Below are 72,089 nucleotides of genomic sequence, written 5' to 3'. Positions count from 1 at the left end.
TTCTTTCATTTCTTCACTCCACGTCTGTGTTTGTTCTCGTACTGTTCCCAATGTGACATTTTGAGCTCTGAGGCAAAAATTCAACTCCCCCTCCACTAACTCTGGTGCAGCTGTTAAATGTTTTCAATCAATAAGTTCGCAACACTCGTTTTTAAACATTTCACAAAATCAATAAATCTTCATTCCTTGACCGAGAACCAAACCCCACCTGAGGCACTAAAAGCACCGAATCGTAACCACTAGGCCAGCAAGAAAGCTGTCAAGTCTTTTTTCGGTATGGCTTATCTACGCTGCTTTTACCATTTTAATAAAATATTTCAGACCTCCTTTACCACAAAACTGCATGTTTAGACTCAACACAAACCAATTCTTCAGCCAACGAGAACATTTGCTGTGAGCTGGAACATGACATCGACAGTGAGGTGAAATAGTCCCACAAGCTGCTCATGTTCAACATACAACTTCCAAAACTCTCCAGCCTAATCACTGGGCCCAATGAAAGCGATGAATCCGAGTCACTGGACACCAGAGGAACTACCAATAAGGCTTGAAATTTGGATTATGGAGCTACTTTTGACATTTTTTTTTCATTTCAGATCTCTTTCACCAGAGACAACTTTCTCCTGCCAAATGGTCTGTTTAGGTTGAACACAAGTGACTTCTTCACCAATGAGAAGAAGCATTGCTGTTAGCTGGAACATGAAATCGATACTTTCCCCCTTCAAGACAGTTCTTAAAGTCTCCCCCTTTGATCGAGCTTTTAGTCACCTGACCGAATATGTGACTCGGTGTCACACTTTGTTCTATAATGATCCTGGGGAACGCTTTGTGACGTTTCATTAGGTTAAAGGTGCTTTTTAAGTTGTTGTTGTAGTCCATACATAGAAAGAGACAAACTCCTCTTGCATCTTTCATCCTGATATTTTTCTCTGTAACATTTTAATATGCAGTTGCACAACTAAAGTGAATAAAGTTTGTGATGGTTAAAAATGTGTTCACCCCCTCGGGGAACTGAACCACATCGACACACACAAAGGAACACACACAGAGATATACACCGAGAGTGACAGAGGCCTGAGGAGAAACAAACACCCAGAAAACAAGGATGTCACCAATTGGTCTAATTATTGTTCTATTTCAGACTGGAGATTATGGTGAATGCTTGCAGATAAACTGAAATGAAGAAACGAGGAAGGGAAGCAGAAGAACCATGCAAGAGTGTTTGGAAGGTTTTTATTCCATTTCCCCAATAATTAATTTTAATCTGGAGGCACCTAAAGGAAGGAGCAGCGAGGTCGGCAGGATTCAAGCCTTCATGGGGAGAGCGCAATGGATTTTAAATCCATTGTCTTCACCACTCAGCCACGATTACAGACCTTATATCGATTTTAACATTTTTCATATAAAATCATAGACAGGTTTAACAGAGAAAGAGGACATTCGGCCCCACATATTACCAGTCACCCTGCAATTCCTACTATCTCTCCTCGTTCATCCTGCCAGGAGGGACATCTTAATCCGTTAACAACCACAAGCCCAGACTCAGGTGAAGTGACTGAAAGAACAAAAGAGCTGAAACGTTGATGGCTTGGGGATCCGAACACATGAAAACAACGAAACCCAAGCCAATCTCGTTAAAACGTCGAGCCACGCTGCCACCATCAACAGTACACGAGCCATCGCCTTGGGTGGTGTCGGCTCTGAATTAGAACATAACAAATAGGAGCAGAAATAGACCATTTTTCCCTTAAGCACCTCATAGTGTCAAAGAATCAGAGCCAAGGCTACAACACAGATGGAGGCCATTCGGCCCGTCTCATAGGATCAAAGGACTCAGGGACAGGAGTTGGCCATTCAGCCCTTTGAGCCTGCTTCACCATCCAATAAGATCATGGCTGATCAGGCTGTGGTCTCAACTCCTCCTTCCTGTCTGCCTCCACCTCCCCACCATAACCATTGACCCACTTGTGTATCAAAAATCTGTCTAATTCTGCCTTGAATAAATTCAATGACCAGCCTCCACTGCTTTCTGGGGAAAATAATTCCACAGACTAACGACCTCTGAGAGAATGAGAAAATCTGCTCATCTCCGTCTGAGAAGGGAGGCCTCTTACTCTTCTGGAAACTAACTCACCTGGCCCCACTCCCCCGCCTTTTCCCCGGAGCCCTGCATTTTCGGTACTATTCTCTGTTGAAATCCGCGATTGAATCTGCCTCCCCCACACTCTCAGGTGGTGCATTCTAGATCCTAACCACTCGCTGTGTAACAGAGAAACCCCTTTAGAATTATCGGCTTCGGGACAATCAGAATACTCAGTAACAGACAAAACACCGAAAGGCTCAAAGGGAGATGGCTCCAGTTGTAGGAGAGCTGGTTCCCGGTGATATGGATGTGTCTGCAGTGGGTGGGATCAGACTGTTTCCATGTATCCACAAAGAATGTCCCACCCTTGATTTGGGAAGAGTAAAACTGAAAGGATAATTATCATTTGAGTAGCAGAAATCTGAAGCTTTCATTCGCTAAGCCATTGGTTTAGGATATCTTACAGAGTGCAGGCATTTTTCTTAAGTCTCTGTGGCGCAATTGGTCAGCGCGTTTGGCTGTTAACCGAAAGGTTGGTGGTTTAAAACCACCCAGGGGTGAAGCTATAGCCATTTTCTCCCCACCATTACTCATTAATGTTCTGGTTTGTTCTTGAGCCCTGAAACCACAAGAAAATCCCCCCATGTTGAAAACTCGGCTGTCGTCCACTGAGTTCCCACACTAAGCTTTGTTTATGATATTCATTTCAGATATAACAAAGAATATGGACGATCATGTACCCCCATCTAAATCAATACAGATCAACGAGGCTATTGGATTGAAACAAGCCCATCAATTAATCGCTCTTCCTCAGCTCCACGGTGAGTGAAACAGGAAAAGGTAACAATATTCCAGCCCCGCTCTCTCCAATCAGCGGAAACATCTTCTTATTTTGCTGAATGTTATCTTCAGAAATGGTGAAGAGCGAATCTAATATGGCTGCAAGATCCAGCATTCAGTTCACATTCAACAACAAACAGGAATGGGTGCGATACAACTTTTCCACACAGCTGGGTGATAATGTTTCCCCGAGCATTGAATGCAGTAACTTACACGTGCGAAATGAGCAGGGTAACTACAACGCTACAGGGACACTTCCCTGCCTGAATCCCAATGGAGCTGTCTGGAATGTTAAACTGAGACGTCATGCAGCAGCACTTTGGGTCTTTGTTTTGAAGAAATGGAATTTGGCTGTTCTCATTAGGAATGCTGGAGACAGACTGATCAACAATGTCATCATCAAATGGCACAGCTCAGTAAGAGGACCTTCCACCAATTCTATTTATAACCAGCCTTTTACAAAGATCTTGCCTATTAATCCCAATTTCCTTCTCTCTTTCCATGAATCAGAATTTTCTCCCTTTCAACTATTGCCAAATTCCTTTTCAAAGAAGCAGTTTCTGTAGAATCCATGCGGTTTGCCTTAATGAACATTTCCTTTACACAATGAAATTAAGAGTTGGACCAGGGTTCTATCTGCAGTTTTCGATATTAACATAAGTTATTTATGCAATTCGTTTCATGGTGAACTTACAAAAGGTGTTTATTCTGATCAGACATGTCCTCAGTATTTTCTCAGTCATGGTGACCATGAAACTATCACTGACTGCCGTACAAACCCATGTGATTCACCAGTCCTTTAGGGAATTCAATCGGTCGTCCTTACCTGGTCTGACTTGCATGTGACACCAGACCCACAGTGATGTGACTGATTCTCAACTAACCTTTGAAATGGTTTAAAAAGTTACACAGCTCAAGGGGAATTGGGGATGTGCAAAAATGCTGGCCAACGATGCTCATGAAAGAATGAAGATCCTTGATGAAGCGCGATACAGAGTAATTTTGCACCATCTCTCCCATTCCCTCGTGTTCAATCACAGTATCAGTTGCGTCTGTCTTTAGGATGATGCTAGTCTTTGGATCACACTGATAGTATCTTTCAGTCAGTAAGTAACTGTGAATTTGTAATTGTAAACTCATTAATTTCTGTTGTTGACGAAAGGAACTGCTAGTTTTTTTGTGCCTAGTCAGTTTCACCCCTCCTGGTTTTGAGAATGCTTTTTGCAGCTTGGCAAAGGGCAAATTTAATGTGGCAGCGAGATACTATATTCAGTTAATATTCAACAACAAATGTGAATAATGGAACTTTCCCTCACACTTGGATGTGTAAATTTCAATAATGTTTCTACCCATTTCCAGACAGGGGACCTTCGCATGTACGTGATAACCAATTGGTAACTACAGAAACAATGGGCAGAACCACAGGGACAGACTTATAATATCAAACCGTACACTGTTTTGTAAAAGTACAATTCAGCTGAAAAACATAGCCATGCGGCAGAGAAATTGATCTAACATTAGAATCATAAAATGACAGCACATCAGCAGGTCATTCAACACTTTACACACGTGCAAACTATTTTACTGCAATTTGTCTCTTTTTTTGTCTCTTTCTCATAACCGTGCCTTTTGCAGAAAATCATTCAAAGCTTGGTGAAGTGTCAGTGTCACGTGGCTATGAGATAATGTATTCGGCTATTGTTTAGCAAGAAACAGGAATTGTACGACTTCTCACAATTAGATGATTCAGTTTTGATAATATTTTTGCCAGCTTTCGAACCGGTGACCTTGTGCATCTGAAGTGAATGTGATAAGCACTACTTGTTTATTTGTTCATTTATGGGATGTGGACATCGCTGCCGACGCCGCTACACCACAGAAACAATGTGCGACAAAAAGCCAAAGGGACTTGTATTGAATTTCAAACTGTGTAGACCTGCTGCACTGCAAGAACGTGTTTTACATGAATAGAACTGGGATGGGACATTTTGGAATGCTGCAGAGAAATTGATCTAATTGTAAATTGACACAGCTCATTAGGAGGCCATTCGACCCTTCGGGTGTGTGCTTTCTTCAAAGAGCTATCCACTTATTTCCAATATCATTCTCTTCCTTCATAACCCTGCAGTTTTTTTTTTCCATTTTCAAATAATTGTCCAATTCCCTTTTGAAAACTCTGAGTTCAGAAACACAATATTGAAAGAGGTGCAGGAGCTTCTGCAGTGTCCACGCTCAGTGTGTGAAAATTAACAACGTTTCCCTGACCCAATGACATGAAGAGTTGAACTGGGGATTCACATGTTGTCTTCGAAATAAAGAGGAATATTTATTTATGCAATTGACTTCCTATTGAATATTTAAGTGAAGTTTATTCTGACCAAGCACCTCCTCATTTTTCTCAGTCGATAATGTAATTCCCCTTGTTGTACAACCTGTTACAGAAGCTGTTATAGAAAAGAGGGAAAGGTTTGTTGCAGCTACACAAAGCCATTGTTAGATCACACCTGGAGGACTGTGTATAATTCTGGGAACGGCACCTTATAAAGGATCAATATTAGTCTTGGAAACAGGGCACTTCTGATCCAGCAGAATGTCAGTTCTGGAGAGTAAGTGGACATATTCCCCTTCGTAAATTGAGGTCATCCAAAACTGCTGCCCGTGTCTTCACTCACAGCAAGCCCCATTCCTCTACCACCCTCTACCCGCTGACCTACATTGGCTCCCGGTCAAAGAATGCATTTACTTCAAACTTTCTTCGCCTTGTGTTCAAATCTCTCCTTGTTCTCGCCCCTCCCTATCTCTGTAATCTCCTCGAATCCCACACATCTCTGAGGTATCTGTGCTCCTCTAATTCTGGCCCCTTGTACATTCCCAATCAGAATCGCTCCACCATTGGTGACCGTGGTTGTAGTTACTGAGGCCCCAAACTCTGGAATTCCCTCCCTAAACCTCTCCGCCTCGACCTCACTTTCCTCCTTTAAGACTCTTCTTAAAACCTACCTCTCCGACCAAGCTTTTGTTCATCTGGCCTAACATCTCCTTCTGTGTGTCATTGTCAGACTCTGTTACATAATGATCCTGTCAACCATCTTTGGTGGTTTCATTACGTTAAAGGCGCTATCTAAATGTAAGCTGTTGTTGTAATGGGGCATATAGAGAAGGGGAAACAAGCTCCTCTTCCAACTTTCATCCTGATATTTTTTGATCTGAGGTTGCACAACGAATGTGAATAAAGTTTGTTCTGTTAAAAATGTGTCCATCCCATTGGGGAACTGAACCACATTGACACACACAGACCAACGGAAAGAAGAAACCACGGGAGTCTTTGCGTGGTTTTGATTCAGGTTATCCAATAATTAATTCCATGGGCACCTTATCAAAATCAGGAATGATGACAACTGTAGCCGGTAGGATTTGTACCTCTGTGAGGAGACCCCACAGGATTCCAACTCCATCCTCTTAACCACTCCGCCAGGAACACAGGGCCGATACTGACATCACTGCTCTTTGTATAAAATCAGAGACGGCTACATCAGACGGTCATTCAGCATGTTGTCTCTCTGGAAGAGCAACTCAACTACTGTAATTCCACACCCCACCTTTTCCCCACAGCAACTCTCCTCGTTCTTTCTGTCAAAATACAACACCATGCATTCAATATGAGGTGGCAACTGCTTGTCCTAATGGGGCTGATAAATGTTAAGCAGCGGTGGGAGTCGAACTCACGACTCCATAAACACCTTAAACCGCTCGGCCACGCTACCACATGGGTGGAATTCATTAATCATTCCCTTCACATGTTTTGGCACTGAAATAGAACAAAAGCAACAGAGAAGCAATAGGCACAATACTGCGGATGCTGGAAATCTTAAACAAAAGCAAAAAATGCTGGAAAAACTCAGCAGGTCCGACAGCATCTGTGGAGAGAAAGACAGAGTTAACGTTTAGAGTCCGTATGACTTCTTCAGAGCTAAAGGGAAGTAGAAATATGAAGTCCTACTTCCCTTTAGTTCTGATGAAGAGTCATACAGACTCGAAACGTTAACTCTGTCTTTGTCCCAACAGATGCTGTCAGACCTGCTGAGTTTTTCCAACATTTTTTGTTTTTGTTTCAGAGTAGGATTAGGTCATTCGGAACCTCAAACCAGCTCCGTCAGTTAAACAGCACTTCGTAACAAACAGAAATCATCTCCACTCAAAAACACAATGAGTTGCAGTGAAGGGTCGGCACCATTTAAACTCAATGAACTGGTCTGGTTCCAAATCTCCTGCTGGAAATGACAAGAAAACCTTTCACTGAATTCACTCCGGGTCTTGACTTCAGAAGGACAGGACACAAGGTAACAAAGTACATTTCGACAGAATTGGTTATAAAATGGCAGAATGACTGGGAAAGTGCATCCGTGGTGTTGGGAAAGATAAAATTATCGAAAGTTCCAACAAAGAAAGAGGCCACTCGGCCTGGCGTGCTGCTGTCAAAGAGCAGCTGTGATTGGTTGACCAGGAGTGGTCAATTACTCTTCCATTTCACACTGCGAATTTAGTGAATGTTTGCAGATGCACAGAAATAAGAAACACGGGGTATTTGGATGTTTTTTATTCCAATTAACCGATAATTAATTCCACAGACCGTCAGTTAAAATCAGGAATGATAAGAAGCATAAACTACAGGGCTCAAACCTGCTTGAGAAAACTCCAGCCGATTTCCAGTCCATCGGTTTAACCAATTCGCCACAATACCTAGTGAAAGTTCGCTATTGTTTGTATAAAATAATAGAATGGAGACAGGGAGTAACAGAGAAAAAAGATTTTCAGTCCGTGCCATTGCCCCAACCACCTCTCCCCATTCTCCCAACCAAAATGTAACACTGCACAGGTCAGCCGCCCCCTGGCCGCACGGAGGATTTTTTGGAAGCGTCTCAAACAACAAAGTTTGGCAGCCGCGGGACTGGAGCCCAAAGCAGGAAAGCCTCAGCCAGCATCTTAACCCACTCGGTGACTCAGTAGCACATTTAGAGCAGAAACAACCATTGCCTTGACCGGCATCGGCTCTGAATTAGAGTGTGGGAAAAATATGATCAGGAATGGGCCATTCGGCCCCTCGGGTATTCTCAGCTACTTAATAAGATCATGTGACAACTTCAATCATCATCCGCTTTGTAACATCCGGGTATTTAGTAGCTGAACAGTCTCCACACAAAAAGAAACAGAAAGAAATGTCCTCTTGCATCTTTTAAAACATCGCTTTTGTTTTCTCTGGACCATCTTAATCTGAAGCCAAAAAACTATTGTAAATAATGTTTGAGTGGTAAATACGATGAACTGAACCAGCTTGACACACACAGAGGAACAGACACAGACATAGACACCGAGAGTGACAGAGGACAAGGGTTTGTTTCTAAGGAGAGACAAACACCCAGAAAGCAAGCCTGACACCAACCTGGCTCCGTTTTTGTTCCATTTCCGACTAGAAGTTTCGTGAATATTTTTGTGAATGAACGGAAATAGGAAAACGCCCGAGTGTTTGGATGGACTTGGTTCAATGTAACCGGTAATTAACTCTGTAAACACAGAGTTAAAACCAGGAGTAATGAGAAGCGGGAAACCCCAATGGATTTGGACTCTATCGCCTTCACCACTCAGTCACCACGACTGACTCAATGCACAGGGTGATGTTGTTAGTATGAAATCATGGGTGGCTACAGCAGAGAAGGAGAACATTCTTGTCCGTGCCGGCTCTCTGGAAGAGCAATTTAACTCATTCCATAACCCTCGTCTTTTTCCTCACAGCAATTTATTTTGAATCTGTCTCTCCTCGTCCTTCCTGTTAAAATGAAACACCGCACACAAACCGTACAATTCGATTTGAGCTGGCACTTGTTCAATTCGCTGTTCAAGCTGCTCATGTAGAACTTTCAATTTCCAAAACCCAATAACCTCATCACTGCGGCTCCTGTGAAACTGACAAGGGAACACGGCAGAAATTCATCACTGAAAGTAACTGACACACATCAAATTCTAAACACGTTTACCTTGGTAGGAGGCTGTGGCACAGTGGTACTTTCACTGGTTTGGGATTCTGGGGATCAAATTTCACCATGGCAAATGGTGAAATTTGTTTTCAATGAAACATCTTGTGATCATCACTAATGGCAGTAGGGACGAAAATCTGCAGTCCCAGCAATAACTCTTATATACTCTCTGGAAGAGGACTGACCTAGCCAGGGACTACCCACCCATCCAGTTTATGAACCCAATCTTTCCCTGGAAAGCAGGGAATGGGAATGTAGGACACGAGAAGGGTTCACAGGACCTGATTGTCCCAGACACTGATAATAGGAATGTGAACAGTATCAATTATCCACAGTCTTGTGTATGTTGTTAAACATTGAAATTATTTTGAACTGATTTTCAATGTGAAGAATCGGAATGAGCTTATTTTGTTCAGTAGATATACAAGAAGGTACATGCTCATGTGCAAGCACTGTGTGTTTGAAACTCAAGTGAATGGTTCCGATCATTTCTGCAGTTGTACTAGTCTGGTTTCAAATTCAGTTCCTAATCCGTTTAGTGTCTGAGATTCAAAGTGTTGGATAGAAGGGCAAGATATACATCTCGCGAGATTAAGTTATGAAATGCCAGAATAACTTAGAGAGATGCAACCGGGGTGTTAGGAAACACAAAATGACAGAAAGTTACAGCAAATAAAGAGGCCATTTGGCCCTGTGTGCTGCTTTCAAAGAGCAGTGTGATTGATCTGAATATTCAAGGGTATTCGTAATTTAGGAAGGATAGACAAAAAGGGAAAGGAGGCGGGGTCGCGCTCTTAATAACGACAAGATCGGTACATTCATGAGAGAGGGTCTTAGATTGAAGGATCAAGATGTCGAATCAATTTTGGGGGAGCTAAGAAACGGGCAAGAGGCAACAAACATTGGTGCGAGTTGGTCAACAAACTGCAGTGGTAATGTTGGGCACTGTAATAAATCAGGAAATTAGAGCTGCAAGTAACATGGGTAATACAGGAATAATATTCGGCTGTGCACCACCAGCTCTATAGTCAGTGCTTTGTAACCCATCACAGCCCTTCTCTTTCATTTTCACGCCCTCTGGATCTGTTCTTGACTTGTTGCACGTGTGACATTTCCAGCCCTGATGTGAAACTTTGACTCTCACTCCCCTGACTCTGACAGAGATGTTCTGTGTTGCTTTCAGCCAGGAAGACAATAACATTGGTTTTAAAAGTTCGCCCAAGGGCAGTAAATCCCAATTTCCTGACAGGGAATCGAACTGGAGGTACAGCAGTGAAAGTGCTGAACCCTAACCAGTCGGCCATCAGGGAAGCTGTTAACAGGGCTGGAAATTTGGCTCATGAAGGCTGATTTTGGCATTTTTTCATTCCCGATTCCTTTCACCAGAGATAAATTTCTCTGACCAAATGGTCTGTTCAGGTTGAACACAATGGGCCAACGAGAAGAACCATTGCTGTTATCTGGAACATTAAATCGTTAGCTTCCTCCTTTAATACAGTTCTTCACCTTTGACAGAGCTGTTAGTCACCTGACCGAATATGTGACTCGGTGTCACACTTTGTTATATAATGATCCTGGGGAACACCTTGTGGCGTTTCATTAGGTTAAAGGCGCTTTATAAATATAAATTGCTGTTGCAGTTTAACATACAGAGAAATAGACAAACTCCTCTTGCATCTTTTACCCTGAGAGTTTTTCCTTGTAATATTTTAAAATGAAGTTCCACAACTAAAGTAAATGAAGTTTGTGCTGGTAAAATGTATTCAATCCCTCGGGGAACTGAAGCACATTGGCACATACAGAGGAACACACACAGACGGATACACCGAGTGTGACAGAGGCCTAAGGAGAAACAAACGCCCAGAAAACAAGATGTCACCAACTTGGCTCAGTTTTTGTTTCATATCCGACTGGAGACTTGCAGAAGACTGACACAGAAATGGATTTGTTTGGATGGTTTTTCTTCTATTTGAATGAGAATTAATTCTACAGTCAAGCAGAAATAACGAGAAGCACAGTCAGCAAGATTCAAACCAACGTCAGGAGGCCCCAATGGATTTTAAACCCATTCACCTTAAACATTGGACAACAACTACAGAACTTGCTAACATGCTAATATTATTTGTTTAAAATCATAGAATGGTTACAGCAGGGAAAGTGGGCCTTCTGCCCGTCCTAGCATTGCCATTACCTGACCTTTCTCCAGAACCCTGCAATTTACACTGTCTCTCGTCGTTCTTCCTACAAAATAATAGCATGTTTAGTTAAAACACAGAAGTCTCGTTCAGCCAATAACAGCATCGAGTGTGTTAGACATGAACATGAAGTGAACAGTGAGGTGAAATAGTGCCACAAGCTGCGGATGTACAACTTCCAATTTCCAAAACCCACCAACCTCATCAATGCGGCTCCTCTGGAACTTTCAAGGGAAATATTGATCCTTAAAAGGGGCCGCTCCCAGAACTATACACAGTCCTCCAGGTGTGATCTAACCAGGGCTTTGTATAGCTGTAGCAAACCTTTCCCTCTTTTCTATAACAATCTCTGTAACAGGTTGTACAGCAAAATATATTAGATTGTATATTTCGACTGAGAAAAACGAGGAGGTGCTTGATCTCACAGCCATGTGTCCTGGTCAATGTTCACGAATATTAATCCGCAATATAATGAAAAAAAAATTTAGGCCGGCATCGAGCCCATTCGAAATCTATAGAATTATTGGATTCAAACAAACCCATCAATTATTCTCTCTTCCTCAGCTCCACAGTGAGTGAGACAGGGAAAAGCAGAAAAGCAGCAATATTCCGGCCCCGCACTCTCCAATTACCCGCTGCCAGCAGAAAGCAGCGACTGCAGCTTGAATGAGCGGGTTACTGCCCATCCCTGGAACACAAGGTACTCCAACCCGGGCCAAACTTCCCAATTCACCGAACACAGGCTCAAGGAAACGCAGGTAGATTATATCCCGGTCCCTAACCTCCGAGCAGCATTTACTGAATACCCGAGGGAACGAGTCACAAACAAAAGTAACACCAACTTTCTAAATCTTTTTATTGGATGTGTTCATTTCATTTTAAGTTCTGTAGATGGGAAAATGGCCGAAATAGAGGTTGGTGAATAACAGCTTGGAACCATGTTCCTCTCGCCCACTGCAATGCTGATCCTTCCAATTTACAGGTATTTGGGGGCAATTATCAGTTTGATACTCAGATTAGCTCCGTCTCCATATTATAAGATGAATCTAGCACTGGAGAAGGTAGAACCATAGAACCATAGAACACTACAGCACAGAAAACAGGCCATTCGGCCCTTCTAGTCTGTGCAGAAATATTATTCCACTAGTCCCATTGACCTGCACCTAGTCCATAGCCCTCCAGACCTATCCCATCTATGTATCTATCTAATTTATTCTTAAAACTTAAGAGTGAGCCCGCATTTACCAGGTCAGATGGTAGCTCGTTCCACACTCTAACCACTCTCTGAGTGAAGAAGTTCCCCCTAATGTTCCCCCTAAACCTTTCCCCTTTCAACCTAAAGCCATGTCCTCTCGTGTTTATTTCTCCTAATCTAAGTGGAAAGAGCCTACTCGCATCTACTCTGCCTTTTCCCCTCACAATTTTGTTAACTTCTATCAAATCTCCCCTCATTCTTCTACGCTCCAAGGAATAAAGTCCTAATCTGTTTAATCTTTCCCTGTAACTCAACTCCTTAAGACCCGGCAACAATAAAGATTTACTGGATTGATGTTAGAACTGAAAAGTTTTAACATTCAACAAAGATTGAATTGATTAAACAGGTTTTCTCTAGAAAACAGGGTGAGGCATGACCTGATCGAAGCCTTTAATATTCCGAAAGGGTTTGGAAGATGCTTCCACTTACGGATAGACAAGAATAAATAAAAGTTGGTCACCAGGAAATCCAATGTCCAATTCAGAAGCAACGTCTTTAATCAAATATAAAAGCAGAAAATGATGGAAATATTCAGAAAATATGGGAATTAAACTATGTCTCTCCTCAGACGCTACCAGACCTGTTTAGAATTCGAAGTTCTGTTTTTATTTCAGATTTACAGCATCGCCTTTCATTTTTTTCTTCAGAAGAGAATGTAGAGCCCATTGCCAGAGGATTAGAAATCCAAGTCTGTGCTGGACACGCCTAGGTAAAGTCACACTGTGAAAACATCATTCAGCAGCTAATTATGGAAAAAGGTTTACTCGATCATCTGATTAGTTGACACAGCAACAGTCACATCTGATGGAGAAAATTTAGAGATTTCTTGCGTGTGAAGGCATTTACTCAGTTTGGCCACCAGTGAACAATCCAGCTATAAAAGTTCAAAGGATTTGCTCCGCAATAGGCGCATTCTTACTGACAAGACGGAGTTTAAATGTTTGGTGTATGGAAGGAGAAATCACTTCTTCACCTCAAATGCGAAGAATCCAGTGAATTCACATCTAACTGTAGGGGTTTGTTTTGTTGTTAATTACACCCAGGACAGAAGCATGGTAGAGGCCGATACAATTTATCGTATCAATTGATTGTATAATTTAAACCTTGACCATAAAGCTGCAATTACCATCGGATCATAAAAATTTATTGGATATGCAATTACGTCCTCCCACCCAGCATTCAATGCGGGACAGAATGTGCCCTATCCAGAGCGCCAGGGTCCTACGCATGCGCATGGCGGAGTCTGATTCGCACCTGCGCATTGCGGGCTCTTGGCTGAGCATGCGCAGTGCTGTCCTGTGACTCGAATGGCTGTGTGGGTGAGAAAATGGCGACTGGAGCAAAATAACAGAGTTAGTGGGTGTGCGGGAGGAATGGAGCCAGCGGAGTGGGCAGGGAGGTTTTATAAACACTTGGTGCAGGCCCGCAGAGCCTTAATCAGAAGCTACAGGCCCCGCGTTTGCAGCGAACAGACCGGATATGGCTGGGTCTCCCTCTGCTCGGCCCGGGGACGCGGCTGTGCAGCAGAGCGCATGCGCGGTCATTCTGGTCCAGGTAGCAGGAGGACAGAATGTTGTGAATATCCTGGACTGACAGGGATGGATTTTGGAAACTCCTTTTCCAGGGGGTTAGAAGGGGAGGATTTACACACAACAAACTCAAACCAAGAGAAATATTTCTCAATTTCTGTCCTGGACTGACAGTGATTGATTGTTTTGTAATCTTTTCATAGGATATCACATGGGAAGGATTTGCAGACGGGAAACTCAAACCAAACATCAGATCAAGATCTGACAGACTTACTCGATTCATCAACCTTTGAGAGTAAGTAATGAGTTTCAGGTCATTATCACTCATTGTGTAAAATTTTTGCTCACACCCCTCCTGTAAATCTTGCTTCTTAACTTAAATCTGTGTCCCATAACCCTTTTATGATCAGATAATGTGAACAGCTTTTCTTTAACTACCTCATGTAAACCAATCATTAACTTGTATACCTCTATCAAATTTCCCCTCAATCTACTTTGCTCCAAGGAAAACAACACCAGTTTTTCCAAACTAATCTAAAATCCTTCACCCGTTGAACCACTCTGGTAAGTCTCCTCTGCACCCTCTTAAGGACCCTTTCATCCTTCATAATGTGTTGTGATCAGTGGTTTACACAAACCCAGATGTTCTGTGTCCATGTCTGTGATGTCATCACAGATCGACAATTACACTGTGACATCAGCACACATCGATAATTACACTGTGACATCAGCACACGCCGACAATTGCGCGGTGACATCACCCCGCTCCCAGGGTATTTCCTCAACTGGGAGATTTTTCTCTGACTTCAGTGCTTCTGATATCTTTCCAGCTACATTCTCCGGCAGGAGTTTCCAAAGCTGAAAAGAGTTAAATTGTTTCACAGGTGAGTAGTTTTGACAATTCATCTACAATTTGGAGCTTTTAGTCCTCTGTTATCCGTGTGAGGTCCGACAGCTCTGCGGCTGGTGTGACTCCTTTACTGTGGATCTGATTCTGTGTCTATCCATTGCTCTGTTTCACCTCTGCCCTCCCTGATCGCCTCTCTGCTGTTGTCTAACTTTCTCTGTCTCTAATAGTGGGTGTATTTTAGCTCTGTTTAGGATTTTACGGTTACTTCTGCCAACTGCTGCCCTGACCATGTGCTGCTGGCTTACCAGCTATAGCTTCCCACCATGTCTTTCATAGTCAGGAGTTGTTTTTCCTGCGATATAGTCCATCTCGCTTCTACCCCTGAGCTTATATTGATCATCAGCTTCTGTATCATTTTTGTTCCCTGTAGTTCATTCTGCACCCCTGAAATGTTAACTCTGTTTCTCTCTCCACAGATACTGCCTGACCTGCTGTGTATTTCCAGCATTTTCTCTTTTTATTTCAGATTTCCAGCAGCTGCAGTATTTTGCTATTATTTTATTGGCAGGCAAAGTTACTGAGGTGGAAATAGATGGTCTTAGTGATATGTAGTCAGAAGCTCAGCTTAGGGTGAAATATGACACTAAGGTTGTGAACAGTTTGGCTCAGCCTCAGAGTTGTCAGAGAGATGGATGGCATTGATGGTTAGGGAGTGGAGTTTGTAGCAGGGACTGAAGACAATGGCTTCAATCTTCCCAATATTTAAATGGAGGAAATTTCTGTTCATCCAACACTGGATGTTAAACAAGTCAGGATGGTGTGTGACTTGGAGGGGAACTTGGAGGTGATGGTGTTCACATACATCTACCCTGGTCTTTCTAGGGGATGGAGGGTGAGGGTTTGGGAGATGTTGGTAGAATTGCAGATGCATAAAATCCCTTTCCTTCACCCCCTGCCTCTCCCATCTCCCTCTCTATTTCCCCCAGTAGATACTGGTGTTTTGTATAGTCCCTGACCAGTTGGCAGGTTCCCTTCCCTGAAGGACATCAGTGAACCAGTTGGGTTTTTATAACAATCCAGCAGTTTTCATGGTCACTTTTTCCTGGTACCAGCTCCACAAATTCCCAGATTCATTCAGCTCAATTTCACAACCGGTTTTTGTGATATTGTGGTTTCTCTCTCATTCACTTTTGTCTATTTAAACTATTTCCCCAGGATTTTCAATTGGGAAACCCAATGTTTCATCAGAATCTGACGGTGTCGCACAATTAGTCGTAACCTGAATTTCATCGGATTTTGAACATGGAAGGAAAAAGCACCGTTCACCGTGGGGAGAAACCGTACACGTGTTCTGTGTGTGGACGAGGCTTCAGCCGATTATCTGGCCTGTCAAAACATAAATGCAGTTACAGTGGGGAGAAACCATGGAAATGTGGAGACTGTGGGAAAGGATTCAATTATCCATCCAGGCTGGATACTCACCGGCGCACACACACTGGGGAGAGGCCTTTCACTTGTTCTGTATGTGAGAAAGGATTTGTTGATTCATCCACTCTCCTGAGACACCTGCTCATACACACTGAAGAGAGGCCATTCACCTGCTCCGAGTGTGGAAAGGGATTCACTCGGGCATCCAGCCTGCTGAGGCACCAGCGAATTCACTCTGGGGGGATGCCATTCACCTGCTCCGAGTGTGGGAAGGGATTCATTCAGTTATCCAACCTGCTGACACACCAGAGAGTTCACACTGGGGAGAGGCCATTTACCTGCTCCGAGTGTGGGAAGGCATTCACTCAGTTATCCAACCTGCTGACACACCAGCGAGTTCACACTGGTGAGAGGCCATTTACCTGCTCCGAGTGTGGGAAGGGATTCAGTCAGTCATCCACCCTGCTGAAACACCAGAGAGTTCACTCTGGGGAGAGACCGTTCACCTGCTCCGAGTGTGGGAAGAGATTCACTCAGTCATCAAACCTGCTGATACACCAGAGAGTTCACTCTGGAGAGAGGCCATTCACCTGCTCCGAGTGCGGGAAGCGATTCACTCAGTTATCCAACCTGCTGACACACCTGCGAGTTCACACTGGGGAGAGACCATTTATCTGCTCCGAGTGTGAGAAGGGATTCGTTAATTTATCCGATCTGTTGAGACACCAGCGAATTCACACTGTGGAGAGACAGTTCACCTGCTCCGACTGTGGGAAGGGCTTCACACAGTCATCCCACTTGCTGAGACATCAGCGAATTCATACTGGAGAGAGGCCGTTCATCTGTCCTGTATGTGGGAAGGGATTCACTGTGTCCTCTGACCTCCTGAAGCACCAGCGAATTCACACTGAGGAGAGGCCGTTCAGCTGCTCCAAGTGTGGGAAGGGATTCACCTGGTCATCCCAACTGATGAGACACCAGCGAGTTCACAAATAATGAACAGGATGTTGCTGTTAATCACATCCAGGACTGAACCTTGTTCATTGTAGTCTGTTTCTGCTGATGTTAATAAACTCTAGCCCAGTTATTGGGGCTAATATTCTGGATAAGGACAAATAAAATATATTTGTGTTAAATATAGCATATTGAGTCTTGTTAATATCTCTAACACAAGTTAGTTTCTCTGGAAGGGCTCTCCCTCTCCCCTCTCTCCTCCATCCTCACCTCTAACAACAAGTGTAAGGAGCTCATGCACCTTCTTTGTCACTAAGATTGAGACAATCCGATCAGCTGCCTCTGCTGCTTCCCTCCCTTCCACTAGCCTACTGGGACAAACTGTCTCTATAATGTTCCACCTTGTCCAAGCCGTGAACCCACATCTTTCATTAGCTTCTCTCCCATCCCCCTTCCTGCCCTCTCAGTGCTCATCTTGTCCATGAGACCTACCTCCTGCTCCATCGACCGTATTCCCACTAAACTGCTGATCCCCCAACTTCCCCATGTTCACTGATATTGTTCACAGTTCTCTCTCTTCTGGTACTATCCCTCCTTCAAATCATCACACTTTCCTCAAAAAACAATTACTTAACTCTTACTGTCCTTGCAAAGTATTGACCCATGTTCAATCCCCAGTTCCTCTCTGAACTCTTGAAAAGTGTTCACACCTCCCAAATCCATCTCCATCTTTCCCAGAACTCCCTGCTTGAATCCATCCAATCAGGTTTCTGCCCCTGCCACTGTACTGAAACAGCTCAGATCAAAGCCACCAATGACATCCTATGTGACAGTGGCAAAGGGAAACTATCCCTTCTCGACCTGCTTTGACAAGGTTGACCACACCATTCTGCTCCAACACCTCTCCACTGTCGTCCATGGGTGGGGCTGCTCTCTCCTGGTTCCATTCTCTATCTAATCATAGTCAGAGAATCACTTGGATTGTCTTCCCTTCCCACTCCCACAGTTACCTCTGGTGTCCCCAGAGGATCCAGCCTTGGCCTCCATTTATTTCTCAGCAACATTCTCCCCACAGCGACATCATCTGAAAACACAGCGTCAGTTATCACATGGACACTGACAGTGCCCAGCTCTACCTCAGCAACACCTCTCTCGACTTCTCCACTTTTGTTAAATTATCAGAATGTTTGTGGATGTGCAGAAATTTTCTCCAATTAAATTTTGGGAAGATTGAAGCCATTGTTTTCATTCCTGAGCTACCAACTCCATTCTTTATCCTATTTCTATCAGGTCATCTCTCAGCCTTCTCTTTTCCAGAGAAAAGAGCTTCAGGCTATTTAGCCTTTCCTGGCGATTATAACCTATCCGTTCCTGTAACATTTGTGAATGAACTTTTATGTCTTTGGCCCTTGCGACGCCTGACAGCAGTTTCGAGTCTGTATGACCCTTCTTCAGAGGGCGTTTCTATTGGACAGAGTGGTTTCTGGGCCGCAGAGTATTGTGGGATTTTGAAAATGGGAGAAGAAAGCACCATTCACAGTGTTCTGCATGTGGATGAGATTTCAGCCGATCATCTGGCATGGTCAAAACATAAATGCAGTCACAACTGAAAGCAGTTGTGCAAATTTTGAATCTGGGAAGGGATTCATTTACCCATCGAAATTGGAAACTCATCGGAGCGTTCACACTGGGGAGAGGCCATTGACCTGCTTAAAGTGTCAGAAGGGATTCACTCCGTTATCCCACCTGCAGACACACCAGCGAGTTCACACTGGGGAGAGGCCATTCATCTGTGCTGTGTGGAAAGGGATTCATTAATTTATCCAATCTGATTGCACATCAAAGAGAGCTTTTAAATTTCAAGACTGTGGGAAGTGCTTTACAAGTTCTCAGGAACTGATCCGCCAGCAATGTATTCATACTGATGAGAGACCGTTCAGATTCCTTCTTTATGGGACTGGATTCAGGCAATCATCCCACCTCTCTCTGCACAAGCGCTCTCATACTGGGGAGATGCTGTACACCTGCACCGAGTGTGGGAAGATATGCATTCACTCATCTCACCTGCCGAGACATCAACGAGTTCACAGTGAACTACAGTGATTGGATTTTGCTGTTAATAATGTACAAGAATGAACTATACCCATTGGGGTCTGTTTCAGCTGATGTTAATAAACTCCAGCCCAGTTATAAGGTTAATATTCTGGATAAAGGTCAAATAAATCAACATTCTGTCAAACACAGAGGATGTTGAATTTTTAAAAACATCTCTAACGCAAGTTAGTCCTTGTTTCGGACTCTCCATCTCCCTTGTCTCCTGCATCCACACCTCCAACAAGTGTGAGGAGCTCATGGAGCTTATTTGTCACTAAGATTGAGACAATCTTGAAAATCTTGAGACAATTGAGATCAGCTGCCTCTCCTGCTTCTCTCCCTCCCATGAGTACATCCTTGTCCCCGACATCCTTGCAATTTGCATCCAATCTCCGATCAGTCTTCCGTCTCCAAAACCATGCTTACCTCCCAAATCCACACACAATGGTCCTGGAACTTAGGGGTAAAATGACATTGTGAAAGGATTGTTCACTGGCTGAATTGTCACGTACTTACTGACAAGACGGAGTTTAAATGTTCTGTATATGGGAAGAAAAAATAATTGTTCTCACCGCCGACTGAGACTCCAGTGAGTTCACATCTAAATGTAGGTAGTTTTACTGCAGTTATTTACACCTGGGACAGTATTATGGCAGAGGACCCATGCACTTTGTTTGTCATACCAATTGACTGAATAATTTTATATATTGGTCTCGGGCTTCGTTCGTCATCGGATCACAAAACATAATTTTCTATTCAAAAAAACGACCTCTCAATGGCAGCAAGGTTACCCAGCCTTCAACAGGGGCCAGAATTTGCCCTATCCTCACAACGGGAGCTCCCTACACATGCGTATTAGGGTGTGTGCTTGGAGCATGCGTAGTGCGGCCCGTTTCATGAGCATGCGTAGTACTGGTCTGTGACTGAAGCTGCTCAGAGCGGGTGAGAGAATGTCGAGTGGAGCAAACTAACAGAGTGAGTGGGTGTGTGAGGAGGAATGGAGCCAGCGGAGTGGGCAGGGAGGCTTCATAAAGACACAGTGCAGGCCGCAGACCCCAAATAACAAGGTACCGGTCTTGTGTTTACAGAAAAAGTCTGGATTTCTCCCTTCGCCAGGCCCGGGGTAACGGCCGCCATCTTTATAGTGGGCAATGTGCAGCCGGGCGCATGCGCGGTCATCCTGATCCAGATAGCAGGAGGAGAGAATTTGAATTTCTATCCTGGACTGACAGGGATGGATTTTGGAAACGCCTTTTACAGGGGGTTAGAAGGGGAACATTCACAGACGGTTGAGATCTGACAGAGTCACTCAATTCATCAGGACCTGGATCCTCCTTTTTTAAAGCTCTGTACGAACCGTTTCCCAAACTTGCCACACTCAGTCCAGGATAGAAATTCAGGACCTGGATTCTATCGGCCTCTGAGTGTAAGCATTGAGTTCCAGGTCATTACCACTCACTGTGCAAACATTTCTTTCTCACATCCCTCCTGTACATCTTACCCAAAATCTTAAATCTGTGACCCATAATCCTTTCACGATCTGCTACTGTTAACAGCTTTTCTTTAACTACTTTATGTAAACCTTTCATAATTTTGTGCACCTTTTGTTAAAACTTCCCTCAATCTACTTTGCTCCAAGGAGAACAATCCCAGTTTCTCCAACCTAACCTTGCAACTAAAATCCCTCATTCCTCGACCCATTCTGGTAAACCTCCTCTGCCCCCTCTCAAGGACCCTCCCATCCTTGATAATGTTTGGTGATCACTGGTTTGCACAGACGAGATGTTCCTTGTTTGTTTGTGTGACATCATCACACATCAACAATCACACTGTGACATCATCACACTTCGACAATTACACTGTGACATCATCACACATCAACAATCACACTGTGACATCACCCCGCTCCCCGGGTATTTCCTCAACTGGGAGATTTTTCTCTGATTCCAGTGCTTCTGATATCTTTCTAGCTACAGGCTCCGGCAGGAGATTTTAAAGTTTGAAACTGAAATTGTTTCAGAGTTGAGTATTTTTGACCATTCATCTACAATTTGGAGCTTTTAGTTCTCTGCTCTGTTATCTTTTAGAGGTTCCATCGCTCTGGGGCTAGTGTGGCTCCTTTCCTGTGGATCTGAATCCATGTCCATCTTTTGCTCTGTTTCACCTCTGCCCTCCCTGATCACCTCTCTGCCATTGTTTACCTTCCTCTGTCTCTAATACTGGGTGCACTTTAGCTGTGTTTGGCATTTAACTGTTACTTCTGCTGATTTTGTCCAAATAAGGTTTCCTCCACTGTCCATCCCCAGACCATGTGCTGCAGTCTTACCAGCTTTATCTTCCCACAGTATCTTTCACAGTCAGGAATTGTTTTTCCTGTGCTATAATCCATTTCTCTTCCACTTCTGAGCTTATATTGACCATCAAATTCTACGCCATTTTTATTCCCTGTAATCCATTCTGCACACCCTGAAACGTTAACTCTGTTTCTCTCTCCACAGATACTGTCTGATCTGCTGAGTATTTCCAGCATTTTCTCTTTTTATTTCAGATTTCCAGCAGCTGCAGTATTTTGCTATTATCTTATTGCAGGCGTTGCTCACGGAACCGAGTCTAGAAACACAGACGGACCAATTTAGAGCCGGTTTGTATCAGGGTGGGTGTTGGTTACAGAAGTTGGTCCCTGGCCTCCAGTGTAGGTCCTTTCTCATCAAGTCATAAAATCATTGAATGATTACAATACAGACGGAGGCCATTTAGCCCATTGTGCACATGCTGGCTCTCTGCAAGACAAGTCAGCTAGTCCCACTCCCCTGCCCTTTCACTAACACGACCAGCAAATATTGCCAATCCCCAGTTGCCTGTGGAGAAGATGACGTTTGACCTTCTTGAACCACTGCAGTCCGTGTGGTGAAGGTGCTCCCACAATGCTGTTAGGTAAGGAGTTACTGGTTATTCACCCAGCGATAATGAAGGAATAATGATATATGTCCAAATCAACAACAGCAATTTGTGTTTATATAGCACCTTTAACATAATAAAACTTTCCAAGGCATTTCACAGAACAGTATGCGTTTATAAAAACCATTAGTGATTCGGAATGTCCAATCAATGCTCTCTGCTGTTGACTGAGTTCTGGATTGGCTGATTGATGGACACTGTAACCAGGTCAGTCTGAGTTTCCTCGCAGTGAGTCTGCAATGGTGACTTGAGTCTCAGGAGGACGAGAGATTAACCCTATGAAGACAGAATAAAACAGAACAACTGTGCTTGCACAACGGCAGCAAACACAGCCTTTAAAATAAGGATGAGAATTTTATAATTTAGCTTCTCCTTAACCCGGAGCCAGAAGACCATAAGACCATAAGACATAGGAGCAGAAATTAGGCCATTCAGCCCATCGAGTCTGCTCCACCATTCAATCATGGCTGATAAGTTTCTCAACCCCATTCTCCCGCCTTCTCCCCGTAACCATTGATCCCCTTACCAATCAAGAACCTATCTACCTCGGTCTTAAATACACTCAATGACCTGGCCTCCACAGCCTTCTGTGGCAATGAATTCCATAGATTCACCACTCTCTGGCCAAAGAAGTTTCTCCTCATCTCTGTTCTAAAAGGTCTTCCCTTTACTCTGAGGCTGTGCCCTCGGGTCCTAGTCTCTCCTACTAGTGGAAACATCTTCCCCACGTCCACTCTATCCAGGCCTTTCAGTATTCTGTAAGTTTCAATCAGATCCCCCCTCATCCTTCTAAACTCGCATCTAGTATAGACCCAGAGTCCTCAAACGTTCCTCATATGTTAAGCCTTTCATTCCTGGGATCGTTCTCGTGAACCTCCTCTGGACCCTCTCCAGGGCCAGCACATCCTTCCTGAGATACGGGGCCCAAAATTGCTCACAATATTCTAAATGTGGTCTGACCAGAGCCTTATAAAGCCTCAGCAGCACATCCCTGCTTTTCTATTCTAGTCCTCTCGAAATAAATGCCAACATTGCATTTGCCTTCCTAAATACCGACTCAACCTGCAAGTTAACCTTAAAAGAATCCTGGACTAGGACTCCCAAGTCCCTTTGCACTCCAGATTTCTGAATTCTCTCCCCATTTAGAAAATAGTCTATGCCTCTATTCTTCCTACCAAAGTGCATGACCTCACACTTCCCCACGTTGTATTCCATTGTGCACATGCGGGCTCTCTGCAAGAGCAAGTCAGCTAGTCCCACTCCCCTGCCCTTTCACTAACAAGACCAGCAAATATTGCCAATCCCCAGTTGCCTGTGGGGAAGATGATGTTTGACCTTCTTGAACCGCTGCAGTCTGTGTGGTGAAGGTGCTCCCACAATGCTGTTAGGTAAAGAGTTACAGGTTATTCACCCAGCGATAATGAAGGAACAGTGATATATGTCCAAACCAACAACAACAATTTGTGTTTAGTTAGCACCTTTAATGTAATAAAACTTTCCAAGGCATTTCAAAGAACAGTATGCGTTTATAAAAAGCTTTAGTGATTAGGAATGTACAGTCAAAGCTCTCTGCTGTTGACTGAGTTCTGAATTGGCTGATTGATGGACACTGTAACCAGGTCAGTCTGAGTTTCCTCACGGTGAGTCTGCAGTGGTGACTTGAATCTGAGGAGAACGAGAGATTAATCCTATGAAGACAGAGTAAAACAGCACAACTGCACTTGCACAACGGTAGCAAACAGCCTTTAAAATAAGGATGAGAATTTTATAATTTATTTTCTCCTTAACGCGGAGCGTTTGTAGGTCACTGAGCACAGGGGTGATGGGTGAACAAGACTTGGTGAGAGTAAGCACACGGGCAGCAAAGTTTTGGATGACCTTAAGATTACAGAGAGGCTGAATGTGGGAGGCCGGCCGGGAGTGCATTAGGAAAGTTAAGTCTAGAGGGAACAAAGGAATGGATGAGAGTTTCAGCAGCAGATGAGCTGAGACTGGGGTGGAGTCGGGCGATGTTACTGAGGTGGAAATAGGCGGTCTTGGTGATGATGTGGATATGTGGTTGGAAGCTCATCTTGGGGTGAAATATTTCACCATAGTTGTGAACAGCCTGGTTCAATCTCAGAACAGTTGTCAGGGAGAGGGATGGAGTCGGTGGATAGGGAGTGGAGTTTGTAGCGGGAACTGAAGACAATGGCGTCAGTCCTCCCAATATTTAACGAGGAAATTTCTGTTCATCCAGTACTGGATGTCAGACAAGTCTGGATGGTGTGTGACTTGAAAGGGAACTTGGAGGTGATGTTGTTCACATACACCTGCTACCCTGGTCCTTCTGGAGTGAAGAGGTTGAGGATTCGGAAGATTCTGTCAAAGTTCTGGTTGAGTTGTAGATGATAAAATCCATTTGCTTTACCGAGTGACTCTGCCACCTCTCTCCCTCCCTCTCTCTCTCTCCCTCTCTCTCTGTCTGTCTCTAATTTCTCTCCGAGAGGACAGAGTCTTGTGTCAGCCCAGACCGGGTGGCATGTTCCCTTCCCTGAAGGACTTGAGTGAACCAATTGGGTTTTTATGACAATCCAGCAGTTTTCATGGTCACTTTTTCCTAGTGCCGGCCCCACAAATTCCCAGATTCATTCAGCTCAATTTCACAACCTGCCTTTGTGTTTTTGTGGGTTCTTTCTCACTCCCTTTTTTCTGTTTTAAATCAATTTCACAGGGGATTAGAACAGGAGGATTTGCAGTTGGGAAACTGAAACCAAACATCACATCAGGATCTGACGGAGTCGCCCAATTTATCGTAACCTGAATATGATTGGATTTTGAACATGGAGGGAAAAAGCACCGTTCACAGTGGGGAGAAACTGTACACGTGTTCTGTGTGTGGACGAGGCCTCAGTCAATCATCTGACCCGATGGAACATAAATGCAGTCACAACAGGGAGAAACCATGGAAATGTGGGGACTGTGGGATGGGATTCAAATACCCATCTGACCTGGAAAAGCATCAGCGCAGTCACACTGGGGAGAGGCCATTCACCTGCTCCACATGTGGTAATGGATTCACTCAGTCATCTGACCTGCAGAAACACCAGCGAGTTCACACTGATGAAAGACCTTTTAAATGTCTAGACTGTGGGAAGGGCTATAAAAGTTCCGGGGAACTGATGTTCCATCAACGTGTTCACACTGACGAGAGACCGTTCAGGTGCTTTCACTGTGGGACAGGGTTCAGGCGATCATCTCAACTCAATGATCATCAGCGAGTTCACACTGATGAGAGACCTTTCAGGTGCTCTCAGTGTGGGACTGGGTTCAATACATTATCCGGCCTCACTGTACACCTGAGAATTCACACTAGGGAGAGGCCGTTCACTTGCTCCCAGTGTGGGAAGGGGTTCACTCAGTCATTCCATCTGCTGGCGCACCAGCAAGTTCATACTGAGGAGAGACTTTTCAAATGCCCAGACTGAGGGAAATGCTATAAAAGTTCTGGGAACCTGATGCGCCATCAACGTGTTCACTCTGATGAGAGATCATTCAAGTGCTCTCACTGCGGGACTGGGTTCAAGACATCATCTCAGCTCACTGTACACCAGCAAATTCATACTGGGGAGAGGCCATTCACCTGCTCTGAGTGTGGCAAGGGATTCACTACCTCATCCCACCTGCTGAGACACCAGCGAGTTCACAAGTAACTCTTTTGGAGTCAAAACAATTAACTAAATTAACAATAACAAGGGAGAAATTAAGCACAGCCCCTAAGTCAGGTCAGCTGTAAAATCAAAGAAAAACTTTAAAGGAACCTTACAAACATCAAACCAAGATGTGATTAAAGGGGTCAACAAAACACCCCAGTCCCCGCGGTGCCCACCGGGCACGGAAGGCCTCGATGGTGCCGGCAGACACCGCGTGCTCCCTTTCCAGGGACACCCGGCCGCGAACGTAGCCGCGGAAGAGGGACAAACAATCGGGCGGGAGTTCACAAGTAACTGTAGTGATTGGGTTTTGTTGTTAATCACATCCAGACTGAACCATGTTCTTCGGGGTCTGTTTCTGCTGATGTTCATCGACTCCTAATATTCTGGATGATGTTAAATAAATCAGCTTTTTCTTCAGCACAGTGTGTGTTGAATTTTTTAAACATCTCTGTTAGTTCCTTTTGAAGGGCTCTCCTTCTCCCCTGTTTCCTCCATCCTCACCTCCAACAACAAGTGTGAGGAGCTTATGGAGCTTCTTTGTCACTAAGATTGAGACAATCCGATCAGCTGCCTCTGCTGCTTCCCTCCCTCCCACTAGCCCACCGAGACAAACTGCCTCTAACAAAGTTCCCCCTTGTCTGAGCCCTGAACCCACATCTTTGTCCAGTTTCTCTCCCATCTCCCCTCTTGCCCTCCCAGTGCTCATCTTGTCCATGAGACCCACCTCCTGCTCAATCGACCCTATTCCCACTAAACTGCTGATCACCCAACTTCCCCATGTTTGAAGACATGGTCACCAGTTCTCTCTCTCCAGGTGCTGTTTTTTGCCTCAAATCTGCCATCATCACCCCCTCCTCAAAAACAAACCTTTGATCCCACCATTCTTGCAAACAACTGCCCCATCTCCAATCTACCTCTCCTTTCAACACTGTTGGAATATGCTGTCACCTCCCAAATCCTAGGATTGTCAGTGTGAACAGGGTGGGATGTGTTTGGAGACAAGATGTCCCAGTTCTCCACCCTGGGATTCTCAGTGTGAACAGGGTGGGATGTGTTTGGAGACAGGATGTCCCAGTTCTCTACCCTGGGATTCTCAGTGTGAACAGGGTGGGATGTGTTTGGAGACAGGATGTCCCAGTTCCCCACCCTGGGATTCTCAGTGTGAACAGGGTGGGATGTGTTTGGAGACAGGATGTTCCAGTTCTCCACCCTGGGATTCTCAGTGTGAACAGGGTGGGATGTGTTTGGAGACAGGATGTCCCAGTTCTCCACCCTGGGATTCTCAGTGTGAACAGGGTGGGATGTGTTTGGAGACAGGATGCCCCAGTTTTCCACCTTTAAAGGGACAGGGGTTGGACCAGCTGGGCTGAATGATGCTGCTTTATGACATCACTGCAGTGCCTAGTAACCATTCTCCCTGAGCCCTGCTCATTATGGGCTGGCTTTAGCTCAGTGCTGTTACAGGGAGGGAAACAGGAGGAGGATTCGAGCCGTGTGGAGCTCAGGATTAATGGGGAGAGAAACAGGATCAATTTCTACCTGACTGCGTTAGAAATGTCATTGTCCCGGACACTCCCTGTCCCTCAGTATCTGTCTCCGGGGGACAAGCTGATGGGTTTACTCTGTATCTAATCCATGCTGTATTTTCTTGGAGAGTGTTTGATTCTGACAATAGTTGCTCACCTCGATGATGATGAGATAAACACATCAGCTTCTTCCCTAGACACAGATCCTGAAGGACAAGAAGTGTCTGTAATATTCTGGACCATGTCCTTGACCCAGTGTTGAACTCCTTGCTCACATATCCTTTCATCCTGCTTAGTTCTGATGAAAAGATCCCCAGTTTCTCCAGTCTCTCCTCATGGGAAAGAGAAGTTGGAATTAAGTTGGAAACTCAAACAGGAGTTTCACAGCAGACAGGTCACCATGAGAAAACATTTCATTCCACAGTCAGTTGTTATCATCTGGAATACACTGTCTGAAAGTTTAAAAGCAAAATACTGCAGATGCTGGAAATCTGAAACACAAACAAAAATTGCTGGAAAAACTTCTAAGGCATTGACATCTTTCTTTAAATAAGGTGACCAGTACACAGTACTCCAGATGTGGTCTTACCAGTGCCCTGTATAACTGAAGCATAACCTCCCCACTTTAGTAATCAATTCCCTTCACAATAAACAGTAACATTCCATTAACCTTCCTAATTACCTGCTGTACCTGCAAACTAACCTTTTGTGATTCATACACAAGGACACCCAGATCCCTCTGAATCTCAGAGCTCTGCAATCTCCCACCAGTTAGATAAGCTTCTTTATTCTTCCTGCCAAAATGAACAATTTCACATTTGCCCACATTATACTCCATCTGCCAGACCTTTGCCCACTCATTTAACCTATCTATGTCACTTTGCAGCCTCCTTAATGTCATCTTCACAATTTACTTTCCTACCTATCTTTGTGTCATCAGCAAATTTAGCCACCAATCCTTCATCCAAGTCACAGCCACATTCTCAAGGGCAACTAGGGATGGCCCCGCCAGAAAATCCCACAGCCCATAAATGAATTTTTTATAAGTTCAATGGTGCTGCGGTTACCTAGCAATCACCAAGAGGCAGAATGTGCTCTATCTGGATGTGATTAATAGTGACACTAACAGGAGAATTGAGCACATTTAGGGAAACAGAGAACAAATAGAAACTATTTATGCTGGTTAGGCAGTCTTTCCTCATCTCATTCTATCAACATAACCATCTATTCCCTTCTCCCTCTTGTGCTTGTCCAGTTTCCCCTTAAATAATATTGAATGTGATTCCATCATTGGACAACACTTACTAAACAATCCTGATTGTGCCAAGAGTTATACAAACAACCAATTTAAGATTATCAGTCAGACTCACTGTGTGGCTCACTTACACATGCTAGAAGCTACATATATTCACACACAGGGCCCTGTGCTTTGCAAAAAAACAAAACACATCCATGCATTGCGCCTTTTCCAACTAAACAAAAGCTATACGATTCACTTTACCCTGTGGGTGTACCTACACCACATGGACTGCAATGGTTCAAGAAGGCAGCTCACCACCAACTTCTCGAGAGCAACTAGGGATGGGCAATAACTGCTGGCCCAGCCACTGAAGCCCACACCTCACGAATGAATTAAAAAAACTTTCACCACTCCCAGTGGTAGTGAGTTCCACTTTCTCAACACTCTTTGGGTGAAGAAGTTTCTTCTGAATTCCCTATTGGATTTCTTGTTGACTGTCTTATTTTGATGGTTATGCTCTTCCCCACAAGAGGAAATGTTCTCTCTGTATCCACTCGAACAAAACCTCTCATCATCTTAAAAACCTCGACTAACCTCAGCCTTATTTTCTCAAGAGAAGAGAGACCAAGCATGTCAATCCTTTCCTGATATGTTTACCTTCACATTTCTGGTACCATCATTTTAAACCTGTTCTAGGCCTGATCCAGTGACTCAATATCTTTTTCTATAATATGATGACCAGAACTGCCCTCTTCATTATGGCTGGTAAGATTTAGGTTCGGGAGTCACAGATTACCCAAAAACAGGGTCGAGCTCAGAAGCGATTTGAAAGTAGTTTAGTGAGAAGCAACAATTTAAATATGATGTCTGACAGGTGAGAAGGGTTTACCGGTCCTGGAGGACAAACGGACGGATGACACAGAGTGAGTGCTGGTCTCTGTAGCTGGTGGTGACAGTCTCCTCTGAACGGTTAACTGGTGTGAGCCAGAGCGTGGGTGTTGGGTTGAAGCCAGTGTGGATCACGGCAATATCTCTGTGCTCGCGAGAGCCTGTTTTAACCTTTCCGCAGACAGTTGGTTTACATATGGGTCATGAGATCCAATTGTATCAGGGTTAGAAATGTCTTGTTTCAGGGCCTGTGCTAGAGACATGTCCTTGGCAGAGATAACAGGCCTGTCCTGTGTTTGTCAGCCAGCAAGCTGCTATGGAAGCTTTCTTCATAAGAGAGAAAGTAAAGTTACTTCCTCAATATTCCATATACTTCTGAAAATGTTATAAAGTTATTAGACAGTGATTTCTTACAGTCCATTACTTGGATTGAACTTGTCTCCATTCCCGTGTCGAGGGGATTTCTGTATCAGGCGGGAGGGATAACATTTGGGAACTCTCGATTCTCCACCAATTCCCATTCCCCTTCTTCCTGGTGGATAATGGAGGTGTCACTGTGAGTAATGTACAAGTCATTAAGAATTGTCAGCAAGGATTAATCAGCACTTTCTAACTGGAGATGTTAATGAGTGGAACCTCTCAGACACTGAATTGTAGAGTTTGTACCAAAGATCAATTTAGGATTGAAGTAAAAGTTCTGAATCTTGTTGTAAACTAGTTTCTGATGAGAGTTCCTGAATTATGGGGAAAGATCAGAGATAGCGGTTCTTAAAGGGACACAAGTCACACAATCAGCTATAGATCCAGAATATTAAACTCCAGCCCAGTTACAGGGATTATTAACATCAGCAGAAACAAACCCCAACTGTCAGAATGAACATGGTTCAGTCCTGGATGTGATTAACAGCAGCAATAACAACAGAATCCAACTCCTGCAGTCACTTGTGAACTCGTTGGTATCTCTGCAGGTGTGGTGACTGAGCGAATCCCTTCCCACACTCAGAGCAGGTGAATGGCTTTTCTCTGGTGTGAACTCGCTGGTGTACATTGAGGCTGAATGAAGATCTGAATCTTTTTCCACAGGAAGTACAGCTGAACGGCCTCTCCTCAGTGTGAATTTGCTGGTGTGTCAGCAGGTTGGATGACTGAGTGAATTTCTTCCCACACTTGGAGCAAGTGAATGGCCTCTCTTTAGTGTGAACTCGCTGGTGTCTCAGTAGACCAACTGACTGAATGAATCCCATCCCACATTCAGAGCAAGTGAATGGTCTTTCTCCAGTATGAACTCGCTGGTGCACTTTGAGGCTGGAAGACGACCTGAATCTCTTTACACAGAAAGTACAGCTGAATGGCCTCTCCTCAGTGTGAATGCGCTGGTGTACAGTGAGGTGGAAGGAAGACCTGAAACTCTTTCCACAGGAAGTGCAGTTGAACGGCCTCTCCTCAGTGTGAATTCGCTGGTGTTTCAGGAGGTCAGAGGACCCAGTGAATCCTTTCTCACATACAAAGCAGGTGAAAGGACTCTCCACAGAGTGAACTCGCTGGTGTGTGAGTAGGTGAGCTGACTGAGTGAATCCCTTCCCACACTCAGAGCAGGTGAATGGCCTCTCCCCAGTGTGAACTTGCTGGTGCACATTGAGATTGGATAAAGACCTGAATCTCTTTCCACAGGAAGTACAGCTGAACGGTTTCTCCTCAATGTGAACCTGCTGGTGCTTCAGCAGGTCAGAGGACCTAGTGGATCCTTTCCCACATACAGGACAGGGGAACGGTGTCTCCCCAGTGTGAACCCATTGGTGTGTTCGCAGGTGGGATGACTGAGTGAATCCCTTCCCACACTCAGAGCACGTAAATGGTCTCTCCCTAGTGTGAATTCGCTGGTGTACCAGCAGGTCGGATGATGTAGTGAATCCCCTTCCACATTTAGGGCAGGTGAATGCTCTCTCCTCAGTGTGAACTTGCTGGTGTCTCAGCAGGTGGGATGACTGAGTGAAACCCTTCCCACACTTGGAGCAGGGGAATGGCCTCTCCCCGGTGTGACTGTGTCAATGTTTTTCTATCTGGGATGGGTAATTGAATCCTTTCCCATGTTCCTCACATTTCCACGGTTTCTCCATGGTGCGGGTATCCCTGTGTCTCTCCAGGTTGGATGATAAGTTGAAACTTGTCCACCCAGAGAACACGTGTACAGTTTCCCCCCCCCGCTGTGAATGGTGTGATGTGTTCTCTTTTCACAGTCAGTTCACTGGAACACTCTCACTCGGGTGTGTGTGTCTCGGTGCTTTTCCAGTCACACTGATGTTTGAAATCTTTTCCCTCAGACAGAACAGACAAACATTTCTCCTTCCACATTCAAATTCCGATGATACTCAGGTCCTGATGAATCGAGTGACTCTGTCAGATCTTGATGTGATGTTTCATTTGAGTTCCCCCTCTGTAAATCATCCCCTTCCGATACCCTGTAAAAGGAGTTAATAAAAGTCATCACTGTAAGAACAGGATAGCAATTCAGAACAGGCAATTCTAGTTTCTATGGAACATTTTTTCCCCTCTTGTTCCCCCAAAGCTGCAAATCCCCATCCCACACACTCTCCCTCCTCCCTGTGCTGAAATCCAAAGAGTTCTGGATAATTCTTTCTGTATCTTTTAAACACACTTGTACAACTGGAGATAACAACATGTCTGATCATTCACTTCAGTGATTACTCGTGACAAAACATTAATCTGAAACCCCCTGACCGACCAGACAGAATAGCAGACGTTAACCTTGTGTCCAAAACTCACAGTGTGGAGATTTAATGAGCGATTATGAAGGTGGTTTCACCCAATGTCCCAGAGTTTCCTTCCTTCCTTCTCTCCCTCTCTAACTAAGTTAACCTGGGATCAGTCTCATTGCCCATTCTGGTTCCTGCTTCTCTTCCTGATGACTAATTAACTCCAATTAAACACAGAGAAGACTGAAGACACTGTTTTCAGTCCCTGCTCCAATCTCCATTTCCCAGATACCAACTCCATCCCTCTCCCTGGGAACAGGCTGAGATTAAACCAGTCTGTACACTCGGTGTTATATTTGATCTCGAGATGAGTTTCTGATCTCATATCTGTGCCATCACTAAGATCGCCTGTTTCCACCTCTGTAACAACACTCAACCTCATGATGGCTAAAAATCTAATGAAGAGGGAGAAAATTGATTGTGAAAGTAAATTGGCAAGAAATATAAAAACAAATATAAAGAGCTTCCACAGGAATATAAAAGGAAAGAGAGTAGCTAAAGTGAGCCTGTTTCCACCTCTGTAATATCACCCAACGTCACCCTGTCTCAGTGCATCTGTTGCTGAAACCCTCATCCTTGCCAGTGGTACCCCCAGACTCGACTATTCCAACACACTCCTGGCCGGTCTCCCATATTCTACCCTCCATAAACTTTAAGTCATCCAAACGTTTGCTGTCCTTGTCTTCACTCACAGTGAGCCCCGTTCCCCTAACACCCCTCTGCTTCCTGACCTGCCTTGGCTCCTGGTCAAGCAGCAATTTGATTTTAAATTTCTCGCCCTTGTTTTTAATTCCCTCTATGGCTTCAGCCTTCCCTATCTCTGTAATTTCCTCCAACCCCAAAATCCTCTGTGATATTTGCGCTACTCTGAGTCTGGCCTTGTACATTCCCTATTTTAATCGCCCCAACATTAGTGAACTTCAGTTCCCTCGTTCCCAAGCTTTGAAATTCTCTCCCTGTACCTTTCCCTCTGTCTACCTCACTTTCCTCCTTAACACTCGAGTATTGTAAAAAGAAAAGAGACATCCTGTCAAAACTTTCTATCTTGTACTCATCAGGACAGACGCAAGAACACTGAATTTCAAAGATTATCAGCTGGGCTCATAATGTGGCTCATTTACACTTGCTGGAAGCTACATATATTCATACACAGGGACCTGTCCTCTACAGGCAGGAGGATCATGTCCAGGCTTGGGGCCTTTTGTTGAATTAGGAACATAGGAACAGGAGGACATTTAGCTCGTTGACCCTGCTCCGCCATTCAATAAGATCATGGCTGATCGAGCACTTCAATGCCTTTTACCCACACTATTCGCATAATCGCTTTGATTATTGTTAATCAGGAATCTATCAATTTCTACCTTAAACATACTCAATGACTGAGCTTCCATGGCCCTCTGGGTTAAAGAATTCCAAAGATTCACAACCCCCTGAGAAAATAAATTTTTCCTCATCTTGGTCCTAAGTGGCTTCCCCTTATTGTAGATTGTGTCCCCTGGTTCTGGACAAAATTAAACAAAAGCATTGAAATTTTGTATTCTTGCATTTGTCCATATGAGGACATCATGAACATCTTCAATAAAAGCAAAAAACTGCAGATGCTGGAAATCCAAAACAAAAATAAAAATACCTGGAAAAACTCAGCAGGTCTGGCAGCATCTGCGGAGAGCAACTCAGTTAAAACAACTTCAATATGTCTTTTTTCACCAATATCTAAGTTCTGTACTACTGAGTGACTGTGGGTTTACATTTCTTTTGTTGCTGATCTTGAAGTGCCGCACATTGTATGAATATCTCCCTCGGGTCCGAATGAAATTCCTGTTGCTCATTTGACGCTGTAAGGAGGCGGTTCAACCAACAGAGGACGCTGGTGAGAAGTCATCGCAGCTACCATGACTCAGGAGAGAATCGAGGAGGACCCACTGTCAAAGAACGGAATAGCCCCAAACATTACATTGCTGTAGTGTTTCCATCCCTCCCTCCTCCTCAAACCTTAAAAAAAAGAGAGGAAGAGGCAGTGCCTTCAGGAGTGCACCAGACCTGTGAGGGACACTCTTTTGAAAGTGGATTTTAAAGAAAAAGCAGCTGATTGGTGAGTAATCCAGGGAGCAGACTCGGTGGGAGGAGCACCGGAGCGGTGAGTATAAATCTAGCTTACCTCGGGGATTCGTGGCCTTGTCTCCAAGGAGGAGCACCGGAGCGGTGAGTATAAACCTAGCTTACCTCGGGGATTCGCGGCCTTGTCTCCAGGAAGCAGACTCGGTGGGAGGAGCACCAGAGCGGTGAGTATAAATCTAGCTTACCTCGGGGATTCGCGGCCTTGTCTCCAAGGAGGAGCACCGGAGCGGTGAGTATAAACCTAGCTTACCTCGGGGATTCGCGGCCTTGTCTCAAGGGAGCAGACTCGGAGGGAGGAGCACCGGAGCGGTGAGTATAAATCTAGCTTACCTCGGGGATTCGTGGCCTTGTCTCCAGGGAGGAGCACCGGAGCGGTGAGTATAAATCTAGCTTACCTCGGGGATTCGTGGCCTTGTCTCCAGGGAGGAGCACCGGAGCGGTGAGTATAAATCTAGCTTACCTCGGGGATTCGTGGCCTTGTCTCCAGGGAGGAGCACCGGAGCGGTGAGTATAAATCTAGCTTACCTCGGGGATTCGTGGCCTTGTCTCCAGGGAGCAGACTCGGAGGGAGGAGCACCAGAGCGGTGAGTATAAATCTAGCTTACCTCAGGGATTCGTGGCCTTGTCTCCAGGGAGGAGCACCGGAGCGGTGAGTATAAATCTAGCTTACCTCGGGGATTCACGGCCTTGTCTCAAGGGAGCAGACTCGGAGGGAGGAGCACCAGAGCGGTGCTCTCGGGTCACAGAGTAACTGAAGCCAAAACTGAAAAAGTGATGTCACAGCAAAGCTGTGACCTGATTGGTTGGTAGGAAATTTGCACCAAATTTGAAAAAAAAACACTGCAAAGCTAATTAATAAATTAATTATCTAAGTAGAGATGGCTGGGCAGGTGCTGTGCTGTAGCTGTATGATGAGAGAGCTGCCAGATCCCATTGTGAGCCACAGTGACCACATCTGCAGCAAGTGTTGGTTGCTGGAGGAACTCCGGCTCAGAATTGATGAGCTGGAGTCCAAGCTCCGGATGCTATGGCACATCCAGGAGGGGGAGAGTTACCTGGACACTTTGTATCAGGAGGCGGTCACACCCGGTAGATTAAGTACCTCAAGTCCGGTAAGTGGTCAGGGTCAGCAGGGTGTGACTGCAAGTGAGGCAGGTAGAGGGATCCTGTGTTCAGGAACAGAGGAGCCTCAGTTCTTGACCTTGTCCAACAGGTACGAGGTACTTGCTCCCTGTGTGGATGAGGAACAGGGCTGTAGGGAGGATGAGCCAGCTGACCACGGCAGGAGGCCATTCAAGAGGGGGGAGCAAAAAGACAAGTGGTAGTTGTAGAGGATTCTATAATTAGGGGAATTTATAGCTTCCTTTGGAAGCAGGATTGAGAGTCCCGCATGGTATGTTGCCTGCCCGGTGCCAGGGTGAGGGACATCTCTGACTGGCTTGAAAGGATATTGGAGAGGGAGGGGGAGGATCCAGTTGCTGTGGTCCATGTCGGGACAAATAACATAGGTAAGACTAGGAAAGAGGACCTGTTTGGGGATTATCAGGAACTAGGAACTAAATTAAAGAACAGGTCCTCAAGGGTTATAATCTCCAGATTACTACCCAAGACACGTGAAAATTGGCATCGGGGCGCGAGAATAAGGGAAGTAAACACATGGCTAAAGGAGTGGTGCGGGAAAGAGGGATTCCATTTCGTGGGGCGCTGGCATCAGTATTGGAACAGGAGGGATCTGTACCGTTGGGACGGTCTCCACCTGAACCGATCCGGGACCAATGTTCTAGCGAAAAGGGTAAATAGGGTGGTCAAAAGGACTTTAAATTAGAAAGTGGGGCGGGGAGGAAAGGGTAAAACTCCAAGAAGTATGACTAATGGGAAACAAAGCAGCAGGTTAGCGTGTGGGGGGGGGGGTGGATTCAACTTCATGGAAAATTATGAAAAAACTGAAAAGAAAGGAGAGCCCAGGAGAGGCTATTAAAGTCTCCAGAACACAAAATAGGACGGAGTGTTTGGAAAGGGCTAGGAATCTAACTTCAAGCACATCAGATAAAGGGACGACAATGAGAAAGGGGACAGGAAATACAGGACTGAAAGTGTTGTATCTGATTGCACGCAGTATACAAAATAAGGTAAATTAACTTGTGGCGCAGATTGAAATTGGCATGTTTGATGTGGTGGGCATCACGGAGACATGGCTGCAAGGGGATCAGGACTGGGAGCTAAATATCCAAGGATATACATCCTATCGAAAAGATAGGCAGGTTGGGAGAGGGGGTGGGGTTGCTCTGTTAGGAAGAAATGAAATTAAATCGATAGCAAGAAATGATGTAGGGTCAGATGATGTAGAATCTGTGTGGGTAGAGTTGAGGAACCGCAAAGGTAAAAAAAAACATAATGGGAGTTATGTACAGGCCTCCGAACAGTCAGGATGTGGGGCACAAGATACACCAGGAGATAGAAAAGGTGTGTAAGAAAGGCAAGGTTACAGTGATCATGGGGGATTTCAATATGCAGGTAGACCGGGATAATCAGGTTGGTAGTGGATCCCAAGAAAAGGAATTTGTGGAATGTCTACGAGATGGCTTTTTGGAGCAGCTTGTGGTGGAGCCCACTAGGGAACAGGTAATTCTTGATTTAGTGATGCGTAATGAGGCAGATTTGATAAGGGACCTTAAGGTGAAGGAACCCTTAGGAGGAAGTGACCATATTATGATAGAATTTACCCTGCAATTTGAGAGGAAAAAGCTGGAATCAGATGTAATGGTATTACAGTTGAATAAAGGCAACTACAGAGGCATGAGGGAGGAGCTGGCCAGAATTGACTGGGAGATGAGCCTAGCAGGAAAGACAGTGGAACAGCAATGGCAGGAGTTTCTGGGAGCAATTTGGGAGACACAGCAAAAATTCATCCCGAGGAAGAAGAAGCATACTAAAGGGAGGACGAGGCAACCATGGCTGACAAGGGAAGTCAGGGACAGCATAAAAGCTAAAGAGAAAGCATACAATGCGGCGAAGAGTAGTGGGAAACTAGGGGATTGGGAAGCCTACAAAGACCAACAGAGGACCACTAAAAAATAAATAAGGAGGGAGAAGATTAAATATGAGGGTAAACTAGCCTGTAATATAAAAGAAGATTGCAAGAGATTTTTACTTATATAAAGGGTAAGAGAGAGGCAAAAGTGGACATCAGGCCGCTGGAAAATGACGCTGGAGAAGTAGTAGTGGGGAACAAAGAAATGGCGGAGGAACTGAATAGGTACTTTGCGTCAGTCTTCACATTGGAAAACACGAGTGACATCCCCAAAGTTCAAGAGAGTCGGGGGGCAGAGGTGAATATGGTGGCCATTACCAAGGAGAAGGCGCTAGGAAAAATGAAAGGTCTGAAGGTGGATAAAGAACCTGGACCAGATGGATTACACCCCAGAGTTCTGAAGGAGATAGCTGAAGAGATAGTGGAGGCGTTAGTGGTGATCTTTCAGGAATCACTGGAGTCAGGGAGGGTGTCAGAGGACTGGAAAATCGCTAATGTAACCCCCGTGTTCAAGAAGGGAGTGAGCCAAAAGATGGGAAATTACTGGCCAATTAGCCTGACCTCGGTCGTTGGTAAGATTTTAGAGTCCATTATTAAGGATGAGATTTCGGAATACTTGGAAGTGCATGGTAAAATCGGGCAAAGTCAGCATGGTTTCATCAAGGGGAGGTCATGCCTGACAAATCTTAGAATTCTTTGAGGAGGTAATGAGTAGGTTAGACAAAGGAGAGCCAATGGATGTTATCTACTTGGACTTCCAGAAGGCCTTTGACAAGGTGCCGCACAGGAGGCTGCTCAGTAAGATGAGAGCCCATGGTGTTAGAGGCAAGGTACTAGCATGGATAGAAGATTGGATGTCTGGCAGGAGGCAGAGAGTGGGGATAAGGGGGTCCTTCTCAGGATGGCGGCCGGTGACTAGTGGAGTTCCGCAGGGGTCAGTGTTGGGACCACAACTTTTCAGGAACTGAGGGCATCCTGGCTAAGTTTGCAGATGATAAAAAGATAGGTGGAGGGACAGGTAGTATTGAGGAGGTGGGGAGGCTGCAGAAGGATTTGGACAGGTTAGGAGAATGGGCAAAGAAGTGGCAGATGGAATGCAACGTGGGGAAGTGTGAGGTCATGCACTTTGGTAGGAAGAATAGAGGCATAGACTATTTTTTAAATGGGGAGAGAATTCAGAAATCTGGAGTGCAAGGGGACTTGGGAGTCCTAGTCCAGGGTTCTCTTAAGGTTAACTTGCAGGTTGAGTCAGTAGTTAGGAAGGCAAATGCAATGTTGGCATTTATTTCGAGAGGACTAGAATATAAAAGCAGGGATGTGCTGCTGAGGCTTTATAAGGCTCTGGTCAGACCACATTTAGAATATTGTGAGCAATTGTGGGCCCCGTATCTCAGGAAGGATGTGCTGGCCCTGGAGAGGGTCCAGAGGAGGTTCACAAGAATGATCCCAGGAATGTAAGGCTTAACACATGAGGAACGTTTGAGGACTCTGGGTCTATACTCGATGGAGTTTAGAAGGATGAGGGGGGATCTGATTGAAACTTACAGAATACTGAAAGGCCTGGATAGAGTGGACGTGGGGAAGATGTTTCCATTAGTAGGAGAGTCTAGGGCCCAAGGGCACAGCCTCAGAGTAAAGGGAAGACCTTTTAGAACAGAGATGAGGAGAATCTTCTTTAGCTAGAGAGTGGTGAATCTATGGAATTCATTGCCACAGAAGGCTGTGGAGGCCAGGTCATTGAGTGTATTTAAGACCGAGATAGATAGGTTCTTGATTGGTAAGGGGATCAAAGGTTATGGGGAGAAGGCGGGAGAATGGGGTTGAGAAACTTATCAGCCATGATTGAGTGGCGGAGCAGACTCGATGGGCCGAATGGCCTAATTTCTGCTCCCATGTCTTATGAACTCGCTGGTGTATCAGCAGTGGGATGACCAATTGAATCCATTCCCACATTCCCCACATTTCCAGGTTTTGTCCCCACTCTGAACGGTGCTTTTTTCTTCCATGTTCAAAATCCGAAGATATTCAGATTATGATAAATTGGGCGATTCCGTCAGATCCTGATGTGATGTTTGGTTTGAGTTCCTTGACTGCAAGTTCTTCCCTTCTCCTACCCTCTGAAATTGGTTTAAAACAGAATAAAAGGAGAGAGAAAATCCACAAAAACACAAAGGCAGGTTGTGAAATTGAGCTGAATGAATCCGGGAATTTGTGGGGCCAGCACAAGGAAAAAGTGACCATGAAAACTGTTGGATTGTCATAAAAACCCAACTGGTTCACTAATGTCCTTCAGGGAAGGGAACCTGCCACTCAGTCTGGGCCTACACAAGACTCTGGCCTCTATGGGAGGGGGGAGAGAGAGAGACAAAGAGAGAGACAAAGAGAGAGAGAGAGAGAGAGTGAGCGAGTGAGAGAGTGGTCAGAGCAGGAGAGAGCAAATGAGAGGCATGTAATTTGCCTAAAACCCAACCAGAGCTTTGACGGAACCTCCACCTATAGCAGGGGTGGGGAATCCACGGCCCGTGGGCTGGATCTGGCCCGTTGCTCAATTTTATCCGGCCCGCAGCAAGAGTTCTAAAAGTAAAATTAGCTCCGATGCTTTGTGTAGAGTCTGAACACAGCACCAGATCTCCCTATTGCCGAAATGACTTTGTTTTCTTGCTGTCTCAGTCTCTATTTTTAGTGAGATCTGTACAAACTCATCATAACAGCACGGCTGCTCGTTTGTCTCTGTAACTGACCACGATGCTGTGGGAAAACAATGAAGTCCCGGGTGAACTTTCAGACAGTGTTAGACTTATGGGTTAGGAAACTCGCCGTCCAATTTCGACAAAAAGAATGGCACCTGGAACGGTGAGAAACATTATGTTTGGCTGTGGTTGATGTTCTGTGGGAAGAGCTCCAAATCAGCAGATGACAAGTTGACAATGCAGTTCTATGTACTAAAGCTCCAGCCACAATGTTAATTTTTCTGTGTGTGTGGCCCGCAACTGATTTTGTCTATGTGTGAATGGCCCGTGATAAGAAAAAGGATCATCAACACTGACCTGGAAGGACCAGGGTAGCAGGTATATGTGAACACCATCACCTCCATGTTCCCCTCCAAGTCACACACCCTCCTGACTTGTCTGACATCCAGTACTGGATGAGCAGAAATTTCCTCCATTTAAGTATTGGGAAGACTGAAGCCATTGTCTTCAGTCCCCACTACAAAGTGCAATCCAGAACCAACGATTCCATCCCTCTCCATGGCAACCAGACTGTTCACAACCATGGTGAAATATTTTACCCCAAGATGAGCTTCCAGCCACAAATCCACATCATCACCAAGACCGCCTATTTCCACCTCAGTAATAAAAACAGAAATTGTTGGAAATACTCAGCAGGTCAGGCAGCATCCGTGAAGAGAACAAGAGTTAATGTTTCAGGTTCTGATGAACCTTCCTCAGAAATGGGGAAAGATAGAAATGTAATAGGTTTTGAGTCAAGGAAAAGGAGATTGTGAGGGAAGAACAAAAGGGAAGGCCTGTGATCGGGTGGATCCACCTCAGTAACATCGCCCGGCTTTGCCTCTGCCTCAGCTCAACCATTTCTGAAACTCTCATCCATTCCATTGTTCCCTCTAGACGTGACTCTGCTGACACTTTCCTATCCAGCCTCCCACATTCAACCTCCATAAACTTGAAATCATCCAAAACTTCACTCTCTGTAATCACAGACTCATAGAATTGTTTGAGCAGTGAAGATCATTCGGCCCTTCCTGTCTGTGCCAGCTCTCCAAATGAGCAATTCACTTAGTGCCATTCTCTCAATTTCTCCCTGTAACCCTGCACATTCTTCCTTTTCAGGTATCATCCAATTTCCTCTTGAATACCTCAATTGAAGCTGCCTTCACCACACTCTCAGACAGCACATCTTAACCACTCACTGTGTGAATAAGTTTCTCCTCATGTCTACATTGATTCTTTTTTCTTAAATCTGTGCTCTCTCGTTCTCGATCCTTCTACCAATTGGAACAGTTTCTCCCTCTCCACTCTGTCCAGACCCCTCAGATTTGAAGATGTATTCAAAATCATAAGTAAGTCTCACTCCCGCATCACCACTCTGCTCATTGACCTGCACAGGCTCCCAGTGAAGCAACACCTCAATTTTAAAATTCTCACCCTTGTTTTCAAATCCCTCAACAGTTTCTCCCTCTGTTTTTTCCAGTCCCTGTGATGATTGAAATCTTTTGCCACAGACAGAACAGACTAACCTTATTCATTCCACATTCAATGCTGATGATAGTCAGGTCCCGATGAACGGAGTGACTCTTTCAGTTCTTGATGTGATTCTTGAATTGAGTTTCCCGTCTGTTAATCCTCCCTTTCTAATGTCCTGTAATAGAAATTTAGAATAGCCATCACTGTTTGTCCAGGATAGAAATTGAGAAGAGACAAACATTGCTATTGGTCTGAGTTTGCTGTGTGTAAATCCTCCCCTTCTAAACCCCTGGAAAAGGAGTTTCCAAAATCCATCCCTGTCAGTCCAGGAATGAAACGCGCAATATTCTCTCCTCCTGCATCCTAGACCAGGATGACCGCGCATGCGCCCTGCTGCACAGCCTCTCCCCCGGGCCGAGCAGATGTAGATTCAGAAATTTCCGTCTGTTCGCTGCAAACACGGTCCCGGTAGTTTCTTATTAAGGCTCTGCGGCCTGCACCAAGTGTTTATGAAGCCTCCCTGCCTACTCCGCTGGTTCCATTCCTCCCGCCCACTAACTCTGTTATTCTGCTCCAGTCGCCATTTTCTCACCCACTCTCTGAGGCTCCGGTCACAAGACAGCATTGCGCATGCTCAGCCCAGAGCCCGCAATGCGCAGGTGCCAATCACACTCCGCCATGCGCATGCGTAAGACCCTGGCGCTCTGGATAGGGCACATTTTGTCCCGCATTGAATGCTGGGTGAGAGGACGTTATTGCACAAACAATAAATTTTGATAATCCGATAGTGTAGCCGCCCCTGCAATGAGGATAGGGCACATTCTGTGTCGCTCCGAATGCTGGGTAATAGTCCCGCCATGGAAAAGAGAGTATTGAATAAATAATTATGTTTTGTGATTTGATTGCGATTGAACCATAGGGGCAAGATATAAAATGATTAAATCCCTTGATTGATAAACCAAACCGCACACGCCCTGCACCATAGTTCTGTCCTGAATGTAATTACCAGCAGTTAGATGTGAACTCACTGGAACCTCAGCAGATCGGGTGAACATTTGATTTTTTTCCCCCCCAGACAGGGCACATTTCAATTACGTCTTGTCATTATGAATGTGCTGATTATGAGTGAAATGTTTTGAACTTTTAAAGATGGATTGTTAATATAGTTGAAGGGCAATAATGAACCAAATGGCAATTTTTATGACAATAATCATCACCGTTACTGACACTGGCTGCCAATTACACACTTTGATTGATTCGTTGAATTTAAATTCCACCAGCTGTGATCCTGATTCCCAACCAGAAAATGCTGAAAGTACTCAGTGGTCATGCCGAGGCTGTGGAAGAAAAACAGTTAATAGTTCAGGTCACTGAACTTCAAACAGAGCTTGAAAATAAATTAGTGATTCAACCGATTTTAGGAAAATACACAGACAGGGAAATGAGGGGAGGAAGGAGAACAAAAGATTGGATGAATTCAGGAGAGCTGAAATAACAAAAGGGATGATGATACAAGACAAAAACTATGGTAATAGAATGAGTAAATAAACAAAAGGTAGGAGAGTCATTCTGTACCTGTTGTCTATTTCTGCTCTGATTTGAAATGTGTTGCTTTGCTGTTGACCCATTTGACTTCTATCCCACACTGAAAACTCTTAATCCTTCTCCACCAGAGGTTTTATTGAGCAAACACACGCAATCATACAAGAAAAGTGTCATCATTTTTAAACATTGAAATACCAAAACATAGAAATATTTACGACCCAGAAGCTGGCCATTCGATCCATCATGTCCATGTCGGCAGAAAAAGAACAAGCTGAAGAAGGGTCATTCAGACTCGAAACATCAGCAGAAACAGACCACCATGAAAATGGTTCAGTCCTGGATGTGCTTAACAGCAAAATCTATTCCCTGTCCTTATTCGTGAGCTCGCTGGTGTTTCAGGGGGCTCGATGACTGAGTGAGTCACTTCCCACATTCAGTTCATGGGAATGCTTTCTCTCCAATGTGAATGCGCTGGTGCACAGTGAGGTTAGATGATTGCCTGAACCCAGTCCCGCAGTGAGAGCACCTGAATGTCAGTGTGAACTCACTGCGTGTCATCAGGTTGAATATTTGAGTGAATTCCTTCCCACACTCGGAACAGGTGAATGGCCTCTTCCCAGCGTGAGTGCGCAAATGAGTTTCCAGCCTAGAAAGGTAACTATATCCCTTCCTACCATCCCCACATTACCACAGTTACTCCCCGATGTGATAGCGCATGTGTTTAAACAGGTCAGATGATCAGATGAAGCTTCATCCACATACACAACATGTGTACGGTTTCTCCCCACTGTGAATGGTGCTTTTTCCTTCCATGTTCAAAATATGATGATATTCAGGTTACGATTATTTGGGTGACTCCAACAGATCCTGGTGCGATGTTTTGTTTCAGTTTCTCGACTGCAAATCCTCTCCTTCTAATACCCAGTTAAATTGATTTAAAACAGAAAAAAAGGAGTGAGAGAGAACCCACTAAAACACAAAGGCAGGTTCTGAAATTGAGCTGAATGAATCAGTAATTTGTGGAGCTGGCACAGGGGAAAAGTGACCATTAAAGCTGCTGGATTGTCATAAAAACACTGGTTTATTAATGTCCTTCAGGGAAGGGAACCTGCCACCTGGTCTGGGCCTACCAGGACTCTGGTCCATGTGGGAGGAGAGAAAGATGGGGCATGGGAAATGGACTATGCACATCTATAACTCAACCAGAATGTTGACAGAATCGTCCCAGCTCAAAGCCCACACCAGCCAGAATACAAGGGCAGTGGGTGCATGGGAAAACCATCATCTCCAGGACACACACCAGCGAGTTCACGCTGGGGAGAGGCCATTCACCTGCTCCGTATGTGAGAAGGGATTTAACTGATCATCTAACTGCTGAGAAACCAACGAGTTCACAAGTGACAGCAGGGGTTCGATTCTGCTGTTATTTCTGCTCTTAATCACATCCAGGACTGAACCATGTTTATCCTGACAGTTGGGGTTTGTTTCTGCTGATGTTAACAATCCCTGTAACTGCAGTAGAGTTATATATTCTGGCAATCAGATTATTTTACTTTTTAACATTTACTCTTCAAATTAAGTACCTTTCTTCTGCCTGTTCGCAAGGTTTTGAAAGATGGAACCAAACAGTGATTTACTTGAACAAAAACAAAAATACCTGGAAAAACTCAGCAGGTCTGACAGCATCTGCAGAGAGGGATACAGTTAACGTTTTGAGTCCAAACGGTTCTTCATCAGAACATCTGAACTAGGGAATAATATAAAAGACGTGAAATATAAGCTGGTTTAAGGAGGGGGGGTGGGGGGAGGAGGAGGAGGAGGTGTGGGACAGGTAGAGCTGGATAGAGGGCTAGTGATAGGTGGAGATTGCCAAAAGATGTCACAGACAAAAGGACAAAGAGATGTTGACGGTGGTGATATGAGCTAAGAAATGTGCTAATGGGGACATTATGGGTAGAAAACAGGATGAGCAAGGGACAGATAGTGAGGATGGGGTGGGGAGGAAATCAACTAGGCTAAAAAGTAGAGATAAAAAAAAATGGAGGGAAATACATTTAAAAATAATGGAAATAGGTGCGAAAAGAAAAATAAAAATATATATAAATTATTGGAAAAAGGGGGGATCAGAAAGGGGGTGGGGATGGAGGAGCGAGTTCATGATCTAAAGTTGTTGAACTTAATATTCAGTCCGGAAGGCTGTAAAGTACCTAGTCGGAAGATGAGGTGCTGTTTCTTTAGTTTGCGTTGAGCTTCACTGGAACATTGCAGCAGGCCAAGGATGGACATGTGGGCATAACAGCAGAGTGGTGTGTTGAAATAGCAAGCGACAGGGAGGTCTGGGTCATGCTTGCGGACAGACCGAAGGTGTTCCGCAAAGCGGTCACCCAATCTGCATTTGGTCTCTCCAATTTAGAGGAAACCGCATTGGGAGCAGCGAATGCAGTAGACTAAATTGAGGGAAGTGCAAGTGAAATGCTGCTTCAATTGAAAGGAGTGTTTGGGCCCTTGGACGGTGAGGAGGGGAGAAGTAAAGGGGCAGGTGTTGCACCTTCTGCGGTTGCATGGGAAGGTGCCATGGGAGGGGGTTGAGGTGTAGGGGGTGATGCAGAATGAGCAAGTGACAGATAGCCCGAGTGAGGGTGGGGTGGGGGGAAGGGATCGAAATGGGCTAAAAGGCGGGGATAAAAAAATGGATGGAAATAAATTTTAAAAATAATAATAGAAATAAGTGAGGAAAGAAAAATATTAAATATATATAATAATTATGTGAAAAAGGGGTTCGAAGAGGGGGGTGAGGATGGAGGAGAGAGTTCATAATGTGAAGTTGTTTAACTTCAAACAGAACTTTAAATTCGACCGCCTTCATCCCGGTCATCATTGTAGGGGGCAATGAGCAACAGGGAGCATGCGTGGCCGCCATGTTTACAGAGGCTGCAGACCCGGATGAATGACCCGCAGGAGGGACAATAAATCAGAGATAGAGTTTGGTGTGAAATCAATGGGTTGTTGTAAAACAGGAGATCAGGGTAACAGTCAGAAACAACAACAACTTCTATTAACATCATAAATCATCCCAGTGAGCTTCACAGGGAAATTATAAAACAAAGTGTGACATCCAGACACATAAAGAGATATTAGGGCAGATGATCAAAAGCTGGGGCAAAGAGTTTTAAGGAGAGTCTTAAATAGTCGCTTGGTTGTACAGAACTTGAGTGTTACTGAGAAAACCGGCATGGTCCCAAAACCTTCCGACTTGCGCTCATCAGGGCAGGCGCAAGAATAGCTAATTTCAAAGGGAACAACAATTTATACTGCATGAGAAAAGCGTGCTGATTGGTTGGCCAGTCAGTTCTGATTGGTCATTGCCATGGATAATACACCAGGGAGCAATTGTCCCCCAGGCTTTTGTTTAAGTACATAGAAAGAAAAAAACTAGTAAAGACAAATGTAGGCCCCTTACAGTCCGAAAAAGGAGAATTTATAATAGAAAACAAGGAAATAACATAGCAATTAAACAACTACTTTAGTTCTGTCTTCACAGAGGAAGACACAAATAGCTTCCCAGAAATACAAGGGACCCAAGGGTCCAGTGAGAAGGAGGATTTGAAGGAAATTAGCATTACTAAAACAATCGTGCTGGAGGAATTAATGGAGCTCAAAGCTGATAAATCCCCAGGGCACCATAATCTCCATCCCAGAGGACTAAAGGACGAGACCATGGAAATAGTGGATGCCTTGATTGTCTTCTTCCAAAATTCTGTACATTCTGGTTCAGTCCCAGCAGATTGGAGGGTGGTAAATGTAACCCCACTATTTAACAAAGAAGAGAGGGAGAAAACATGGAATTACAGACCGGTTAGCCTGACCTTGGTAGTAGGGAAAATGCTAGAGTATGTTATAAAGGATGTGATAATAGGACACTTGGAAAATATCAACGGGGTTAGACAAAGTCAACATGGATTTATTAAAGGGAAATCATGTTTGAAAAATGTACTGGAGTTCTTTGAGGATGTAACTAGCAGAATAGATACGGGAGAACCAGTGGATGTGGTGTATTTGGCTTTTGAGGAAGCTTTTGATAAAGTCCCAAACAAGAGGCTAGTGTTTAAAATTAAAGCACATGGGATTGGGGGTAATATATTGTCATGGGTTGAGAATTGGTTAGCAGACAGGAAAGAGAGAGTAGGAATAAGTGGGTCTTTTTCGGAGTGGCAGGCGGTGATTAGTGAGTTACCACAGAGATCAGTGCTTGGGTCCCAGCTATTCACAATATATATCAATGATTTGGATGAGGGAACAAAATGTAATATTTCCAAGTTTGCTGACGACACGAAACTTGGGAATGCGAGCGATGATGAGGGTGTTAAGAGGCTTCAAGGTGATTTAGACACGTTGAGTGAATGGACAAATACATGGCAGGTGCAGTATAACGTGGATAAGTGTGAAGGTATCCACTTCGGTAGAAAAAAACAGAATGGGAAAGTATTATTTAAATGGTGATAGATTGGGAAATGTTGATGTTCAAAGGGACCTGCGTGTCCTTGTACACCAATCACTGAAAATAAGCAAGCAGGTGTAGCAAGCAGTGAAGAAGGCAAATTATATTTTGGCATTCATTGCGAGAGGACTTGAGTACAGGAGCAAGGATGTCTTGCTGCAGCTGTACAGGGCCTTGGTGAGACCACACCTGGAGGATTTGTGTGTAATTTTGGTTTCCTTACCTAAGAAAGCATATACTTGTCACAGAGAGAGTGCAGCGAAGGTTCACCAGTCTGATTCCTGGGATGGCAGGATTGGGCCAACAAGGCCTGTGTTCACTGAAGTTTAGGAGAATGAGAGGAGATCTCATTGGAATGTGTAACATTCTGACCGGGATGGACAGACTGGATGCCACAATTATACCTCAACTGAAATTAGTTGAAACCCCCAACGATTACTACCCTATTGTTTTTGCACTCAGAAATCTGTCTACATATCTGCTCTTCTAACTCCCTTCCACTATTTGGGGGCCTATAGTGCACGCCTATCTGATGTGATTAAAGAGGCAGTGGCAGCATTTATATGAACATGAAAGAGAATAGTAGCAGACTTCAAGAGGATATAGTGAGCCTGGTGAAATGGACAGACTCATAGCAGGATAACTTCAATTTTGTGATATGTGTCGTGATCCATTTTGAATGTTAGACTGAGGAGGGCAATATGAATGAAATTTTCCAATGTTACAGTGGGTGCATTGAACAGAGAAAGCTGCAGTTTCATTTCTGTCTTGCATTCTATCTCTTTAAGATTCAATTTTGGGTTTTTTGGGCATCCTGAAAGCTGTTAACAATTGCTGTAGGGAAATTTGTCAAAAGCACTTTTCCTTCAGGAATTCCTGCATTGTGGAAATGTGAATTATCTTTGTAGAAAGAGGATATGCGGGGGTTTGAATGGATGTTCCGGTTTTTGGTTCATTAAACTGCAAATTCAATGATATCCCTTTGAAATACGCTAGTTACATCAAGTACCCCGAGACAATTAAAAAATTTCACACTGTCTGGCTGTCAATTCTTCAGAAACATGAAGGAAGCAAAGAGATTATAAAATACAAAAGGTGAGCTTGCAGCTAACCGTTGATTTGAAGGTGTGAGTCTTGTTCAGAACGTGTCACATATTTTTAAACCCGGAAACCTGGGCTGATCCTGAAAGCAGGAATTTATCAAAAGCCACACTGGGCTGCTGCGAATTAAAATACTCTTTTCTCTAAGAATAAAAAAATGAATCTGAAATTTTAAAATATCTCCTGGATGGAATTATTCACACCCTTCTGCTTTTGCAAAACCCATGCCTGTGTGTGTGTGTGTGTGTGTGTGTGTCTGTGTGTGCCTGTGTCTGTGTGTCCAAAAATTCACTGTAGTTACTAATGCTTTAAGATAACATGATAGAAAGCCACATAGGCAGCATTGCAAGCAGTGTAGCATTAGATTGCAAAGGGAACTAAAACTTTAAGTGAAAGGGAAAACCTGTGTTAAGATGGAATTCAATGAAGACAAATGTGAATTAACCCACTTTGAACTGAGAAAGGATTGAAAGATTACTTCCTTAAATGTCGCAAAGCCTGAAACAGGTCCAAAGAGCCTTGAGGGTCCATCGGTTTGAGTGCAGCGTAGCTTTACCGGGTTGATACCTGGATTCCAAGGGTTAGAATTTAATAGGATCAGGGTGATTTGATACAAGTTGTCAAAATATTAAAAGGACCTTATGGGTTAGATGAGGAGAAACTATTTCCACAGGGTGAGGAATCTTGGACAATGGGGTCATAGTGTAAAAATTAAAGCTTTCAGAAGTGAAGTTGGAAACACTTCCCCATGTAAAGGGCCGTAGAAATTTGGAACTGTCTTCTGGAAATTGCAGTGGATACTGAGTCAATTTTTAGTTTTTAAATATAAGAATGACCTGATCTGATGCTTTCAGAAATCCAGGTATTTTTCGGTACATCTCTGTTACTTGCTGACTGTGTGTGTCCGTGTGTATGTCTGTTCGATTGTGTGTATGTGTGTGTGTTTATTTGTGCATCTATTTGTGCATATGTGTATGCATTTGTACCTATGTGTGTGTGTTTGCGAATCTATTTGTTTGTGTCTGTTTCTGTGTGCGCATGTGTGTGTGTCCGTTTATGTGTGTGCATGTGTATGCCTGTTTCTGTGTGTGTGTTCAAGTGTGCGTGTGGGTGACTGTGATTTCTGTGTGTGTATTTTGCTCTCTCCATACCTAAGCATCCACCAACATCATTTCACCATTTTAATTTGGTTCATGGTGGCCATTTTTACACAAAATTCCTGTTTTATCACAGCAAGACTTCCTTAATATTGTACACCAATTTATGAGACAGCGTAGAGGGAGCTTGACCCTCTGTATAACCCTGTGTTGTTCCTGTTATCAAAGTGTTGGATGCGACAGTTTTACTCCGTATCTACTTCAGCGTTATACCTGTCCTGGGAGTGCTTGATGGGGACAGTGTAGAGGGTGTTTTACTCTGTATATTAATCCGTGCTGTACCTGTCCTTGGAGTGTTTGATGGAGGCTGTTTAGCGGGAACTTAACTCTGTACCTAAACCCGTGATGTACGAGGCCTGGACGTGTTTTGTTGGAACTGTGCATTGGGACCAATATTCTGTGCACAATTATACCCTGTGCTATAGCTGTCCTTGGAGTATTTGATGGGGACAGCGTAGAGTGAGTTTTCCTTTGTGTCTAGCCCTATGCTGTACCAGAACTGGGAGTGTTCGACCAGGAAAGTGTAGAGGGAGCTTTACTTCATTTCTAACCTGATGCTGTCCCTGTCCTGGAAGTGTATCTGGGGAGAGTTCAGACAGTTTGGGCTTTCATCTGTGTCTAACACGATGCTCAGTCAGTAATGGGAGTTTGTTGGGAGCAGTGCAGACGGAGCTTTACTCTGTTCCTAACCCGTGCAGTACCTCTGTACTGTAAGCAGGGGAACTCACCTTGAATTTGTCAGCCTTGCTTCGTGGAATACTTTTGTATTAGTTGGGAATCTTGACCCAGTGAAACTTTTGCCCCTATTATAAGAATATATATTATAACACCTTCTGGTAACATTAAGGTTCCCTGAGTACTGAGTGGAACAAATCATTCCAAAATATATTATTCCTTGGTGATTGTATTGTCTAAATCCAGCCGTGAATTCTCTCCCAGTGTTATTAGTTTTGCACTGACAGGGAGGGGAATAGAATTCAGTCTCCCAGTGATTTTCCAGATTTAACAATTAACGGTTTTAAATGGAAGCTTTTTGAGGGACATTGAGGTTAAGGGTGTGTGTGGGGGCGGGGTGGGGTGGGGGGGGGGGGGGGGTGGGGGGGAGGAACCTCCCAAATCTAGAGCACGTTTGATGTCAAGGAGCAGACAGGACAGGAGAAGGCAAAATAGGGAAGCTTATATCAGATACTGAGAGCTCACACACAGGCAAGCACAGGCACAAAACAACACACTCACACATACATGCACACTCTCACATGATGGTGCAGCCAATCATTAGGAAGGCAAATGGACTGAGTGTCTTTATTGCCAAAGAGTTGGAGCACATGAGCAAGGAAATGTTTGATGAGGGCAATTTTAGAGGGATTTGCTCTGCAGCTACCCCATTCTCTGCATACCCTGGGAGTGTTTGATGGGGACAGTGTAGAGGGAGCTTTACTCTGTGTCTAACCCCATGCTCAACATACCCTGGGAGTGTTTGATGGGGAAAGTGTGGAGGAAGTTTTACTCTGTATCCAACCCCGTGCTGTACCTGTTCTGGGAGTGTGTAATGGGGACAGTGTAGAGGAAGCTTTACACTGTATCTAACCCCATGTTGTACGTGTCGTGGGGTGTTTGATGCAACAGAGTGGAAGGAAACACTTCCACACGAAAAGGGTCGTAGAAGTTTAGAACTGTCTTAGCAAATTGTAATGATACTGAGTCAAATTTTAATTCACAAATCTACGATAGACATGATCTGATCCCTTTCGAAAATCCAAATTTGCCACTGTTCCTCTCTGTCCCTTGCTCAGTGTGTGTTGTGCGTGTGTCTGTGTGTGCGTGTGTCTGTGTGTGCGTGTGTCTGTGTGTGCGTGTGTCGGTGTCTCTGTGTGTGTGTCCCTGTTGCTCTACCTGACAGCCTGTAGGTCTTCACATACATCATTTGGCCATTTTAATATGGTTCATGGTGGTTATTTACACACCAAAGTTCTGTTTCATCACAGCAAGTCTTCCTTAATTTTGTACACCAATTGAAGGGACTTTGTAGGGGGAGCTTGACCCTCTCTATCAAACAATCACCAAATCACAGAATCACACAGTGCAGAAGAGGTCCTTCGGCCCATCGAGTCAGCACCGACACGTGAGAAACACCTGACCTACCTACATAATCCCATTTACCAGCACTTGGCCCATAGCCTTGAATGTTTTGACGTGCCAAGTGCTCATCCAGATACTTTTTAAAGGACGCAAGGCAACCCGCCTCCACCACCCTCCCAGACAGCGCATTCCAGACCGTCGATAACCCTGTGTTATACCTGTGCTGCAAGCGTCTGATGGAACAATGAAGAGGAAGGTTTATTCTGTTTCTTATTTCTGCTGTACCTGTCCTGGGCATGTTTGAAGGGGAGATTGCAGAGGGAGCTTCACTCTGTACAGTCCCTGTCCTGGAAGTGTTTGAGAAGAGATTGTAAAGGAAAATTTACTCTGTATCTAACCCTGTGCTGTACCTGGTCTGGATGTGCTTGATGGGGACTGTCCAGAGAGTGATTTATTCGACATCAAGTCCCTTGCGGTTTCTGCTTTGTAAGTGATTGATGGGGAGAGTGTAGAGAGAGGTAACTCTGTGTCTAACCCCATGCTGCACCTGTCCTGGCAGTGTTTCATGGGGACAGTGTAGATGGAGATTTACTCTGTACATAAACCTGTGCTGTAGCTCTCCAGGGGCTGATTAATGGTGACTCTGTATGGGGAGCTTTAACCTGTATCTAACCCCAAGCTATTTCAGCCCGAGTGTTTGAGGATAGAGTGTAGAGAGAGCTTTATTCCATATCTAACCCCGCGCTATGCCTGCCCTGGGAGAGTTTGATGCGGACACTGCAGAGTGAGCTTCACTCTCTATCTCATCCCGCGTTATACCTCCCCTGGGTGTGATTGATGGGGAAAGTGTAGAGGAAGCATTGCTCTGTATCTAATCCCGTGCTGTACCTATCCTGTGAGTGTTTAATGGGGACAGTGTAGAGGGAGATTTACTCTATATCTAACCCTGTGCTGTACCTGTCCTGGATGTGTTTGATGGGGACAGTGTAGAAGGAGGTTTACTCTGTCTCTAACCCTGTGCTGTGCCTGTCCTGGAAGCGTTTGATGGGGCTGTGTACAGGGAGCTTTACTCCCCACTTGCCTGGATGAGTGCAGCTCCCACAATACTCACGAAGCTTGACACCATCCAGGACAAAGCACTACAATTGTTTGACACCCCATCCACAAACATTCACTCCCTCCACCACCGACGCACAGTAGCAGCAGTGTGTAGCATCTGCAAGATGCACTGCAGGAATTCACCAAGCCTCCTTAGACAGCACCTTCCATACCCACGATCATTACCATCTAGAAGGACAAGAACAGCAGACACATGAGAACACCACCACCTGGAAGTTCCCCTCCAAGTCACTCACCATCCTGACTTGGAAATATATCACCGTTCCTTCACTGTCGCTGTGTCAAAACCCTGGAAAACCTTCCTAAGAGCACTGTGGTTGTACCAACACCACGTGGACTGCAGAGGTTCAAGGATGCAGATCACCACCACCTTCTCAAGGGCAATTAGGAATGGGCAATACATGTTGGCCTAGCCAGTGACACCCCATGAATAAATTTTTAAAAATAGCCCCGTGCCGTACCTGCCCTGGGAGTGCTGATGAGGACAGTGCAGAGGGAGCTTTATTCTGTTTCTAACCCCGTGCTGTACCTGTCTTGGGAGTGTTTGATGGGGACAGTGCAGGGGGAACTTGGATCTGTATCTAGCTCCCATGCTCTACCTGCCTTAGGAGTGTTTCTGGGGACAGTAGTTCAGACAAACAGAGCTTTCCTATGCATATAAGCCGGTGCTCATTCAATACTAGGAGTGCTTGATGGGAGCAGTGTAGAGGGAGATATATCCTGTATCTAACCCGTTCTGTCCTGTCCTGGGAGTGATTGAAGGGGACAGTGTAGACGACACGTTACTCTGTACCTAACCTATGCAGTACTTGTCCTGAGAGTGTTTGATGGGGACAGTTTGGAGGGAGCTTTAATCTGTATCTAACCCCGTGCTGTACCTGTATTGCGTGTGTTTCATAGGGACAGTGTAGAAGGAGCTTTACTCATTCTCTAAACCTGTGTGGTACCTGTCCTGTGAGTGTTTGATTGGGGCAATGTAGAAGGATCTTTCCTCTGTATCTAACACCGTGCTGTACCTGTGTGGGTACGTTTGATGGGGACAGAGTAGAGGGGTATTTACTCTGTATCTAACATTGTGCTGTACCTGTGTGGGTGCGTTTGATGGGGACAGTGTAGAGGGAGATTTACTTTGTCTCTAACCTTGACCTGTGCCTGCCCTGGGAGTGTTTGATGGGGACATTGTAGAAGGATCTTTACCCTTTGTCTAACCCCGTGCTGTACCTGCCCAGGGAGTCTTTGATGGGGGCAACGTAGAGGGAGATTTACTCTGTATTTAACCCATTGCTGTACCTGTCTTGGGAGTGTTTGATGGTGACAGTGTAGAGGGAGATTTACTCTGTATCTAATCCTGACCTGCACCTGCCCTGGGAGTGTTTGATGGGGACAGTGTGGAGGGAGATTTACTCTGTACCTAACCCCATAGAGTACCTGCCCTGGGAGTGATTGATGGGGGCAATGTAGAGGGAGATTTACTCTGTATTTAACCCCGTGCTGTACCTGCCCTGGGAGTGTTTGATGGGGGCAGTGTAGAGGGAGCTTTACTCTGTGTCTAACCCCGTGCCGTACCTTCCCTGGGAGTGTTTGATGGGGGCAGTGTAAAGGGAGCTTTACTCTGTATCTAACTCCGTGATGTCCCTGTCCTGGGAGTGTTTGATGGGACAGTGCAGATCGAACTTTACTCTATTTCCAACCTTGTGCTATACTTGCCCTGGGAGCTTTCCGAGGACAGTTCAGGCAGACAGAGTTTCACTCCGCATTTAACCCTGTGCTGTAACAGTACTGGGAGTGTTTGATAGGACAGTGCAGATGTAGCTCCAACCTGTGCTGCAAGTGTTTGAGAGGAGGTTGGAAAGGAAACTTTATTCTGGATGTAACCCTGTGCTGTCCCTGGCCTGGAAGTGCTTGATGGGGACTTTCTAGGGAGAGATTTATTCTACATAAAATCGCTTGCAGTTCCTGTACTGGGAGTGTTTGATGGGGACAGTGTAGAAAGAGCTTTATTCCATATCGAACCCTATGTTGTACCTGTCCTGGGATTGTTTGATGTGTCGGTTTAGAGTGAGTCCACTGAGTTTCTAACTCTGTGTTGTACCTGTACTGGGAGTGTTTGATGGGGACAGTGTAGAGGGAGCTTTACTCTGTATCTAACTCTGTGCTGTACCTGTACTGGGAGTGTTTGATGGGGACAGTGTAGAGGGAGACAGAACGCAATGTATTGGTTAAGGGTTTTCTACAGTTTAGATGGAGGTGTAGAATGCTCTCCCCCAGGGGCTGATCTCAGGACCTCTCACATAGAGACCCATCGAACCTGGTCGATCATTCCCTACTCAGCCTTCAGTGTCCCTCCTCTGGATATTTCACCTGTGGATTCATACAACACACACAGCAAAATCTATATGATAGGAAGCAGCAAACACTGTTACACTCAGTACACACGGTACCTTAATGCTGCAATGTTATAAAATCTAGTTAGGTAACTGTCATCGCACAGGGACAACATTTCGCTGGCTCAACATTCTCCCTCTCTCCCTCCCTCTCACCCCATCCCTCACCCCTGCTCCCTCTCCCTCCCTCTCGCCCCGTCCCCATCCCTCATCCCTGCTCTGTCTCTCTCCCTCTCAGCCCGTATTTCTGTCGCCCCCTCTCTCTCTGTCACACTCTATCTTTCTCTTGCCGGCTCACTCTCTCTCTCCCCCTCTCGCTCTCTCTCAGTTTCTCTCTCTCCCCCTCTCTATCCCCATCTATCTCTCTCTGTGAGAATCTGTCAAAAATCCAAAAACATCTGTCAGACATTTTAGGTTTGTTCACGGTGGCCAAGTTATGTTCGCTCAGCACTGGGACATTTATGACAGAGTTGACTCCTCACTCATTAGTAATTTAAATGTGACAGAGACACAGCTTTTCAGCGCACGTTTCTCCCTCCATTTTCCCTCCATTTTAAATATGGGGAAGGGATCTCCCTCCTTTTTAAAGACAGAGGAGGGATTTTTCTCCATTTGAAAGATGGAGAAGGGTTCTCCCTCCACACACTCACTCTCAAACACACACTCTCTTTCACACACCCACTCTCCCTCACACACTCTCCCTCACTCGCACACTCTCCGCATCACACACACAATCCCTGCCTCACACACACACTCTCTCCTTTACACACATGCTCTCTCCCTCACACACAATCTCGCTCACACACACACTCTCCCTCACACACACATTCTCTTTCACACACACACTCTCCCTCACACAATCCCACTCTCCCTCACACACACTCTCCCTCACTCGCACATTCTCTGCCTCACACACACACACCCTCTGCCTCAAACACACACATTCTCTCGCTCACACACACACTCTCTCCCTCATACACAATCTCCCTCACACATACACTCTCCCTCACACACACACTATCTTAAACAAATTCTCTCTCTCACACACTCTCCCTCAAACACACACTCTCTCTCTCACAAACACTCTCTCTCACACACGCACTCCCCCTCAAACACACGCTCTCCCTCACACTCATTCTCTCTCACACACACACACACCCTCTTTCACACACACTCTCCTTCGCACACAAACTCCCTCACACGCTCTCCCTCAAACACACACTCTCTCTCACACACGCACTCTCCCTCAAACACGCACTCTCCCTCAAACACACACTCTCTGTCACACAAACACACTCTCTCTCACACACACTCTCCCTCAAAAACACGCTCTCTCTCACACACATACTCTCCCTCACAAACACTCTACCCCACACACACTCTCCCTCACACACACACTATCTCAGACAGTCTCTATCTCACAGGGAGAGTGAATCCCTGGAGTGATGTTCAGTTAGCTCAGGGAGATTGTGTCAGAGGGAATGGAGCATGGAGAGAGGATCCCTGGGGTGATGTTCAGGGAGATGTTATCAGAGGGAGTGGAGCAGGGGGAGAGGATCCCTGGGGTGATGTTCAGTCAGTTCAGGGAGATGGTATCAGAGGGAATGAGCTGATCAGGGAGACAGTTCATTATCAAAGCTGAAGGGAGAATGACAGGGCTAATGGACTTAACAGAAAAGGTGGAAGTGCACGGCCAATGTGTTTACCTGGACGTGGACCGTGTATCGGTTTAACAGAAAGGGGTGGGTTTGGGTTGGGTGCGGGAAATCACTGTTTGTGTATTTAAGAGAAAATGCGAAGCCAGTGTCTCAGTATCCGATCGGCTCCAGGATCTGGGAACAAGCCTCATGTTTATGTTTACTTGCTGCATAACGTGGAACCCCGTCTTTGGCATTTTCGCGGTTCTGTCCCCCCGGAATGTCCAAGAGACCTAAAGCTCTGTAATAATTTACAGGATTTGCACTCGATCATATATCAGTGCCAGGCACTTCCCAGTCTCTGGAGACTCTCCTTGGTTTGTGCTCCCTGTTCTGCCTGTGTTATTTATTTAGCCCGTGGATCCCCGCCTTCAAAGTGTTTAATCGGATAATGCAGAGGGATCTTTACCCTGTTTATGACCCTGGCTGCACCAACCGTGGGAGTGTTGAATGGGGCACTGTTAAGGAAGTTTTCTGCTTAAATATCCTGTCGTGTATCAGCCTCTGATGAAGCCGATTCCTGCTCTTTAGAATTGCCTGACATATGACTGTGGCCACCCAGAGTATGAGTGAAATCACTGAGGTGACCCTCCCAGTTCAATCATTCTACCTCTGGCAATTGCCAGAAACAGGCAGAGGTAAATGCCTCGATACACCGATGGGCGGCCTAGTGGAGACTTGTGGGCAAATAGATCCCAGACAGGACCAGTAAAACTGGGAGAAACGTGTAATAGGGAAAATGGAACAGTGTCGATGGGTCTTGGAGAAAGGAATTCAGCAAAGTCACAGTTAGTTCACTTTTCATTCCAGATTTATTCGCAATGTCAGAGGATATTTTACAGGAAAGTTTATTTTAAAGTTAACAGAAGTGAGTATAACGCCTGAGGTCACATTGAGAACAGAACACATGCGCTCTAAGTTGGTAAACTGTATGTACCACTGGAACATAGATCAGAAAGAGAAAACAGCGGCTTAACGGAAAGGGAAGGGAACAATAGTGAATAAGGAATGAGAAAAGTTACTTAATTACAATTGAAATCCTAACTCCAGGGAAATTAGATGCTACAATTACATTACAACCATTATCATCTCGCACATTTCATACAGGGAAACGGAAATACTGTTACAGGTTCGGTTACAGATTCGGGATCACCAAGAGAACATATTTTAAATTGGAATACAGAGATCTTAATGAACAGCTGAGGAAAAGCTACTGGGTCCGAAATTCAACCGATCACTTGATCTGTAAAAGAGGGAGAAAATAATGAAGCAGATGTTTATGATCTGGTGCATTTATGTTATAGTTTTTAGTTGTTGAAACATTTAGAAAGTTTTCAAACCGCTTCTGTCAGATTGTAGTGTTAGTGGATTGAATCTTCTCACCTTCACCAGAGTGACGGCAGTGCTATAGAAAATGCTCAGGAAGAACAAGACAATGAATGTGGAAGCGGTTGTCCAGATGTTCCCGTTATCGTCCTCATTTTCTTCAATCCACATGCGGTCTGTGGAATCTGCAGGGATAGAACCGAGAAATTTTAATTACATTCTTATTAATCGAGGGTGTCTTGCTGTTTTTTTATATATATATTAATTGTATTGTATCTTCCTCAAGCAATTGGTTTGTTCTCTAATTCAATTTTCAATACATATCTATTAATGAATTAGTGACTCTCAGCAATCTCTGTCTGTTACTAACTCCACAGCTGTTCTCACTTTACATTCCTCATCCTTTCCCTATTGGAAAACGTGTTCTTTTCCCCTTCGACACCAGTTTATTTTGGAACAAATTTCGTACTGACCTATCTTTTGATTATATTATGATGGAAATTGCAGGAGGTTTACCAATTGATAACAATTATTTTAATGATAGGTACTGATAGCTACTAATTCCGAGACTCTGAACTCTGTAAGATATCTTTGGTGAATTTTCATCTTATTTGTTTATTTGTGATGGGAATGTTTGGCATATAATTAACTTAAATCAATTTACAATTAAAACATTGCTTCAGTGTGTTTCCTGGGTCTTTATGTGCTCCCAGAAATTTTTGGAAGATGTGTCCGTTAACAAAATATATTTGTATTATTCTTTCGTCTGTAGCTTGGCATTTGCCTTTGTTTTTTAATATTTGCATATGTGTGCAGGAGTATCTCTTGCTCTGCCTTTAACTGTGTTTATGTGCCATGTAATATGAGGGTTGATGTGTGTGTTCATGTGGCATGAGTGTTGATATGCTTATTTATGTGTGGCGCTCCTGTGTGTGTATGTTTGTTCATTTGTAAATGTGTGTGTATCAGTGTGTTAATGTGACTTTATGCGTTAATCTTTATGTTCACTTATTAATGTCTGTGTTAAAGAGTTTGTTTATTTCCATGCCTGTTAATATATCTGATATTGTGCCTTTTTATATTCTATGTTGGCTATGTTAATAATGGTGACCCCATGAGCGTGTGAGTATGTTAAGGTGTGCATTTATGTATGCGTTGATGGATATTTATAACGATGTGTTTATGTATGTTTACGTGTCCATGTGTACTAAAGCGTGTGTTTATGTTTTTTTTTATGAGTGCGTGAATATATTCAGTTGTTTCTTGTTCTGTGTTTCTGAAAATGTTAGGTCTGATCATCTGTGTGTCTGTGTGCCCGTGTGTCAATGTTTTAATGTGTTTGTAGAAATGCCTATGTAAGTGTATTATTGTGTGTGATAGTGTGTCTTTAGATCTATATTGTTGTGTTCATTGAAGCATAGTAATGAACATGTTCATGTGTATGTTTACATGTCCTGTATGAGTCTGCAAACGGGGTTGTGTACATCTGTATTTGTGTCTGTTGTGTGTGTATATATGCATATGTGTTTGTGTGCGTACACATGTTTGTAAGTGTGTGACTGTGAGGGCATGTGTGTGAGAGAGTATCTGCGTTTTTAGGTGTTTGCGTGTGTGTGTGTGTGTGTGTGTGCGTGTCTGTGTGCATGTGTGTGTGTGTGGTGTTTGTGTGTGCACCTGTGTATGTATGTGTGTTTGACTGTTTGCTGAGTGTGTGTGTATATTTGTGAGTATGTGTTTGCATATGTGCATGTTTGTGGTGTTTTACTGTGAGTGTGCATGACTGCATGTTTTCTGTGTATATATGTGCTCTTGTGAGTGTGTGTGTGGGTTTGTTTGTGTGTATGCCTGTGTGTTTGCCTGTGTATGTTTATTAGTGTGTGGGTCAGTGTTTGCATGTGCATTTGTGTGTGCTTGTGTGTGTGTGGCTCTGTGCATAAGCATCTGTGTGTATGTATGCTGGTGCTTGTGTACGTATGTGTATGTGTGTGTGTGTCTGTCTGTGTGTGTGTGTGTGTGTGTGTGTATGCGTGTGTGTGTTTGTGTATGTGTGTCTCTTTTTCCTTGTGTGTGTATGAACCTGTGTGTGTGTGGAAATGTGTGTAAGTATATGCGTGTGTGCGTCTGTGTGTGTGTGTGTTTCTGTGTGCCTGTGTATGTTTGTGTGTGTGTGTGTGATCTTCTGCCTGTGTGTGTGTTTGTGGGTGTATATTTATCAGCGTGTGGAGGTGTGTGTTTACACGTGTCTTTTGATTGTGTGACTTTTTTGTATATGTATGTGTGTGTGTGTGTGTGTGTGTGTGTGTGTGCGCTTGTGCGCAGGTGTGTGTGCTTGTGCGTGGGTGTGTGTATATGCTTGTGTGATTGTGTGTGCTTGTGTGTGTGCGAGTGTGTCTTTGTCTCTATGTATATATGTGTGTTTGTGTGTGTGTCTGTCTGCCTGCATGTGGATGCCTGTGTGTGCCTGTATGTGTGCTCGTTTATGCATGTGTTTGAGTGTCTGTAAGTGCGTGTGTGTACGCATATCTGTGTCAATGTCTGTGTGTGTGTGTGTGTGTGTATGTGAATGTGTGTGCTTGTTTATGTATGTTTGTGTGTGTGTGCCTCTCTGTCTGTCTGTGTGCTTTTGTCTGTCTGTGTGTATGTCAGTCTGTGTTTATGTGTTCGGGCATGTGTGCATGATCTAGTGGTGTGTGTGTGTGTGCTTGTTTATGTATGTTTGTGTGTGTTTGCGTTTGTGTGTGGATGTGTGTGCTTGTTTATGTATGTTTGTGTGTGTGTGTGTGTGTGTATGTGTGTGTTTGTTTATGTATGTTTGTGTGTGTGCGTGTGTGCGCCTCTGTGCCTGTCTGTTTGCTTTTGTCTGTCTGTGTGTATGTCAGTCTGTGTTTATGTGTTCAGGCATGTGTGCATGATCTAGCGGGTGTGCGTTTGTGTGTGTGTGTGTGTGCGTGTGTGTGTGCCTACCTTTGTCTACGTGTGTGTATGCAATTTTGTTTGTGTCCGCGTATGCGCTTGTTTGTGCTTGTGTCTGTATGTGTGCATATTTGTGTGTGCGTGAGAGAGAACTTGAGTCAGATTGTGTGTGTGCTTCTTTGCGTTTGTGTGTGCTTATAAGCTTGCGTCAGCATGTGGCTGCGTGTGTCTGTGTTTGTTTGTGTGTGTGTGTACCTTTATGTACCAGTGTGTGCATTATTTCTGTCAGTGTCTGCATGTGCGTGTGTTTGTCTCTGTGTCTCTCTGTGTGTGTTTGTCTCTGAGATGGAGAGAGACATCTTGTTTCAGAATGCATGAGTGTCTTTGTTGTGTGTGTGTGTGACCTTCTGCCAGGGTGTGTGTGTGTGTCTTTGAGAGATTGTGTGTGCGCGTGTGTGAGAGAGTCTGCGTGTGTGTGTGTGTGTGTGTGTGCGCGTGTGTTTGTGTTTGCGAGTGTGTGTGTGTGTGTATTTTTACGTACCAGTGTGTGTGCATTTTTTCTGTCAGTGTTTGTGTGTGCACGTGTTTGTGCCTGTGTGTGTGCTTGTCTGTGAGAGAGAGAGAGAGAGAGATAAATCTTGTGTTTGAATGCGTGTGTGCCTTTGTTGTGTGTGTGTGTGTGTGTGTGTGATCATGTGTCAGGGTGTGTGTGAGTCTGTCTTTGTCTGTGTGTGTGTATTTGTGTGTGTGTGTGTGAGCCTGTATGTGTGAGTGTATTTTTATGTACTAGTGTTTGTGTGCATTTTTTTCCTGTCAGTGTTTGTGTGTGCGTGTGTTTGTGCCTGTGTGCCTCTGTATGTGTTTGTCTGGGAGAGAGAGAGATCTTGAGTCAGAATGCATGTGTGCCTTTGTTGTGTGTGTGTGTGCGTGTGTGTGCGTGTGTGTGTTTGTTTGTGAGTCCGTGTGTGTGTGTTTGTGTGCGTGTGTGTTTATGAGCTTGTGTCAATGTTGTGCTTTTTTTATTATTTTTCCACATATCTCTGAACATGAAAAACGTGGCCTGACCGTGAAGGTATGATCGATGGAGAACACTATTCTCTTTTCTGTGAATGAATGTGTTTTCTGTGGGGTTCAATGAGACATCAAGCGATAGAATGCAAGAATTAAACAGAAGTACCCAGAAACATTAGGAACATAACTGGAAAAATGGGAAGGATTGAATCAGCAGTTCAGTTTTGGATTATGAGAAATCATTGGCATCTTATGATTCACAAGAACAGGAGATTGAAAAGCGTTTCAAAAATATCATGTTGCACTATGTTTGCCATGATTGAAGATTACAATATGAGCGCAGGAATCTAGAAGCCGCCTTGTACCTGAACCCATATCATAGACAGCTGTTCACTTCTAAACCCTCTGCCCTGGGACTGGGAGTTTAGTGAGTTAATGTTCCCCTCTTCACTCCCTCTCGTTGGCTAAACAATTTCCCCTCCGGTTGTCTCTGTTGGGGAGGTGCTGGTACATTGCGTTAACTAATGCCCTCCCCCCTTTCTATGTTGGTTAAGTGGAGTAACATTTAGCGTTCCCGTGTGACCCTCACTTCAGTTCCCAGTGGGTGCGATGCGGCAACTTCCAGCTGGTAGAACTTTGAATGGATGGACATTAAACAGGAACAACGGGATCTAAATGCTGCTGCTGTGTGTGCTGGTGGGAAATGGGACATTGTCAGAATTCACCTCAGCGAGGGGCAAGTTGGTGAAGTAACTTTGCAGAATTCTGTAATGGATGAGAATTATTCTGTCTCTAACCCAGGGTGTATCTGAGCTGGGTGCACTGATTGTACAAGACTCGGGTCTGAGACCTGTAAATTCCCGACATCAACTAAACAGGCCTAACATTAGCAAAACTAGAAAACACAATTAATTAAGTAGCTGTGTATTTAATTCACAATTGGAGGAAAATACTTTATTATTTCTACTAAAGTACGAAATGTAAGCGATAGATTCTCATTGACATGAATTAACGGTGTCCATCAGTGCAAGGGAAATGTTCACAAAACTCGGTTTACCGCTGGATTTATCAACCGTTCTGTTGATGATCTTCAAGGGAATCGCTTCATGTCCCACCACACAGGAGTAAGAAGCGCCGCTGGCCCACTCCTCCGCTGCAATGGATAACAGGCTGTACATGAAGAAGGAGTTATTGCCGTTCTCCGCCATCACCTCGGTGTTCTTGTAGTTCCCCGGATTCACCGGCTTGTCATTGATGGTCCACTTGACGAAGATCTCTCGGGGGGAGAAACCTCTCACTAAGCAGCTGAGGGAGATGAATCTCTGAGCGGAGACATCTTCAGCCGGGGGCAGGAGGACAGAGACGGATGGTTCCCGCGGATATTTAGCTGCAAAAAATTTACAATAAATGTCAAAAAAAAAAACTGGAGAATTCCAGAGAAAATGACACCGGTGGTTAGATTGTGAGAGAAATGTGTTTTGTTTTGACTTTTAAAGATCTCCATTTTCCACTTTAGGGTCTGACCGGCTTTCTAGCTCGGAGCAGATGTGGATGCAATCATTTACACTGAGAATATGCGGGATTGGATTGGAAAGTTTCATCAGTAACAGGCCATTCGGCGGAACGGTTCTGTGCTGGTGTCTAAACTGTACACCAAGCTCCTCCCACCTTATATCATCAAACCCTGCAGTACAGTTTCTTGTTCATTCACCTACTTATGAATTTACTGCTGGAATGCTTCATGTACAGGCCTAGGGATTTTAGTTAGTGGAATTACCAATCAGACTAGCTCATTAATGCACTGTACACTAATTATTGGTTCTTAAACTTACACTGGGAATTTGCACACTGGCTCACTTATTGATTCATTCTCACCACTTACGTTCTTCCTTGTGGATGGAATTTCTTAAAGGAGTCGGCAGATCCTGATGGCTCACCACGCAGTAGAACTCAGCCCCACTCAGCCAGGCTTGTGTTGAGATGTTCAGGTTGCTGACCACGCTATTAGGATCCTTTCCCGGCTGGACAGCAATCTCTGATTTCAAAGGCTTCTGCTCTTGTGTCCAGGACACGAGGACTCCATAAGGGGCGTTACTCACGATGCAGGTTAAGGTCACTGTCGCCTCCAGTAAGACCTGTTCTATTGGCGGTGGCTGTAGAGTAATTACGGGATCGGTGCAGTCGGAAACTGTGAAGCAGAAATGAATGTCAACCAAAACATCATCTTCAGAATTAGAAACCCAGTTTTCAGCTTTCACTCTCACGACGGGAATATTTATTTGACCTGCCGCTGCCGTGTTAACGCCTTCATTATTTGAAGGTCAGTGACTTGCAATAATTCCGGGAGACTCCATAACATTCCATGGGAATTTCCAGCCAGAACCACTGGGACTGGATAAACCAAATGCCAGTCCAACAATGCGAATAAATTCAGGTACAATCGTTTGAAAGACAGATTATCACTCGTCCCGAAATGAAGGAATCAGTGAATGATAGAATGCTCACAGCACAGGAGGAGACCATACAGCTCTCTATGTCTCTCTGTAAGAATAATGTGCGCCTTAACCCATTTATCCTCCCCGTTCTGTCACGTGCGATAACATTTAAAAAAAAAATGTTAATCTCTTTTTTTGAAATGTCAATTGATTCCCAGCCTCAGAAATTCTTGGGGTAAATGAAAGTGATAATATTTCACAGTGTGAGGAAAATGTTGCCAAAATCGCCTTCCTCAGAATTTTTCTATCTCTAATTTGGAGGACTAAACTCTTTCTCCCCTTTTCCAATTTCATTAATTAACCGAAACACCGGAATTCGATCACTCATTAGACTCTTGTACTCAAAGGAATGCAGCCGAGACGATGCAAACTGATATCAGAGCTGCTCAATCTGAAACCAGCAGCAGAAATAAAGTGCACATCTTTGTCGGAATTGAAGTCGTGGGCAATTACCAGTAAAGGCCTGCAGACACCAATCCTACTCACAATATGAACAATCATTTTCGGATAAAACTAAAACCAATGACTCCTCACTCACTGTCCAACTTTTGAACAAAATGTCACCGTGTTTTGTGAGTTGATGGAATCCTGGACACCGGGAGATTCGGATTCAGAAAGAACATGGGTTCAATCCCCACTCCAGATGTTTGAACACAAGTGTAGCTTCTGATACCAGAAATGTAGTACTGATCGAGTACTGTACTGTGAGAGGTACCAACTTCAACATCAACTGTTAAGGCCCGGGACTGCCTGCTTTGTCAGTGTGACATCACATTTCCCCAAATTCTCCCAAGTTTTGCGTCGTCCACAAACCTTTAAACTGTCCCCTGCAAACCAAGATCTACATCATTTATATATATAAATATTTATCCACTTAGCTATTGTCCCTTTAATTCCATGATCTATAACTTTCCTCACAGGTCTGTTGTGTGTTGTATCGAATGCCTTTTGGAAGTCCATATAGACCACATCAACTGCCTTGCCCTCATTAACCATCTCTGTTACCTCTTGAAAAAACTCCAGCAAGTTAGTTGTACAGGATTTCCCTTTAATAAATCCATGATGACTTTTCCTAATCAATCTACATTATCCCATATGATATTAATTCCATCCGGAATAATTGTTTCCAGAAGTTCCCACACCACCGATGTTAAACTGACTCGTCTGTAATTGCAGGGCAGACTTTTATAAACTTTGTTGAACAATATTTGCAATTCTCCAGTCCTCCAGCACCTCCCCCAAATGCAGGGAACGCTGAAAAATTATTGTCAGGGTCTCTGCAATTTCCACTCTCACTTCCCTCAGTTCTATTGGACGCATCTCACCCGGTCCCGGTGCCTTATCAACTTTAAGTGCCGACAGCTGATGCAATACCTCCTCCTTATCAATTTTAAACCCTTCTAGTGACTGAGTTTCCTCCTCTGTCACCACGGCCTGGGCAGCATCTACCTCGTAGGTAAAGACAGCTGCAAAGTATTCATTTAACACCTCAGCCATGCCTCTTGCCTCTATGTTTAAATCTCCTTTTTGATCCCTAATCGGCCTATTCCTCCTTTTACAACCCTTTTACCATTCATATGCTTATAGAATACATTGGGATTTCCTTTTACGTTAGCTGTCAGTCTTTTTTCATAATCTCTCTTTGCTTCTCGTATTTGCTTTTACACATCCCTTCTGAACCTTCTGTATTCAGTTTGGTTCTCAAATGTATTTGCTTCCCGACACCTGCTGTAAGCAATTCTTTTCTTCCTTAATTTAATTTCTATCCCTATTGACATCCAGGGAGCTCTGGATTGGCTTCTCCAGACCTTCCCTTTTGAGGGAACATACTTTTACTGTGCCGAAACCATCTCCTCTTTGAAGTTAGCCCATTGTTCAGCTACTGTTTTTCCCACCAACCTTTGGTTCCAGTCTATCAGGCCCAGCCCCATTCTTGCCCCATTGAAGTCCGCTCTCTGCAAGTTGACTATTCTTACCCTGGATTGATCAATGTGATTTTCCACCGTCATCCTAAACCTTATGATACAATGATCACTGTCCCCTAAATGCCCCCCTCCTGTCAGTTTATTTACTTGGCCCACCTCATTCCCAAGAACGATGTCAGGCAGTGCCTCCTTTCTTCTTGCACTGGACACACACAGCTGTAGGAAATTCTCCAGAGTATAATCTAGGAATGCTGCTCCCTCACTGCCCCTTACGGTACCACTATCCCAGTATATATTCGGGTAATGAACCCCTCCCCGCTCCATTATAACTACTCGATGATGTTTGCACTTCTCTGTTATTTCCATGCTCCTCTCCATCTTCCCACTGGCTATTGCGGTCTATACATTACACCCAGCAATGTAATTGCACCCTTCTTATTCCTTTGCTCCAGCCAAATTGGCACTGTCCTTGAATCGCCTGACACATTTTTTTCTCCAGTATTGCAATATTCTCCTTAACCAAAAACGCCACGACCACCCCACCCCGTTTCTATGCCCTCTCCTGTCTTTTCTGAACATCTTGTAACCAGGAATATTTAACACCCAATTTTGCCCTTCCTTAAGCTTACTGTTATCTCTGTTATCGCCCTAACATCATAATCCCACAAGACAATCTACGACAGTAACTCCCAAATTTTATTAACTATACTCCGTGCATTCACATACATGCAGTGCAACACTGATTTAGGCTTCATTGCATGCTCCCTTCTCCTGACTCCATCTATTAACTGACTATACCCTATTTTAGTGTTAGCTGCCTCTCCCAGAATTCCATGCACCCTGGTATTACTCTCTGACATTCACTCCTTGTTCCTACGCCCCTCCTGAGTTACTTTGAACCATCCCCAGCAGCAAAAACCAAAAATGTTATTTAGTTCTAAAATCCAAATATTGCTGGAAATCTGGAAAAAAAAATCTAAATGCTTAGCTAAAGTGTGTCTGTTTGCTGGACAACATGTGTCCCTCAACATACAGAATGAAATCAATTAATAAATAAATAAATCCAGTCAGCATCATGTCCCAGTTTATAGGAAACTGTTGTACAGCAAATCGCTGCTGAATATTCTACTTTACGACAATGAGCACATTTTCACGGTCATTCATTGGCTGTTAAGTGTTTTAGGACAATCTGATGCTGATAAAGACGCTGTGTAAATGATAGGATTACTTCAGTGTGTTTTTGTTTCCTTTGGAAGGAAACGCAAGCGGGCAAATTGGCAAATGGGAGACATTCTCTGAATTTTAATCATTCAAAAATAATTCTTGGCTTGGACAGAGATTGGCACCAAGAATGGCCTTGAAATTTCTTGGGTTGTGTCTCTTACCATCAGGTTTGGTGATGTTTCGGCTTTGAGTGACCCCTTTATGAGTGACCAGGCAGGTATAGAGCGTGTGACTGAACCAGTCACCAGCGGGGACTGTCAGCCGACTGGTCGCCGAGAAATTCCCGTTCACTTCAAAGCCGGGAGAGGTGACGAAGCCCGAGATCATGGCCTGTCCATTCTTCAGCCACTTCACGTTGATTGAATTTGGACTGAAATCAACGATTGAACAGACGATGGTTGCAAATCTGCTGCTTGTGATTTCGTCACTGGGGCTCACGGTGAGGAGAACAGTTGGATGATGCACCACAATATCTGCAAGAAAATTCATATTATTTGGAATTAATTTTGCTTCAAACCAAACAATTAAAAACTGTAAAACTATTTACATAAAATCCTCAGGACAGAACCAGGCCAGCCGGCCCCATAGTTCAATGCTGGAGTTTAGGATCCACAAGAACTTCCTCTCGCTCTACTTCATCTTGCAGTGTAAGAACCACCTCCTTTACAATCTCCCTCATGTATCTATTAAGATTCCCCTGAACAGGGTCTCAGTAACGTCTCACCTACAAGGAGTCCCACAGTCTGCTCATCCTTGGTGTACAGAAGATTCAGATTTGCCAATTGTTTTTTTTTAGCATTCTGTTGTAAACATGAGCTCTAATTCTTGTCTAAACTATCAAATTATTTCAGTAGTATGGGGACCTTTATTCGGTCACACCACAGATTTTTATTTTGTCGAGAATAGACCACCAGCCTATTCGTTGTTACTTGACAGGTGTAATCTATCAGCTCTGGCATTGTCCTTGTAAGTAGTTTAGCTGCTAGTGCAACGTCCCTGTAGCATTCTCCTTACGTGGAAACCAGAACTACATACAGTATACTCGGTGTGATATGGAGGGGATAACTGCACACAGTACACCTATTGTGATGTGGAGACCTTAATTATACACAGTACACTACATTGTGATGTGGAGAACAAAACTGTCCACAGTACAATAACTGTGATGCGGAGACCAGAGCTGTCCATGTCACACTAAGTGTGATGTGGAGGCCAGAACTCTACACAATCCACTAAGTGTGATGTGGTATCCACAATACACTAAGTGTGATATGGGCACCTGAACTATACACAATACTCTCACTCCATTCTAACCCATGTGATGCAGAATTTAAACATAACTCATTTGCTGACCACATTCACCCTTCACCCAGCCCCGGCACTGCCGCCCTTTGCATCCCACAACACGAACCTGGCATTTCCTTCAGCCAGACCGAGTCGCTCCGTCGAACCTCGCAGTAGATTTTGCTACTTCCAACCTCTGATTCGGTGATGGTTAACTGGCTGCTCAGGGTGTGAGTCCCCTTCTTGTTCAGCACTGATGGGAAAGTCTTCAATCCAGCTTTGATCGTCTCTTGGTCTTTCTTCCAGGAAACGCTGGTGATTTCGGGGGAGTAGTCCGCAGCCAAACAGCCGTAGGTCACGGAGCCGGCAGTGTTTGCTTGTTCACAGGAGGAGAGCAGAGCGTAGAGGGTGGGGTCAGACGGTGTCGCTGGGAATGAAGAGTCAATTGAACAAGTTAAACATATGTTTCGTGCTTATGAAATAGGCAACTTGTTCGAAGTTTAATATTGGTATAATTAATTTCCAAAATACTCTGATCATAAACTGCATTTAGGAGTTGATATGCCCGATGGGACACGCCCCCATGATGGCCAGTCTTGTACATAGGATGAGGCACAAGTCGGAAAAGGGAAATACTGCCCATGAGGCCACATAATAGAGAAATAAATAAGGCATATTGTAACCTGGGCTTCCTCCAGCCCTTGTTCCTCTGTTGAGAAAACATCAATCATTCCTCAAAAACTTTCACTTTAGATCCTTCCACATTATTTCCACTGAGCTCTCGCTTAAAGTATTTTACTATCAACCTCTTATCAGCAGCAAATGACTATTTTAATGCAGCAACATTTAGCTATCTCTGGGCCAGGATTGCCGACTATCTTCCATGAAGGACATCAGTGGGACAGTGGGGTTTTTACACTAACCTATTCTAGTTTCATGTTCAACATGTTGCTGTTTTCAGGGGATAAACTTGGATGATGCTTGGCAGCATTTGCTTTAAAGATTCTGTAACTCCGAACGGTGGACCGACTAGCTTCATTACTTACAGACAAACTTTTAGCACTTTTATAAAGCATGACCATGAGTTGTTCAATGAGACTATTTGATAGCATGGACAGTTGGCTTTCCGCCAATCACAATTCTGAATTAACTCTACAAAGTTGCCAATGCTCAATGTGTTTACAAATAATCCATTATTATCAGCTATCTTGGTTAGATAAACAGATAGATAGATACATAGAAAGATAGATAAATAGAGAGTTAAAGAGATCGGTCGATAGATAAATAGACAAACAGATAGATAGATAGATCTATCGATCGATAGAGATAGAGAAAGAGAGAGAGAGACAGTCAGATAAACAGATGGATGGATAGATAGATAGAGAGAGAGATAGAGAAAGAGATAGAGAGTGATAGAAGATAGAGACAGACAGACAGACAGATGGACAAGGTAAGCACGTAGGCAGATAGATATACAGACAGACAGACAGACAGACAGACAGACAGATAGACAGATAGATAGATAGATAGATAGATAGATAGATAGATAGATAGATAGATAGATAGATAGATAGATAGATAGATAGATAGATAGATAGATAGATAGACAGATAGACAGACAGACAGATAGACAGATAGACAGATAGATAGATAGACAGATAGACAGATAGATAGATAGATAGATAGATAGACAGATAGATAGACAGACAGACAGACAGACAGACAGACAGACAGATAGATAGATAGATAGATAGATAGATAGATAGATAGATAGATAGATAGATAGATAGATAGATAGATAGATAGATAGATAGATAGATAGATAGATAGATAGATAGATAGATAGATAAATAGATAGATAGACCGATCAATATATTGATCTTTGCATCGATGGATGGAAAAATGGACGCATGAATAGATACATGTTCAGAAAAAGGCGTTTCATCTACACTGCACAATCAAATGTTCACAGTTCAAAGACTGTATTGATTAGATGCAAGAGAGAAGAACATTGAAGTTCCACATCAAATTCACAGCTCTAGTAAAGCCCTTAGAACAACAGTAAAACTGCTTCTATGATAGTTCATCAAATGTCCTTAGGGCAGTTGGAATCAGGTTGTGCATTGAGTTAAGTTAAATTCATATTTTTCCAGCTTTCATTCCCACAGTAGATTGCATTAGACAAGGAGTAAGGCACCATACTGTCTATTTAAGCTGCACAATTTATTTCCAGATTCTATCATATCGCAGAACGTAACGTTACAGTCACTTCATTTAACTGTCCTGAAATTGAACTTTAGATCAGGTCAATCTGATTCAAATGTTATCTGTTATTGAAAATGTTTAATCATCATTCCTTCATCAGAAACTTGGCTTTTTTTTTAGAATGAAATGTACTTTGAATTAACGATCTGCTACTTCATTGGAGGAATTGAGGCATTTAATTTTACATACCTCATTCGGAGAACTCACGCCCAATGAGTTTGATACTGGTTAAAGTTCTTTGAACATTGACAGTGCCAACACGCTCATGTCAGATACAGAACAGGTGAATTATACTAAAACTCTCTTTGCACAGTCCTGTGAAACGCTGTATTTCAGGAATAGTAATGGTGGGATGCATTCTAAAACGCCCTTTA

General features: G+C 44.2%; 1 protein-coding gene and 1 gene segment (V, D, J or C); one reads left to right on the top strand and one right to left on the bottom strand.

Annotated features, from left to right (window-relative positions):
* Positions 1–16,062: 16,062 nt before the first annotated feature.
* Positions 16,063–25,910, top strand: LOC144698072 (uncharacterized; the record flags this gene model as incomplete). Its single annotated transcript, XM_078569996.1, is given in 4 exon segments — positions 16,063–17,204; positions 19,173–19,255; positions 20,043–20,046; positions 25,154–25,910. Coding segments are annotated over 4 exon segments (1,986 nt in total), but the record flags the coding sequence as incomplete, so codon positions are not given.
* A 37,524-nt stretch (positions 25,911–63,434) lies between these two features.
* The window catches only part of LOC144697657 (Ig heavy chain C region-like), a 14,040-nt gene continuing 5,385 nt past the window's right edge, over positions 63,435–72,089 (bottom strand). The window contains 4 exon segments of the C gene segment in view: positions 63,435–63,909; positions 64,405–64,710; positions 68,328–68,639; positions 69,578–69,877. Of these exon segments, the coding sequence occupies positions 63,518–63,909; positions 64,405–64,710; positions 68,328–68,639; positions 69,578–69,877 (1,310 nt within the window).

This window comes from Cetorhinus maximus, chromosome 23 (assembly GCF_964194155.1).
Source record: "Cetorhinus maximus chromosome 23, sCetMax3.hap1.1, whole genome shotgun sequence".
In the NCBI taxonomy this organism is placed as follows: Eukaryota; Metazoa; Chordata; class Chondrichthyes; order Lamniformes; family Cetorhinidae; genus Cetorhinus; species Cetorhinus maximus.
Note: the sequence above shows the minus strand (reverse complement) of the source record. Positions and strands in the feature narration are given on the sequence as shown.